This window comes from Gordionus sp. m RMFG-2023, chromosome 2 (genome assembly GCF_954871325.1).
Source record: "Gordionus sp. m RMFG-2023 chromosome 2, tfGorSpeb1-WG-v2, whole genome shotgun sequence".
In the NCBI taxonomy this organism is placed as follows: domain Eukaryota; kingdom Metazoa; phylum Nematomorpha; class Gordioida; order Chordodea; family Parachordodidae; genus Gordionus; species Gordionus sp. m RMFG-2023.
In genome coordinates, this window is record NC_088776.1 from 29,349,067 (window position 1) to 29,418,913 (window position 69,847).

General features: G+C 26.2%; 2 protein-coding genes across 3 annotated transcripts; one reads left to right on the forward strand and one right to left on the reverse strand.

Moving 5' to 3' along the window:
• The first annotated feature begins 8,301 nt into the window (after positions 1 to 8,301).
• On the forward strand, positions 8,302 to 38,413 carry LOC135925235 (valine--tRNA ligase-like). 2 transcript variants are annotated; one of them, XM_065460462.1, is made up of 26 exons: positions 8,302 to 8,466; positions 8,510 to 8,585; positions 8,627 to 8,727; positions 8,852 to 8,961; positions 18,172 to 18,345; positions 18,397 to 18,478; positions 18,521 to 18,640; positions 18,706 to 18,820; positions 27,198 to 27,422; positions 27,464 to 27,588; positions 27,634 to 27,737; positions 27,788 to 27,869; positions 27,914 to 27,990; positions 29,382 to 29,460; positions 29,503 to 29,608; positions 29,652 to 29,722; positions 29,763 to 29,891; positions 29,938 to 30,042; positions 30,084 to 30,231; positions 36,023 to 36,327; positions 36,375 to 36,617; positions 36,660 to 36,774; positions 36,851 to 37,071; positions 37,115 to 37,267; positions 37,313 to 37,488; positions 38,149 to 38,413. In XM_065460462.1, the coding sequence occupies exons 1-25, from the start codon at positions 8,362 to 8,364 to the stop codon at positions 37,373 to 37,375; spliced, it is 3,234 nt and encodes a 1,077-aa protein (XP_065316534.1). In that variant the 5' UTR covers positions 8,302 to 8,361; the 3' UTR covers positions 37,376 to 37,488; positions 38,149 to 38,413. The 2 variants fall into 2 exon arrangements, with proteins under 2 accessions (XP_065316534.1, XP_065316533.1); XM_065460461.1 differs by having other exon boundaries at positions 27,464 to 27,737.
• A 10,677-nt stretch (positions 38,414 to 49,090) lies between these two features.
• Positions 49,091 to 69,479, reverse strand: LOC135925236 (dolichyl-phosphate beta-glucosyltransferase-like). The gene is made up of 8 exons (XM_065460463.1): positions 69,400 to 69,479; positions 69,315 to 69,361; positions 69,204 to 69,272; positions 69,070 to 69,162; positions 68,866 to 69,030; positions 57,952 to 58,106; positions 57,824 to 57,909; positions 49,091 to 49,272 (listed from the first exon to the last, which is right to left on the reverse strand). The coding sequence occupies exons 2-8, from the start codon at positions 69,351 to 69,353 to the stop codon at positions 49,118 to 49,120; spliced, it is 762 nt and encodes a 253-aa protein (XP_065316535.1). The 5' UTR covers positions 69,354 to 69,361; positions 69,400 to 69,479; the 3' UTR covers positions 49,091 to 49,117.
• Between the last annotated feature and the right edge of the window lie 368 nt (positions 69,480 to 69,847).

Genomic DNA, 69,847 nt, shown 5'->3' on the forward strand with positions numbered 1-69,847 from the left:
GTTTTGAACTCGGCATTCGGTCAAATCATAATATTTTTATTTTCAAAATATTTTTTAGGATCATGTTTTAAACGTATTTATGTACAAACCAAAAATGAACATTTTTCAATTAATATTACTAGCAAATTTGGTCGATCGAATATTTAGTATCTGGTCGGTTTTTTTCCGTCACAATATTTCCAAAATATTTTTTGGGATAATACTTAACATGTTAATGCACACGTATAAATCAAAAATGAAGAATTTTTCATGGATAACGCCAGCAATGCAGTATTTCGGTATCAAATCGGTTATCGGTCAAATCACGATATTTTTAAAATATTTTTTGGAATAATGTTTTACAAGTATTTATAGATATATAAAAAAAAATATGAACACTTTTTAATTAATATTACTAGCAAATTTTGTCTATCGAATATTTAATAAGTCGTCGGTTTTGAGCTTGGCATTCGGTCAAATCATTATATTTTCTAAATATTTTTTAGGATAATGCTTAACACGTTTATTTACACATATGAACCAAAAATGAAGAATTTTCTATGGATAACGCCAGCAATGCAGTATTTAGTCATTGGCCCGGTTTCAAATCGGTTATCTGTAAAATCACGATATTATCAAAATATTTTTTGGGATAATGATTTACACGCGTTTATAGATAAATAAACCAAAAATGAACTCTTTCCAATTAATATTACTACCAAATTTAGTCAATCGAATATTTAGTAAGTGGTCGATTTTAAGCTCGGTATTCCGTCAAATCATAATATTTTCAAAATATTTTTTACAATGCTTAACACCTAAATATACACATATAAACCAAAAATGAAGAGAGATTTTGATCAATAACGCCAGCAATATGTGCCTTACAAATTTTCTATTGTTTTTCGATTCTAAACCTACTCATTATCTAAATGTCATAGAAACCTATATTTTTTAAAAAAAATTTAGGTTTTTCACATGTATTTACACCCAAATATAAAAAAAGCGCTATCCAATAATTATTCTGGTTTCCTAAGAATATATTTTCATATTTATGCATTTAATGCCCTCTTATGGATATATATTTGTTAAATTTTGCAATTGAAAAATTAAAATTTAAGTTGTAATAAGCTAGTAAATATATTTTTTTTCCAATAATATTAAGTAAAAATAGAATTTTAAATTATTTGATATTTAATCTTAATTTTTTGCCTAATAAAAAATTGATTTATGTACATTAAAAAAAATGTTTCTGAAAATTATTTTTAAAAAAGTAATTTTAGCAATGCAGTATTTAGTCATACCCAATAAATATTTATATAAAATTTTTAAATTAGTGAAAACAAAAAAATATTTAAGTAGACGATAAAATAAATGAATAGATTTTACAGTCTGAATCATAAGTCTCAGAATTATCATCATCATCAGAAGAATCTCAATGATATATTAGTAAACATATTTTAATTATAAATTTACAATTTTCAGAATCTGACAAATCTTTATATTCTTTAACCTCTAGGTCACTTGTAATAATTACATCCCCCGTTTTAGCCATCTTATAAATATTTCGCTTCAAAAATTTAACTTCAATTTAAATGGTAAAATTCACAGATATCCTCAAATACACTACCTATTAGATTATCTGAATGATAAGATCATTTTTCTCTTACATAATCACTATTGTTTTATCATCAAGAGGCAAGGCTACATAAAACGCCCATCCCATGGGATATAAGAGGGCCCGATTAAATAAAAACTTGATTATGGAAGAGTTATGTTGGCTATGTTAATTTTACTTTTATTTGGCATTGTGAGAATCAAGAAATAAACATGATTAAATAAAATAAAAAATACCAGTACAAATACAATAACTTATCAATAAAACAGTTCTTTATATCCAATTTTGAAAAATAACCCATTCCATATTCAATATTAGTGTTGTTAAATAGTCGAGTTTTTACGACTCTAAACTCAAGTCGGAGTCGCAAAACTCATTTCAAATTATGCGGCTCATGGCTTCAGAGTAGGCTAGTGTTGTTAAATAGTCGAGTTTTTACGACTTTGAACTCAAGTTGGAGTCGCAAAACTCATTTCAAATTGAGCGGCTCAATGAGTCGACTCGATGAGTCGGCTTCAGAGTCCCTCTATATATTATACTCATTAAAGTTGTTTACTTAAAGCCGACTCATCGAGCCGCTCAAATTGAAATGAGTTTTGCGACTCAAAACTTGACTAGATTTTAGGCTAAGTCGACTCGACTTAGCCGTTTAACAACACTATTCAATATCCATCGTACCCACTTAGGATTTACATTGATAAATAATAATAAAAAGGATTGATATTGGTTGAACTAAAATTTTAAAAGTTACAATTCGTATGTTTAAATGAATGTAACAATGTTTTGTCCTGGTAGAAAATCAAATGTTAATAGATATGTTTATTAACAAATATAGAATTATTTTTTTCATTTACATCCTTTGAAAAATATTTTATGATGTCTATATCAATTTATAATCTCATGTAAAATATATAATTCACTATTGGTAAAAATTATCAGATTGTCATACGATATTAGATAAAATTTTATACTGGAAATCTATGACACTCAATATTCCATTATTATTGTACGTGAATTTTTTTTATTCAATTTATAAATTAATTTTATCAGTAATTTTATAATTAAATTTTGCTTTTATTAAGAAAAATAAATTAAAGTTATTCTTATAAAAAATTATATTTGGTATAAAATATTATTTAATAATTTTCAGTGGTGTCGCTAGGGGGCGCAGGGGCTCGAGGCCCCTGAAGCAAAAAAAATTTTTTTTTAATGGCTCCTTAATAACTCCTTGAGCTAAAAATAAATTTTTTTAATTGCCCTCTGAATAATTTCTTTTATAATTCTATTAAGTAATATATAGATTTAATTTTATTAAAAAATTAATAAGACTATCTTAATTTTTGTTAAATGAATACTATTTTAATTATTAGATTAGATTACATATAAAATACTATGTCAGCTTGCAATCAAATTCTATGTTAAAAATATAACAATAAATTTAGCTTTAACAGTTGAAGCTTAATTAACTTTTATTATTTAAATTATTATATAACCCTAATAAATATAATCATTTATTAATTGAAAATTAATAATTTAATATTTTAGCCGAGTTTAAAATCACTAATCAACTATATTATTTGATTTTTAAATTTAATAATCATGTTTCTTCCTAAAATTATTTTCAAGGTCCAAATCCAAATAAGTATAAGAGATTTATTTATAAAAAGTAAGTAGACATATAGTTTATAATCCTCTATTATGTATAATTTTTTATAAAATATTAGGTAAAATGCCACTTTTACAGACGTATCTGTATAATATATTACAGTTAATACATTTAAAATTTTACTAATAAATGCTTTTGATAATAAATATAAGTAACAATTTGCTTATAAATATTTAACGCCATCTATATATTTAAAATATAATTAAAATTAAATGTATTATTATTCATCCCACAACATCTTTTTTACGTGTTTTTAGAAATGCAATTATTTTCTTCTTCGAAAAATAGATTTGAGTTAAATCTTTAATACAAATATATTTTTGATATTATTACAAACTTGAAACTACTATTATTTTAAGATATAATATACCAACTAGAGATGGTGCGACAATTATATATAAAATCTTAATTGCTTTCATGATATCACTCTGGTTCTTATTTTGTAGTTGCAAAATGTTTCATTTCTAATATGGCATCCTTGCCGTGGCTTCAATATATTTGCATAACTTCTTCTAAAGGTTTTAATATTTTTGTTTTATCAATTTATCTAAAAGAATAAATTGTGATGGGTTACCATCGTGTGTGTCATGGATATGACTGCAAATTAACCAGTATCTATTATTTGTGTGCCTAAGATTATTACAACAGCTGCTGAGAGCATATGATCGCACATTTTAGATATGCAATAGGTCAACTGTGTAGTCGTTTATATAACATTGAAAATGGAAGATAATCTTTTAGAAGTTTAATATCATACAATAATTTTTTCGATTACTTATCTAGCTTCCATCATGTCATCTAAGAGGAAGCTCTAACCATCATATAGTTTTATGATTTGGATTTGTCGTTTATATTCTCTTCTTCAAGAATTGTAGATTTGGTAAGGTCTATAAAATTTTTCTTATTAGTCCATTCTATAAAACATTGTCTAAAATGGTAATAGGGAGTTATATTAGTTTCATGATCATTTGTCAGTGTAAGTTGCTAAGAATTATATTATAATATGTAGTTTTCAAAAACTATTATCAATTGATATATGAATTAATTAACGTTTTTTGACGCAAAATCATTTTATATCAAAAATCGAAAATATTTTATACTGTAATAAATAGATTTTCCATTAAAAAATATTATTTTTAGAAATGTCTTGTATTATTTTTAGATGCTAGTTTATTTTGCATGTAAAATATAATAAATGACATTCAGAATAATTATTTAGAGTTAGTAAATTTTAAAAAAGTATAATATATTAATATAAAACCTGGCCGAAGGTCGGGCAAAAGCGGGCCAAAGGCCCGCAAATTGGGGATCCCCTATAAATAATTTTTAGTTGAGCCCCCTGAGATTGTAAAGGCTAGCGACGCCCCTGATAATTTTATAGATCTATTAATAATAATTAATATAAATTTCCCGTTTTAAAATTTATCTTTCGGTTTATATTTTGTTTCGTAAAAAAACATTTTTGGTTACACTTTTTATACACATACATTTTTCCAAAAAAGTATGAATTTCAAAAATTTTAGGTTAAAAATATATTAACTTATACATTCTTTTTTTTCAAATTATTTTTTAAGATATCATACATTTGATACGGGTTATAAAGAGTAGTAAGAAGGATATTCATTAGTTAAAAATCATATTCACAAAAGTGATATTTTTCCAAGGACCCCGGCTACCTATGTTTCCATAGGCGTAGCCAGAGGGGGGGGGCAAGGGGAAATTCCCCCCCCCTTCAGAAATTTATCACTTTTTTGTAAATATCATTTATAGCTAATAAAAAATATCCCCCTTAGTCCTCCCCCCACTCCCTGACCCTCATATATGTATGCATATATCTTAAATAATAATTTAAAAGAAAGAATGTAAAAGTTGATATTTTTTTATAAAACTATTCATCATAATTTATAGATTTTTGGGAAAATAAATTTATAAATATATAAAATGAACAAAAAATGTTTTTTAATAAATGGAATATAGGCCAAGGATAAGTCTTAAGACAGAAGTGAAATGTATTATAATTATTAATAATAGATCTATAAAATTACTAAATAATATAATATATCAAATAAAATTTTTTATAAAGTGAGTAATTTTAATTTATTTATCTCAATAAAAGTAAAATATAATTATAAAACTATTGATAAAATTAAATCATAAATTAAAAAAATATTAAAGCACAATATAAACAGTGGAATATTATATATCGTCGATTTACAATATATCTAATTATCAAATGACAATCAAGTATTTTTACCAATATGGCGAATTATATATTTTACAGAAAACTATAAAATATTGATAAGGACATCAGAAAATATCTTTTAAAGACATTGTTGGATGAATAATATGAAGATTAAATTTATATATACTTATATAAAATAGATGGCGTTAAATAATCGTATGCATATTGTTGCTATATTTAATATTAAGAGCATTGATTAGTAAATTTTGTCAGATTATTAACTGTAATATATTCTCTAACTGTCAAATATGTTTGTAAAAGTGGAATTTTACCTAGTATTCTATAACTAATTTTATATAATAGAGTAAAATCAACTATATGTCTACTTACTTATTATAAATAAATTTCTTATAATTGTTTGGAATAAATTATTACCATGCTTTTATATTAAGGTATATACAATACAAGTAATTTATTATATTTTTATTTTATATAAACTAATAAAAATATATTTCATATTTGTTCCAGGCTTAATAAAGAATTAACCAGAGAAATATTATTAATTAGATTTTCTATATTTTTTATTTCAGGTCCAATTTATATTTCAATTAGCGTTGTTAAACGATTCGTTTTGATCCGATTTACAAAAACGGCTAAATCAATACTTCATCCAGAAAAATATTACCCAAGTCTGTAGAATTTGTTCATAGTAGGAACAAAGGTCTAGACATATATCTTGAGGCCTAGGCAATATTTTTCTGGCTACAATATTGAGTTAGCCGTTATTAAATATCGGCTCAAAATGAGACGTTTAACAAAACTAATTTCAATTATTAGTATGTCATGCCATTCATTAAAAGATAAGATGCACAACATGTCATGTAAACCAAATATTTTTTGGTAGGGGTGCCTTTGATCGTAAGACACTTCATCGTATTTTTCGTCCAACTCGTCCAATTCGTTCAAAATGGAGATTAATAAGTTTGAAATGGTAAAATTTAATTTTTTACCATAATCTTACGTTAAATGTTAATAATTCTTTTGGAATGTTAATATTTCTTTTGGAATGATAAAATTTAATATATATTATTCAAATATAGAATATTTAGCAGGTTTCAAATGGCAAAATATAATTTCTACAGCAAATTAAGAAGATTAATAGGTTTAAAATGGTAAAATTTAATATATATTATTATTCAAATATAGAATATTTAGCAGATTTCAAATGGTAACAATTTATCTTAGCTCTTACACAATATCAAAAGAACAACCTAGGATATAATTTCTATAACAAATTAAGAAGATTAATAGGTTTAAAATGGTAAAATTTAATAAATATTATAGAATATTTAGCAGATTTCAGATGGTAACAATTTATCTTAGCTCTTACACAATATCAAAAGAACAACCTAGGATACAATTTCTATAGCAAATTAAGAAGATTAATAGGTTTAAAATGGTAAAATTTAATATTTATTATTATTCAAATATAGAATATTTAGCAGGTTTCAAATGGTAACAATTTATCTTAGCTCTTATACAATATCAAAAGAACAACCTAGGATACAATTTTTACAGCAAATTAAGAAGCTTATTTTATTATTCAAATTTATAATGTATATGACATATGTTAATTATTTCAAATGTATAAATCGAATATAAAAATATAAACAACTAATATTTATTTAGCATGTATAAAACAAATATAAATTATTTACAATAAAAATTATATATTATCAAATAAATTATTCTAATAGCATTTGGGCATTATTTACATCTTCTGTACCTATTTAAAAAATAATTTAATAAAATAAGTTATAAAAAATTACTAGATATTGTAGGTTGTATATTAAATGCTGGTAATAGCTGAGATTGAGTTAATATAATGCCTAATAATAATTAATTGATTATAAAATTTATTAATTTGTGAAACTTGATCTGGCATTAGTAGGTTGCATGTTCTGTGTTACTAAGGGTTGACATGGAGTAAACATATTGCCTAAAAATAAACTGTTTATAAAAATAAAATAATTGATGAAACTAGTTATAGTTGTTTGGTAGTTTGCTACAGAGAGTTGAGATGGGGCACATATATTGCTTAAAATTAAATTGATTATAGAAATTTTAATTTGTGAAACTTGATATGGCATTAGCAGGTTCCATGTTCTGTGTTACTAAGGGTTGACATGGAGTAAACATATTGCCTAAAAATAAACTGTTTATAAAAATAAAATAATTGGTGAAACTAGTTATAGTTGTTTGGTAGTTTGCTACAGAGAGTTGAGATGGGGCACATATATTGCCTAAAATCAAATTGATTATAGAAATTTTAATTTGTGAAACTTGATATGGCATTAACAGGTTGCATGTTCTGTGTTACTAAGGGTTGACATGGAGTAAACATATTGCCTAAAAATAAATTGATTTAGTGATTTATTTATAAAAATATTTACCAATATGTGATTTACACTGTTCTATGGTATGATCCTGCATCTCTGTGAACCTACCTGATTGTAAAATACCCCGTCCTAAGCAACTCCTTTGTCTACACCTGTAATACGATGTGGCATTTATTACTCTATGGATGGTATATTCTAAATCATTAAAACATAAAATATCACGTCCTCTTTTGGATTTTTTATTAGTAATTTTGTTTTCTAAAATTCAAACTAAATTATTTATATATAATTAGATTGCTAACTTTGAATTATAATGGGATTAATTCTTCTCTCAAGAAGAAGTTTGATATTGTTTGACACCGTTTTAATTTCCATTATTATGATTAAAATTAAAAATATGTTTACACTTTTGTATTTCCCGCACTTTAATGGACCAATCACAGAATTGGACGAAACTTTACGATGAAGTGTCCATACGATCATAGGCACGGAAATCTATTTTTTGAGCACACTTAATATGGAAAAACGTGAGAAGGAAATTAGGAAGGAAGAAATAAGGAAAAAGAAATTAGAAAAATTTAACGAAAAGCTAAAAATTCAAGATAATGAGAAAAAAACAAAAGTAATCTTATACAATGATCATTCATATATTTTTACATGTTAAGAAAAAGGAAACTATAAATAAAATTGAACATGATTTAGTTACATATGATATAAAAACTGCTCTAGGTGAGAAGAAAGGTATCGCTATAATATATGAATATGCATATAAATAAATATAGATACAATCAATTCTTTACCTATTGGTTATTCGCCAAATTTTGTGGAGGCATGTTGGTATGATTGGTGGTTAAAAATGGGACTTTTTAAACCTGTTTTTAAAGTATGAAAATTAAAATTTGATTATGTGTAAACCAAAATTGATATTTAATGATAAGCTCTAATGAATTTTATTATAGCAATGTAATATATAATTATGTAGTCTATATATGCTCAAAAAATAATAGAATGATGAATCAGAAAAATTTATTATGTGTTTACCTCCTCCAAATGTTACAGGCACACTGCACTTGGGACATGCATTGACTATAGCAATACAAGATAGCTTGGCAAGATGGTTTTAAACTGATTTATAATTTTTTACAGAATTTTGTTTATCTATAAAATAATCTGTCATCATTATTTAATAAACATTTTTTTTTATTATCCTCTTATCTAGAGGACATTAAGATAATTTTATTTAGTTATTTGTGGTTATATCTTATTAAGTTAAAGTATAACCTGCTGCTACTTCAAAAGTAGTGTGCTAAACTAGTGTCACTATATTTTATAGTAGAAATTGAATGTGTTGCTGGCCAGATTGCTATTTATAACAGTAGTTTAGATTGTTGTCCATAACAATTCAAAATATAATATAAAAAAAACAAATATTGTAATAATTTTTCTGTAAATTTTACCTTTTTCTACATATTGTGACACATAGGTCACAAGCAACAAATCTATACTTATCTTATGTTATCTTTTAAATCCATGATGGGCTTGAAGAGTAGTATTACCCAGTGTTGTTAAAGTAGTATGCTATAGCAGTAGCTTTATTGTGCTACTTTAAAAAAAATAGCAGTAGCTCACTACTAATTTAGAGCACTACTACACTTCTTTTCATTTTATATAATAAATGCCCACAAAATTAAAATATATTTATAATTAATTCTAAAATTATAATCTATTTATTTAATTTATAAATTTATATTTAAAAATCTGCATTATCAAAATAATTAAAAATGTTGATGATCCAGACTATTGAAGATAATTCTGGTACAGATTATTTCACAAAGTCATTCCTGAAGAATGGTATCTGGAATTTCCTTTCCTGAATTTACAAAATGTAGCCCAATTTAATCTTTAATATAAAATTTGAATAAAAGCTGTATCTATAATAGTTATTGAGCTAGATGAGTTTATGTTAAAGTTGGTTTTTTGCCCCAGTACCTGATATGTTTCAACTGAACTAACCTTAAAATATACAAGAATTATATTAAAAATTTAAAATAAATAATTTATATTAACATTTCATTTATAATCCGATTCATTTATTTAATGATGACTATATTTTATAAATTATTATCTGGATGTTAAACTGTTTAAATATAATTATTTATATATTTTTAAATTTTATCAAAACATGTTAAAAAATACCAGTGTTGTTAAACACTACTTTTAAAAGTAGCACGCTATTGCTACCGCTATTTTATAAAAAAAATAGTGCACTATCACTACTGCTATCGTTTTCAAATGAGTAGCACGCTATTAGCTACTTTTTACGCTATTTTAATTTTTTTTTAAAATATTTTTTACATAACTTTATTTCCACAAATAAAATATTGGTATAAAAACATGACTATAATTTGTTACATATATATAATTTATTTAATATTGCACTTTAATAATAATAACATTTTGTACTCGACGATCAGAAAGTTATAAGCTTTGCCATACTAAATAATCGTTCAGCACTCGCACTTGAGGGTAACGCAGTATTAAATTTAATAAACACTTTTTATATGAAAAAAATCATCAAAGATGTTTAAATGAGTATTTTTAGATTTAAAAAAAGCATATAGAGGTTCAATATTATTATTATTTATTTCAAAAAAATCGTCTATGGAAGGCCGCGGCTTTGATCTTGCTATAGTATTAGTATCCTGGTTAGGCATGGCATTTTTTAACGTTACCATCAGCCTATCAAGTTACGCTTTAGATTCTCAAATTAATGTATGGCCAATTTAACTTGAAACTAGGATGAACGATAGCAGCTATTACATTATCATCATCATACAGATCTGGAAATCTAACTTATATAAAACGATTGTATTTTTTATAAAATAAGTAGAATACCTTTTTAATTTTCAAAATTTAAATTTATCTGAGATTTAGATTCATTTATAAAAAAATATTAAAATAGCATTAAATTATGGTAAATAAAGATTTTAAAAATATAATTATTATACACAAGGTAATTAATAATATATTAATTTTAATTTTATATTAATACTTTATATTAATATTATAGATTGTGTTGTAAATTAAGCCAATTTAAATTATGGCTAATTAAGCAATAAATCATTCATTTTATATAATTGTATAATAGAAAATAAAAATAATGTATTGACCTTTTCTCAATGTCTTTTAGCAAAGACTCTACTAGTGTTTCGCAAAATTTTCTTGCATTGAAACCGTTATCCAGTAGTAATTTTTTCTTCAAGATAAAAGTATTTTTTGAATTTTGGGAAAGGATAATCTAAATTTTTCTCATTTTCCAAAGAAATTTCATTATCTTCAACAATCTCACACATTTTTAATAACTAGATTTATAATGATAACTAGATTTATAATGTATATTTTTAAATATAAATTTAAATATTATTAAATAAAAGTATTATAATTTTAGATTTAATAAAAATATATTTTAATAATTTTTAGATGTATTTATTATGTAAAATTGAAAGTAGTGAGCTACCACTATGGCTATTTTCTAAAAAAAGTAGCCAGCTAAAGCTACCGCTACTAAAAAAAGTAGCGCGCTATTTTAACAATACTGAAAAATACATATTTCAATCCTTTAACATTTTACCAATTTTGAAAGAAATTGGTTCAATATATAAAAAAGTTAAAGGGTGGTAGACTGGCCAGTTGACAAACATGGCTATCTACTTATCCCATACATAATTTTTATTCTAAATATTACTATTATAATTTTAGCTAGCCAGATCAAAAACGCCACCTAATATGGATTATATTTTTGAAATAAATAATAATGTGATTGAAAATATTTAGACACATTTTTTTTTAAATCTAAAAAATACTCAAATGAATATTTTTGATGATTTTTCTTATATAAAAAATATGTATATATTAAATTTAATCTGCTTTGTATTCTAGTATTGAACGATTATTTAGTTAGCTTATACTTTCTGATCGTTGCTCTAGACTTGGGGATGGCAGTATGGAAATTAGTGATCTGCATCAGGCCTGCCTGGCCCGATCCAGAACGAAATTTTTTGCCCGACCCAAAATAAAAATTATTTATCTGCCCGAATTTATTAAAATGTAGAAAAATTTAATTTTTTTTATTGTAAAAAACAGGGTTGTGCATTTGACCGGTCAAATATGGTCAAATTCAAATATATGTTTTTTTAAGTTAATATTAACTTTATTTTGAATATAATAGTAAAATGAATCTATAATATTAATTTTTTAAATTCATTGTCATTCAATAACTAACTTTTATCTATCTGTAGCAGAGATTTGTTCTGATTCATATTCAGTATTATCATTTTCTTTAATATTTTTTAATCAATTTTCCTGATGTCTTAGATCTTCAATCGATTTCTATTTTCATAAGAATATTAACCCAAATCGACCTATTTCTTTCTAAAGAAGAAGTAGAACTAGGAATTGTTAGTCTCTTAATGGGCAGGGTGGACAAAGTTTGATCTATTAACTAGAGGTCGGAATTGATTGTTTTTGGAAATTACTATTTTCCACATAATTGGCTATATTAAACATGCTGTTTTTGCTTCTGAAATTAATTATATCACTTAAAATATTTTGGTCATCACTACCTTGTAAAATATATCACATACTTGTGAGTTCTCCTTTTGATATTGTGGACACAAAAAATAAGCAAACATTGTGATCACATGTATTTATATCGTTTTTCCCTTTTTTAAACATATTTTTAATTTATTTTTCCTTTAAATTTTTTAGAGTATTTGACCGTATTTAACAGGTCAAATACTCCTCCGGTCAATTGACTGACTTGCCAACCCTGGTAAAAAAACATATTCTACAATAAAAAAATATAACCGCTTTGTTTCATGCAAGAATTTTAAAATATATCAATTTATTGACAAAGATTAATACTATTATATTTAAAAATGTAAGCCCGACTCTGCCCGATTTATAAAATATTAGGCCCGACCCAGCCGAACCGAAATTATTTTTTAAAAATAGACACGGCCAGGATTTGCATTGTTAAACGGCTCGTTTTGAGCCGATTTTTTCTCAAGATTTCGATAATACATGTCCAGCTTTGTTCCTTCTATGAGCAAAATATTCAGGCCTGGGTAATATTTTTCTGGGTGAAGTATTGAGTTAGCCGTTTTTAAAAATCGGATCAAAACGAGTCTTTTAACAACACTAGCCTGGATAGGGGCTGGACGGTGATTTGCAGATCTTTAATGGAAATGTTACTATTATTGAGATGTAATAAAAGAAATTATATATTTGAAATAGTCATATTTTTTATTTGTGGAAATTGAAACCATAAATAATATTTTTAAAAAATCCTTAAAGGGCGTTATTTTTTTAAAAGCGGTAGCGGTAGCGCGACTTTTAAAAGTAGCTTTTAACAACATTAGTATTACCGCTATATAATAAAATTAAAATCCTTGATCGATAAGTTTCAAAAGACAACTGTTCTATACATTTCAAATTTTCTCATTTTAGCCCCCTTTTATATGAAAGATGTTTAAAAAAATTTTGAAATTGTTTTATTTAAGTTGTTAGGGTTTGGAAAATCTTTGAAATTCAATTATAGTACGGGTTTTTTAATTTTAAAAGGCCTGATTATTCCAGAATCGTATTTCAATTAAAACTGAGTACCTACCCTGTAAATGTCAGACAATTTTGCAAGGGATTTGAACTTAAGGTGGGCATGGGCGCGGGCCTACTTTTTACCGCCCGCCCACTCACGATGACAATAAAACATTTACGCCCTTTCACGTTTACTACTAAATAAATATTATCAGACCCGCCCACTCTCGAAATACAATATTTTGATCACACCCGTCACGCCTGAAAATTCACGATGTTTTTAAATTTTCCAAAACATTATTGCTTTACTTTTACGCTTTTTTAATTTATTCTATTACAATTTATAAATCAATATTTTTATTTATAAAAAGAAGAATGTCATGTTTTTTATTTCAATTGTGTTCGCCTTTCCTCTAATAAGCGATTGACTATAGAAAATGAAAATCAATATTTTTATTTATAAAAAGAAGAATGTCATGTTTTTTATTTCAATTGTGTTCGCCTTTCCTCTAATAAGCGATTGGCTATAGAAAATGACCTTCTATAAGCCAAATTAGCGGGGATGACAAAATTTTGGCTAATTTTTTTCAAAAACAAAATGAATTTTCCTGCTTCCAAAATTTCAAAATATTGTCATTTATTTGTTTTATGAGCGGAGATGGATCTTTTAAGTTTATTCTCACAACTTTTATCAGTAGATGTTGATGCTCCATCAGAATCATCTAGAAATTCACTAAATGTTTGGAATATATGATTTTATATGTGTGCAGGATGAAATTAAAAAAGTTAAAAATTTATGCATGCCATCTAATTTTACATCATTTCACAGTTTTATATTCTTCCTTTTCTTCGTCTATTAAAAACTTAAGACTTTTAAAATTCGGATCTAGAATTAGGTCTAAAGTATGTAGTGTCTGCATAATAAAATTTTATTTAAAAGAAATGTTGTCCTGTTTTTTAGTGCTTTAATCATTATTATATAATCTTCAGAAGGTTGACAGAATTTTACTAATTTTGTTGCCACAGATAAACTTCATTTATTGTGGGACGTGAATCTGTGCTCAGATTATCCGAGCATCTTTTGATCAAAATTTTAGTGATAAAGATAAATGTAAATAAAACATTTTAAATTAAATTTATTTATTAAGAAATTTTCATTTTAAAGAACTAAATTAAATTAGAAAATATATATTATAATTATAATATTGCAAATTTAAATGCATAAAAAAAACAATTTTAAAATTAAAATTTCCGTGATTCACCCGAAATTTATGTTCACGCTCAATTACGTCCGGCTATAATCTTGGTAAGGCGTTTTTTTTAAAACTTTTGAACGTATAATCTAAAAAAAAATTTGCTCTGGGGGTGGGGGGTCTACCCGAATATTAATGACTTTATAATAATACTATCCAGAATAATTTCAATAGTAATATAATATCCTTCCACAAACATAAAACCAGAAAAATATAAATATTCATGGTATTTATTTGATATAAAGTAACTTTTGAAACTTTTGAACGTATAATCTAAAAAAAAAAAATTTGCTCTGGGGGAGGGGGTCTACAAAACCCCCCAAGTAGCTACGCCACTATAGAAATGTATGTAAATACAATATAAGAAGAAAAAATGTCAAAATATTGTTATGTAGGATGAAAAAAGAGGAAAGAAAGAAGTGAAGAAAAATAATCAGAAAAATTTATAAATTATTTTTAAAGACAAAAATGAGTCATTAATGTACGCAGCGGGGGGGGCAGGGGGCAAATCCCCCCCCCCCCCCCCCCCAAGCCAAAAAATGCAGATGCCGGATATTTCAATAATATTAATGTTTATATTAATTTATATTTGTTAATATTTATTCCTATCTCATATTAAATATATATTTATTTACATTTATTTATCACATTCATCTATTAAGTTATTTATCAATTAATTTCGATTTCAAGTTTTCATTGGCGTAATATTTACCTATTATTTTCAAATTTCTAGTGGCGTAATATTTATCTACCATTTTCATATTTCTAGTCAAATAATAATTTTTCTGAAACTCTTTGTCCAACAGGGAGAAAGAAAGTGCAAGCTTGTCCAACGAGATGGAGTCTCCGCCGTCAAGCAGCAACAGCTTTTATGGAGTTAGAAGAACCGATTATTAATGCTATTACTGAAATATCACAATGGCATGAAAGAAATATTTCCTCAGAAGCAAGAAAATTTTGGATTCAATACTTATTTCAATTTTTTTTTCTCATTAGAATGTATTATTTAATTATACAACTACTTTATGTAATACTTTTCAAAAACATGACATTGACTTGATTAAGAAGATGAGAATAGCGGAGAGCATTTTATTAGAACTCAAGGAAATTGGGGCTAATGTTGATGAAGAATTTCAATTTTATATGTTATCGTTGAGTCAAAAGGAGAGCTATACGTGTTTAATATTTGTCTCACTCGATTTGCAGCAAGGCAAGCTCATCGTCAAAACATTAGTATAAGAGTAGAAAAGTATAAACTATAATCCAAATAAATGAATGGTTTTTAATTCATCATGCAGCACTTGCCAATCTGCAGATATTACTTCCACAAAAGCCTTCCCAATCTTTTTCAGATGGTGATAGAAAAATAATAATATTTGTTGATGCCTTATTAGCTGAATAACTATGTATAAAAGATTAACTGATATAGTCCCAAAAAATGCTATGGATGCTTTGTATAATTTCAAACCATTTTAGATTTTATTCCCAATATATTAAAATGATTATATATATATATTACATATATTAGCAACTCTTCCCATTAGTAAACTAATGAGAGAACATTATCTTTTTTAAGAAGAATAACAGAGCCCTGCAAAAATACAATTTGCAGAGCACGGCCTGGATTTTTTTTCAAAATTTTTTTTCGGCCCGGATAATTTTTTTAAAAAAAATCAGGCTTGGCCCAGGTGTTTTTTTTTTAAAAAATTCGAGCCCTGCCCGGGTGTATTTAAAAAATTAAAATACGGTCCGACCCGGGAACCGGGCCTGCAGTTCTCTGAAAACATACCTAAGAAGTACAACTTCTGAAAGTGGATTGAATGGTTTGGATCTTTTAAATATTTATAAGCATTTGACGCCAAGCAAGGATGAGTAATTGAAAAATTCGCTCAATTCCAACGAAGATTGGATTTTACACTGTAAATATAATACAAAATACAATTATTCCTAAGAAACTTTTTGTGTATTAATATTTATATTTCCAACATTAAAATTTTTTGCTTTATATATAAATTTTAAAGGCTCAAAAAATTCAAATTTCTATTTTGGGTCATTTAAGTGATTCATGTGGTGGTTATATTCACTTTATATTTTTTAATTAACATTTATTTTATAGTTTTTTATGTGCCGGTTTATATATATAATTTTTTTATAATTCATATAATTTAAAATTGTGTATAAATAGTTATTAGTCCTAATAAACTTATGCTTGATATTATTAAATAACAATAATATTTCTTTAAAAAATTTATTATCCCCCCACCCCCCCCAGACCAAATTCCTGCGTACGCACCTGGAGTAGCAAAATAAATTGAGAAAAGATAGTAAGAAAAATATAGGTTAAAAATGACTTAAAGAAATGGCAAAAAGTTAGAAATAAAATAAGAAGGAATAATAAAAATTTAAGAACAATTGACAAGAAAAAAAATTAATGATTTTTTTAAATAAAATAACGATTTTCTTTTTTTGAATGGAATTTTTCCTTTCTGATTCACACCTTTCCCATTTTGATTGAACCTTTTCCTTTATATGTGACACTTTTCCTTTTTCGATCGGACTTTTTCCTAAGCCTTTGATACTTTTCCTTTTTTGATCAAACCTTTTTCTTTTATGATTGACGAACCTTTCCTTTTATGATTGAAACTTTTCCTTTTTTTTTATTGGGACTTTTCCTTTTTTGAATGGGAAACCCTGTAAATACAATAACCTTTAATTTTTTTTGAATTATAAATATAAAATAAAATTTATTTAATTAAAAATTAATTTTGTGATCTTATTTCTTCCATTCTATTTTATTAAAATGTGCAACATTCAAACTCGCCCGTCTAATGTTTTAATTTAAAATAAACTTATTGCAGACCTCTAGCCTCTACCATTTAAATTTTCGAGTAATATTATTTTTTATGCAAATAGGTAAGATGCCATTTACACTTTGAACCTTAAAAGTTTTTTTAAAAAAAAATTAATTGCACTTCTCATAACATACTTAATAACTATGTAAAATGTTGTTAAATTTTATAAATCTCCATGAAACGCTGTTGATTTCATGTATAGCCCCTTCCTACTTCCTTTTTTGCTGATTTTAATTGGTAGGTAAAAATAAAATTTATACGTTAGTGACTTATGGTGATGTAGAAGCCACGGCTCTTTCTAAATAATATATGTCAGATACTAAGTTAGATCGGCCTAAACTGGTCAATAAAATTATTTTTAAAAAGTTTCGACCTGGCCTGTAATACTTTTAGCCGATCTCGGCCCCAAAAAATTTTTACCATCGTCAAGCTAGGCAAGTTATTATTTTTATAAAGAATAAACATTAATATGTAATTACACTGCCCGGCCCGATAAATATCTTATACTATTTGCTCGTTTTTGTGTTTTTAGACCGGCTTAGCTCACAGGCCAGGTTTTTGAACCGGGCCAAGTAGATATATAAGCTATGATATGGCTGGTAATATTAGTTAATTTGAATTGCAAAGGCACAGAATGAGTTTACATGAAACACTGTGGATTCCGGGAAGTGATCATGCTGGAATAGCAACACAAGTTATTGTTGAAAAACAGTTGCAAAAAAGCTCACCAGTTACCCCCAATATACGACAAACACTTGGCCGCCAAACATTTATCAAAAAAGTATGGGAATGGAAACATATGTAAGAAATATAATGTATAATATATTATTAATTTATATTAAAATTTTGCAGAAAAGGCAATGAAATATGTAATCAAGAAAAGGCATTAGGGGCTTCTTTAGATTGGTCTATGGAATACTTTACTATGGACCAAGTTAAGCATAGTTGATGTGAGATTAATATATTGTGTTTATAGAAGTTTTCATCAGCTGTTGTTGAATGTTTTGTGAGGTTACATGAACAAGGGCTTATATATAGAAGTAATCGATTAGTTAATTGGTCATGCTCTTTAAAAAGTGCCATTTCAGACATTGAGGTTGGTATTTTATTTTTTATGATTATCAATATTTAACAAATTCTAACATTACTTCATTTTAATAGGTTGAGAAAAGAGAAATCAATACCAAAACTTTATTGAAAGTCCCTAATTTTAAAGATGGCGTAGAAGTTGGTATTCTTTCATATTTTGCATACAAAGTTATGAAGATTGATACAAGTAAATATATATCTTAGTTTTGATTAGGACTGTGATTACCAAGGCCGTTAGACACTGCCCCCCTGCGATTTCGACCACTAAATCTGGTCTCTAAATTTTTTGGCCTCCAAAAATATATTCTCTCCCCCCCTCCATTTAAAAAAGATAAAAATATAGCTGTTATAAAATCTCTAAAAATCATTTAAATTCAATAAGGCTTTAAATCATAATATATAGAAAGATACAGAAATATCAACAATTTTGGTGAATCATCAAAATCAAATTTAGCGTAATCGATGTTATTTAAAATTTATATTTAATACATTTCTTACAAAAGCTCCTTTTTTCTGGGTCTGGTTCTGAAAATATAATTTAAGAAATTTTTTGCAATATTTTCATACACTTGCTAGGTGAGAAATTTATAAAATGGTTACCAAAATATCTATTTATCATGGCAGAAATGATACTAGAATCTTTTTCAATATAGGAGAAAACGGAGTAAAGCGGTTACTGGATAACAATGTCAATGCGAATAATTTACCCTTGAATAAAGACCTTAAATTTCTTACCTTTTTTCATCTTTTAAAAAAAATTTTTGGTGCCAAAAGTACGTTTTTTGCCCAAAAATATAAAAATAACCATTCAGTTTATATGAAGGCCCAAAATTTTATCTAAAAGTCATAGGTATAAAATAAAATTTATCAGATGTTTATATTTTAAATAGAAGTCACCCAAATATACCACCTTATGGTAAAGTTGTTATGGGTAAAACGGTTAAAATGTTCCTTCTGATTAAAGCTGTAAAAAGACACTTTATTAAAGTTATACACCATATAAAAAGATATTTTCGAGCAAAAAGTAACATTAATAAATCGTTCGTTATTTGGAATTAAATTTTTTAAAATGTCGTAAGGAGGAAGCATAATTGAAATATACGATGGGCCTAAAATGGGCACACTCAAAATGTGTTATTTTTGAAAATTCTTTTTTTACATCTCCATATATTATATTGAAGTTTATATTTAAAAGTGATGAAATCAAAATTGCAACATTTTGTTTAATAAATAAATCAATAAAGTTATGTTCAATTATATTTTAACTACTTTACCGTGATGCTTAGGCATTTTATCCTGGTATGGGTTATGGCACATTTCACATAATTAATCATAGCTCCTAAAATATTTTAGGTAGTTTTTAATTTGTAAATGAGGGATTTGAATATTAATATAATTTATACCAATTTCAATTTTCGAAATTTTATTTATTCAATTTCACTTCCCAAAAATAAATTTATTATCTCCATCATTCCATAATTTTCAAAAAAAGTCACATAATGAAAATACAGAATAAGGATTTTTTATCGAAATTAAAAATAATCAAAAAAATAAATATTGATTGGCATTCTTTTTTTAAAAAACATTTTTCTCCGTCTTTAATTTAACTTCTGCGACAGATATATTATTTTATGCTAAGAATGCAAAATAAAACGTTTTACCCCGGTCTCCCCTATAACAAAAGTGAGATGCCGTTCGTTTGTCTTAAGGCTGATGAGACAAAAGATGCAGCAGGTTATAAAAATTTGAGTATACATATTCGGTACATTTTTTGTGGAAAATTCTAAAAGAATCATGATTTAGAAAGTATTTCTGCTGAAAGCATTACAAATTGCATTTTGGAACAACTTAATGATTTAAAGATTAATTCATCTAATGCCATGTCTGGTCGAAATAGAAGAGTACAAACCTTGCTCCAAAAAAATTAATAAAAACTAATATAGAAGTTGATAAAAAATTGTGTTGACTCCACAATTAATATATTAAAAAATAAAAGGTGAAAATTCATTTGACTTTATGAAGATTGAGAAGCTGAATTATATCAAAATTTAATCAAACCCTGAAAATCTCAAGTGTTTATATTTTGGTTGATACCAAATTTAAATTTGATTGTGAAAAGGGCTAATTGGAGTTCTTTAAAAGGATATTATTATGAAATAATTGTTTATTTTTATGAACGTTTTTTAGGAAGATTTACTGACAATGATTATGTATGTTAGTTAGCAGCGAAGTAGCAGAAAGACCTTATTAATATTATATAAAAAAATATATTACATTTAAAGAATCATATAAATGCTATGTAGATATTATCATTGGGGTATCAAATATTAGGCTTCATTCTCTACACACGAGAGTTTTGTCGAGCATCAGAGAATCGATGAAAGGTAAACGAACGGAAACAAAATGAATTTGCTACTGGTGATCATCATAACTAATCAAAATGTCCAATGGACCAAAGATCCTAAATGTACATTAAATAAGATTACTTTTTCATTACATTAAAATGATTAGCAGAGTTGAAATTCATGTAGGAAATGAACAAACCTCTTTTTAATGCAACTGCCGGGTCAAAAATTTTAAATTGGGAGAAATTTGGTATTTTGCGGGTGAAATATAAAAATTGCGTTAGAAATATAAAAATTGCTAAAAAAAATTTTTGTGGGAGTACCGGTCTTCGGTCGGGATTGTGAATTAGCTTAGTTATCCCCCTACTTATTATTACTTTATATAAATATTAACAAAGTCGGTAACGTTTTATAATTTCAAAATAGGTAATATTTTTCAAAATAATTTTTATATAGTGGAGTTACTTTATTTATATTATATATAAAAGAAAATAATTTGAATCCCCTCAAATAAGACATCAATATCGGTATTTTTAATATATTTATTAAATTACAAAAACCATCAATTGATGGTTTCTGTTCCAAGGTCATAATATCTATACATTTGTAAATGGAGTTATTGAAATCAAATTTTGATTGCAAATATTCTAAAATTATCTTAATAAAAATATTTGCTTCATTTAAAAATACATTAGAGTAATATTTGAACATTTCCAATATGATATTTTCAGCTATAGCGCATACAATTTATTGTCATTTTTTAAATGTAAAGATGAACACAGCTGCAGCATAATTTTGTTAATATTTATCAAAAAAGATTCTTCTGATTGCAACTGCATATTAACAACATGTACTAGATTTCCTACATGTGAAATCATTCCGCCATTTCATTCTCGGAAAAAATTTATTTTCAAAATATTAGGACAGCTTTTATAATCTTTATTTAAGAAATATTTTTAAAAAGAAATTTACAAACTATACATGTTTTTTCAATAAATATTTAAAATTTATTTTAAAAATATAAAAATAATCAGGGATCCAAACCGAACCGCTAAAATGCCTCTGAACCTGTTCGAGTCTCATAATTTTATGCTTATAAAATAATGTGTAAATTATTACTAGTAGTATATTGCAAAAATTTTATTTATATTTAAATTGTTTTAAAAATTATTATCAATCACCTATGATAAACGTCAGTGTCATAACTTTATAAACATTAGTATATTGCCATTTTATAACATTTTTTAAATATTTTAGGCTTATAAATTATAATGCCTATAAAAAAATTAAATCTAATATATAAATTATTTACATATAGTATTATAAATGACACATCAAATCTGATATCATACTGGCAATGCCAGCTACCCAAGTTAGTGTGGAAAGATGTTTTTCAACAATTAAATTTATATAATCTCCTTATAGATGTAATTTGAGTTAGACAAATTTTGAAAATATATTAATTGTGCGGCTAATAAAAAAATTTTAAGTAATTGTTCATATTAAAATTAATCATTGATATATTTATAAATTAAATATTATTTTATAATGTGCAATTAATAAAAATTAAGGTTTTTATTTTAATTATGAAATAAAAAAAAATTTTCCTTATACATAATCCTAATGTAGGTTTGAATACAAAAGTGTTCAAACCAGTTTTTAGAGGTTCGAACCGAACCGATATTTTTATTTTTTGCGAACCGAACCTGAACCTTGAACCGTTATCTTTATCCAAACCGGAACCGAACCGATATTCGTTTGGGTTTGGATCCCTGAAAATAATTAATTACTGTTTCTCAAAATTATTATTTATAATATATTAAAATAAAATACTTAAAAAAAATTGTACGGGAGAAATTTAAAAATTGTTGTAGATTTTTGCAGTAGATTTCCAATTGCGGTAGTTTTGCGGGAGTGAGATGTCTGCGTGTAAACTAAATTTTGGGAGTCTCCTGCTGATAGAGGAGACCTGGCAACCCTATTCATGATGTATATTTGTAAAAATTATAATAAAAATATTTTTAATTAAATGTGTAAATTATAATAAACAAAAGCCTACTAAACTCAAAAATCTAAATATAATCAAATATATTTTAAAATAAATGTAAGTATTAATATTCTTAATTTTTAAAATAATTTGTCATTTAGCCTATGACAGTTAGGGATTAGTAATGTTAAAAGTTACTTAAATTATTTATTATATAAAATAATGTTGCGGTTTACAAATTTAATAAAAGGAATTTAAATGAAAATACAATTAAATAAATGCACTGAAAAAAATATACGACAATCTAATATTTATTTGCACTGAAATAATTCACAATATATTTGAACTGGAAAAAAATATAAATAACACAACATAATATTTATTTTTATGTTTGTATTTGTGGCTAATAAATTTATATTTAATTTTTTGTCAGTACGCTATTTTCAAATTGGTGCCTGAAAGTCGTGCTATCTAAAAATAAACTTTCCTAGATAAAATAAACATTCTTAAAGCAAGATTGTAATTTTCAAAAATATATGTTATCGTCAATGAATATTTTTTATTAACTTTAAATCATTTTTTGAGCACTTTTTTAAATTTAAAAATCAAATTTTACCAGAAATCACCATGTTTGTATACTATGATTTTCAGACAATTTTGCAATGAACTTTAGAATCAAATATAATTTATATTCGTTTTTCCATAGTTTTTTATATAAATTATAATTGGCTTAAAGGTTAACGGCAAGATTCTCTACAATTGATAAGATAGGTATTCAAAACATGCTGGATTATATTTCTGGTAAAATCAGATTCTTAAATTAAAAATCGCTCTCAGGAAATGATTAAAGTTGAAAAAAAGACCTATTGTCGGAAAAACACATTGCAGCTAACATATACGAATATAAATACAGATGTCAAAAAAAAGTATTGAGTATAAATATATTTTTTAAAAAATGTAATTTAAATACTAAACCTATAAAAAATTGAAAATAGTATATAAATTTGACGAGTACTTTTTGCAAGACGATTTTTACAAGTAACACTGATTTTTTTTTTACTTTGATTTTTTATTATTATTAACTATATTCGAAAATTCTAATAATTACAGGGTTCACCATCCAAAAAAAAATAAGTTCCGATCAAAAAAGGAAAAGGGTCAATTTAACAAGTAGGTCGGATCAAATAATTAAAAGATATAGTATTAAAAATACTTACAAAAAAATTATTTACTTGCTCAAAAGAATTGAATTTTGGTTTTCAAATAAAATATCATTTCTATGCCTTGGCATAATTATATCTTTGCTCTCATCTTTTAAATACCTAGCAAAATCTTGCTATGGGACCTAATGAGATAATATCATAAGGGTATTTGCAGGATTTTATAAATATTATTTTAGCTGATAAAAATTCTCTTTTAACTATCTTTTCCACCAAAAATAAATATAATTTATGTTATAAATAATAATTTAAAAAGGTATAAGTTATTGTTTTTCCAAATAATTATAATTGAATGTGAATGTTATATTTCCTTCATATACTTTTAATATACGAAATGTTTTTAAAAAAATCAGGAGGTATGAAGGTCTCGGGTCAAAAAATAAATCTATTTCGCAGATCTCTTTATTTTGAATAATAAAATATTATACGAAAGATATTTATTATTGGAAATTTGTTAATTATAAATATCCAAGGGGCATTTGCCCCAACTGCCCTTCAGTTTAATTAATATATTTAATAGAAATTCGGAATATTTTAGTATAAAAGGTGAAAATATCCTGTTATTGTTAAATTGGCAACGAATTTTTAACCATAATTTGTAATTTCGTATAGCGCCAACAATTTTATGCAAATAAAAATTTTAATTTTTGGTAAAAATGCATTATATATGTCGTGTAGTAAAGGTATCAGAACTATCTGGGATCATCATGGATTTTAAAGGGATCGCTTTAATAATTCAATTTTTTTGAACCATGATAAATAATAATCTTAATTTAAAATGCGTTTTACGATAGTTTTACTTTATTTTTAAAAATTTTATTGTTATATATTTATTTTCAAAGTTTTTTTTTGGGGGGGGGGGAGGTTATGAAAGTAGATATGTCGAATATAGGGAATCAATCGATAACTAATCAAAAGATCTATTCAACTAGAGGGGTTAACATTTCCCTGTTAATGGGCGACTAGGTCTGAGGGGGCAGGAATATTTTTAAAACATAATATCGATATGGATATCAAATAAAAGCTAATTTGAATATCCTTTGATTGAAAGTATTCATTATTGGCTTTGATGGGTAGGACTTGGTCTAGGGGTGGGAATGGGGCGGGGAGGTGGTAAAAAATATAAGATTATGGGTATCAAATAAAAGATAATTAAAATATTTTTTATTGTAATAATAATAATCACTCAAAGTGGGCGGGGACCTGGAGGGGTTAGGAATAACATAAAATATCGATATGGGTATCAAATAAAAGTTAATTTAATTATTTTTGTTTGAAATTATTCATTCTTTGTTTTGATTAGATATGACTTAATCTGGGGGGGGGAGGTAAAAAATTTATTTTGATATGGGCATCAAATAAAAGGTAATTTAAATATTTTTTATAATCACTCATAGCGGGTTGGCAACAATAAATATCGATATGGGCATCAAATAAAAGAAAATTTAAATATCTTTTGATTGAAGGTATTCATTCTTGGTCTTGGTCGGTAGGGGGTCTAGGGGTGAATAGAGTAGGGAGGGGGATAAAAAATATTTAAATAAAAGGTAATTAAAATATTATTTATTGTAATAATAATCTCTCAAAGTGGGTGGGTCTAGCCCCTGGGGGGATCAAGAATTTTCAACACAAAATAACAATAGGTACCAAATAAAAGGTAATTAAAATATCTCTTGATTGTTATAATTATACTCTAAGTAGACATTCTATACCAAGCTCATCCTATAATGACAATGAATTCATAATTTATTTTTTTTCTGATGAAAATTAATGAATATTTACTAACTCTAGCCTACTAATTTTACTCTTCATTTTTATATATTTTTTATTTTAAATAAGATTTCACCATAATTTCTAATCTGACTTGCACAAATTATATCTGCTTTATAACCATAATAGTACTAATGAACCTGAGGGTATAATGATTGCTCACAAAATAAGTAGGGGGAATTCCTACGAATCATTTAATATTAAATTATTTCATTGGGGATCACGTATTGATCCTAATAAATAAAAATGTAGATCAAATCTATACCCCAAAATATTGAAGTCAAAATTATCCAAATGGGGGCAAGAAACTATAGGTTGGATCTAATTTGGAAAAAATTGATTCCCCGTTTTAAAAAACGAACGTTTACAAATCAATAAAACCATTCTTAATAAACTTATCTCCATAAAAGCAGATCAAGAAGTGCATCTTCTTATGGTAATTGGAAATTAATTTGAATTTCCAAAAAAGTTGCAACAATAAGAGATGCCAATGTTATAAAAATGGCATTAATTATAGTGACAAAATGTCACCTAAGGGTCCATTCCATGTCAAATGAGCAAAAAAATCAAGATTTTCGGCCGACCCCTTTCAATTTCGATAAAAAGTTGTAGACTGGATATATATGTTCCCATTAGATTATAAACAAAATTTTAGCGCATTAGCAACTATATTAGCTGAGATAATCGGGTTTAAAGGTCCAAAAGACGTCTTTTTTTGCTTTTTACTGATGTTAAATAATTAGTTTTTAATTTAAAACTAAATATGATCAAATATTGAATCTAATATCAATAGCTAAGTTAATAATTGATAATTATGGTGAAAGCATTAAAATAATATTTAAATTAGCTTTTATTTGATATCCATATCGAGATTTTATGTTGAAAAATATTCCTGACCCCTCCTGGTCCTAGACCCGTCCACTTTGAGTGATTATTATTATTACAATAAAAAAATATTTTAATTACCTTTTATTTGATACCCATATCAATATCTTTTATTTTTTCCCACTTACCCACCCCCACCCACCCCTTCACCAAGTTCTACCCATTAAGACCAGGAATAAATATTTTCAATTAAAAGATATTTAAATTAGCATATTTTGAAACTATTGATATAATTTTTATTTTGTCTATATATTGAGGTCTAATTAACTTGCCGATTATTTTAAATCTTGTTAATAGTCTCTTCCATCACTTCGTTCATACTTTTTTAATTTTTAAATATCAATATACATTTTTGAGATAGTGGAAAAGTTAATGATGAAGACGAGATAGTAGTTGCGACGACAAGATTAGAAACAATGCTAGGGGATACGGGCATCGCTGTTAATCCTCAGGATAAAAGATACTCTAAATATTTATCTCATAATGAATCACCTTATAAATATCAAGTTATTCATCCTTTCTCCAAAGATAGACTGATTCCTATCGTTTTCGATAAAGCTATTGATATTCATTTTGGAACTGGTTAAAAAAATACTAAATATTTTTACACAATATATTTAAAGGGGCCGTTAAAATAACGCCCGCACATGATTTTGATGATTACGAAATTGGGCTAAGACACAATTTGGCAACTATCAATATATTTACTGAAGATGGACGAATGAATGAACATTGTGGACCTTTTATTGTAAATTTATCAAATCAATTATCTTTATTTTTTTTAAATACCAAGGGTTTACACAGATTTGAAGCTCGAATTTTGATAGAAAAACATTTGAATGATATGAATTTGTTCCGGGGGAAAAAGGAACACTCAATGCTTATTCCAATTTGCAGGTATTATTTAAATTCCATTTGATATTCAATATTATATTATAAAATAAAAGTCGTTCTAAAGATATAATTGAACCAATGATCAAACCTCAATGGTATTTAAGCTGTAGTGAAATGGCTATAAATGCTAAACAAGTTTGAATATTTTTTAAACTATAATACAAAACTTTATTATGCAGGCTGTAGCAGAGAAGCGTTTAATATTGATTCCTTCCTCGTACGATGTTACCTGGAACACTTGGATGAACAACATTAGGTAAATCCCTCATCGATTTGTCAATTATATTATAACTTTTTGGTAATGCATAAGCATAAAGGTGCACTGTTATTTATTCGGATCGAAATTAGAGGAGGGTGCGGGCCTAATTTCTATTTATAGCCCGCCCATTCACGGTGGCAAAAAATAAGTCCTTACACGCTTGTTAAAATTTTTCTTAACTTATTTCTACTTTCACGCTTTTTGAATTTATAATTCTATCATGGTATTTTATTTTTTTAATTCAATGACAAACAAAATAATCTTTATAATAAATCAAAATTTTTATTTGAAAAAAGAAGAATGTTCATATTATATGTTTATAATTGTGTTTGTCTTTCCTCTAATACGCTATTGGCTATAGAAATAATCCTTCACTGGAAGCCGCCGGGGCTTATAAAATTTTCTTGCTTCCAAAACTTTAAATTATTTTCTTCGTTATTTGCTTGAACGATGAATCTTTTAAATTCATTCTTACATCTTTCGTGATAAGATGTCACCTCATCAGAATAATTTCAAAGTTCTCTAAATGTTTTATTTAGGATTTTAAGAAATTTTTTATCATGATATAAGCAAAGTTCTATCTCATTATCATATCTTGCTTAATGAAATGGCTTAACTTGCGGTTTGATGCAGATTACTTAAAATTTTGCACTACACCTTTTATACTTAAAGCTATTTCATGTAAGCAATAATCAAAAATATGGTGCATTATGTTATTTAATATATGGCATGAAAATGGTATTTATTCTTTCATCATCTTTGAATACATTCATTACATTTTAAACAGAATTTATAAGGCAATTGCATCAATTATCTTAGATTTGTAGGTAAATATGAGAAAATTTAAACAATAGTAAAGATAAATTAAAACCACACATATTAAATTAAGTTGATTACCAAATCTCTATTGCTGAACGAGAGTTGAGAGACTAAATTATTTTTTATTCAATTGAAGCTTTATAAGACGGGGAAAAAATGTTGTTTATAAAATCGTAATTTTTTGTTTTTAAAAATTATTCCTTTTCAAAAAGAATTAAATTTTAAAATATATATTATAATTATAATATTGCAAATTTATATTTATAAAAAACATTTTAATAATTAAAATTTTCGCGATTCACGGTAAATTTATGTTCACGCCCAATTACGCCCGACAAAAATTTTAAGAAGCCCGTAACGCCTAATAATTTTAAATTTATTCACACTCAAGCCATGACCCAACCGTCATACGTAATTTTACGGCCCGAACCCACTTCTATATGGAATTGAATATTGTATTACACTAAAACCACAAACCTTACCGCCTCTAAAATATTGACCTCTAGTACCTCAGTTGCAAAGAATACTAACCTTGATTTATCAAGATTTTTTTTAATTTTATTTTGCAGAGATTGGTGTATATCAAGGCAACTTTGGTGGGGACATCGTATTCCTGCTTATAAAATATCTCATACTTTTTCAAAAGAGGTAAAATGAAATTAAAATACTTTCTTATTTGATTTCCTTAAGGATGATGATGAAATATGGATTGCCGCTCGTAATGAAAACGAAGCCTTAATTAAAGCTAAAAACATTTTAAAAACAGACGAATTAAATAACATTCGTTTAATTCAGGGTTTTATTGTTAAACGATTTGTTGTTTAATCATATTTATTTAGATGAAGATGTATTAGATACGTGGTTTTCATCAGCCTTGGTACCATTAGCCACATTGGGATGGCCAAATATTGTTTTTCTTTTCAAAATTATATAAATAATTTTATTTTAAGGAAAACGATGAATTCCAACGTTACTTTCCAAATACCTTTTTAGAAACGGGTCACGACATTTTATTTTTTTGGGTAGCAAGAATGGTTTTTTTGTCTCAAAAGTTGACTGGTCTCTTACCATTTAGACAAGTTAATTTTCCATCACAATAGAATGTGTAAATAAACTCTGTTTCAGGTATTTTTACACGCTATGATTAGAGACGCACATGGCAGAAAAATGAGTAAATCTTTAGGAAACATTATTGATCCCATTGACGTAATTAAGGGCATCACATTAAAAGTTATAAAAAGTTGTCTTGTTGAATTATAACAATTGATTAGGAGTTGAATGAAAAATTATTGATTGGAAATTTAGAAGAGACAGAATATGAAAAGGCTAAACAAGGTCAGAAAATAGATTTCCCAAATGGGATACCTCAATGTGGAACGGATGCTCTCAGATTTGCACTTTGTGCCTATACTAATCAAGGTAGATTTTATACTTTGTCTTATTTTTTAAACTAAAACACTTCAAAACTTTTGGCTCCTAAAAATATAACATTGATTCTAGGAGGATATTAATTTCTAAAAAATAAGCACTAATATCACTTTAGTTAAAAAATTTTTAATGGTCATATGGTGTGCAATATCTATTTTTTACTTTGAAGCGCTAATTTTAATTTATACGATATCTTTTTGGTTATGGCATATGTTACTGGGAAAACATGGATGCTCAGTAGGGTTAATATAATTTTTGTTATTAAAAAAAATATCACAATAGAGATCAAAGGTAGAACACATGTCTTGTAGGATTAATGGATTAATATATAAATTTCTGGAGGCTATATTTGTAACCATCAAATAACAAATTTTAAATTATTCCAGTATAATTATTACACTTCTTTACAAGCAAATCATTCCTATTATTATATTTTTATTCAAGACATATAATCAACACATATTTTATTTGATTTGATAATTCAAATTTAAAATATAATTTTGAACAATTATTTATTATTTACACAAATAATATTTAAGTGACATTTTGTCACTATTATTATTGCCATTTTTAAAACATTGGTCTCTTATTGTGAAAATTGCAAATTGATTTACAATTACCATAAGAAGATGCACTTCTTGATGTTGTTATTATGGAGATGGTCTCATTAAGAATGGTTAAATTGTAATATTTTATTGCCAAGTCCTACACAACAAGATCAAGATTGAATACTTTCAGTCAAAAGATATTTAAATTAACTTTTATTTGGTACCAATATCGATATTTTATATTGAAAATATTCCTGACCCCTCTAGGGCCTAGACCAACCCACTTTGAGTGATTATTATTACAATAAAAAAAATTTTTTAATTAACTTTTATTTGATACCCATATCAATATATTTTTTTACCACCTCTCCCCACCCTAATCCAAGTTCTACCCATCAAGACCAATATGGAATGCTTTCAGTAAAAGAAATTTAAATTCGCTTTTATTTGATACCAATATCGATATTTTGTTTTGATAAAAAATATTCTACATATCTAGTTTCATAAGCCCCCCCCCCCAACCAAAAACTTTGACAATAAATAAATAACAATCAAAATTTAAAAAAAAGCAAAACGCGTTTTAAATTAAGATTCTTCTTTATCATGATTCTAATGTAATAATACCGTATAGTTCTTTATTCTTTAAAAAATTGAATTCTTTAATGGGATCCCTTTAAAACCCGTGATAATCCCGGATAGTTCTAATCCCTTTAAAAATTACGACATGTATATACCGGGTGGCTAAAAAAAATCGCATTTTGAAATCCTTATAACTATAAATTCAAAAAATGAGGATTTTATCCATATGTTCTTTAATAAAGTACAAACTTTCACAAAAATACAAGTAAGACATTTGATGCCAAAAAATGGTATAATCACAAAATCTCAATTATATATCTTTTCTTTAATAATCGTTTACATAGTCTACTGAAAAATAATAATCAAAATATATATAAACATATAAATAAATTAATTTTACTGTCACTTTATTACATAATTATAAAATAATAAGACATAAAATTTAAAAGGCAAAGGGTTAAAGATAAATCAAATTAAAAAGAATACTATCCCAAAAATTGGAAAGTGGTATAATATTTACAAAATCTAATTATATATCTTTTCTTTAATAATCATTTATATAGTCTGTAATTAAATAATATCGTAATAATTCTTCTAATTTGAATAATACATTTTTCCTTTTCATCTAAATATTATAACAAATATCTTAGGCAAAAATATTTTTAAAATTGATCTAAGTCTACTGGATTATTATGTGTAAAATAGGCTTATGTTTGTGAAGTTTGGCCCTTGATTTCTAAAGAAAAGTCAAGTTGGCCTTCGATCAGTGGAAAAAATTGTTAGCTGTTATACAAGAAAAAAGAGGACCGATCCAGCATGGATTTTGTTAATATTATGTTTTTTATAAAATAACATATTATTTATAAGAAATGGGCAGTATAAAAAACATTTGGTAGGTATATATTTTTTGACAAGAATTTCACTTACTTGGACAGTATTGAAAATAAATGGGCAGTTTAGTTAATTTAAATTTCTGGGAAGTTATTAATTAATTTGCAAGTTTTATTGACTTCTAAAAGTTATTAATCTTTTTGCAGTTGTGAAATTAAGCTATTGGAATAGTTTGTCTAAAATGCAAATAAAAATAATTTATTTTCCGCAAATAGAATAAATATAATATACTAGCCGATAGCCCGTCAAGAATGACGGTTTGATGATGAACCAGAATAGTGAAATATGAAAACTAGATTATCCATATTCATTCTTCCAAGATTTCTATAAATTTTTAGAGAAAAGGCCAAATATATTATGGAAAATATGGAATAAAAAAAATATGATCAGTGAGTTATGATATTTATCAAATCCTTTAACAAATTTTCCACATTCAGACTCAATGTTTTTTGCCCCCTCACTTCGTATAAAATCTTCATTCATCTCAAAGAATCATTTAAATGCTTTTAAAACCTTCCTAAATACTCTTTAAAAATACCTGCCATCATAAATTCTAATCAATTATGGGAGCAAACCTGATTATCTCACAATTACGGTGGTATCCACCCCATTGCAATGGGCTATTTAGAAGATTATTAGCGAAAAAATTGCAATAGGTCAAAACCCAGGGTCTTGACTTATTAAGTATACGTATCAATTAGGATTTGGTTTTAAGAGAGAAGACAAAATAGCTTTACATGTCATTTGTTATATATCCAAAATTCCCCTCTAACATGGCTATTATTAAAGTAGACTAAAAATGATTTCAATAGCAAATTTTGTGAACATTTCATAAATTGTTTTTATCCCAAATTTCCTTATTATTCAAAATTCCTAGAGACATACTGTAATATTAAAACTCCTTTATTCAGACTACATATTATAGATTCTGACGAAAGGACCCAGCAGGGGGCACACGTCCTCGTTTATTTTACCATGGTATTCCTTAAATCTATTGAATATAAATATTTGGTATCTTGATGGAACAATATGTGATGCTCTTCCTAAAATAATTGGTTTTCAATTTCTTGAAGCCAATTTTAAAAGACTCATTCTTAATAAGTCCAAATCCATAATCTATTTCCATGATAACAATATACAAAACCCTCATCTAGCAAGATTAAATTTTTTACTGAGCACATAAATAATAAAAATTAGATACCATTATTGATGATTTTACTTTATCTAACTTTTTAAATCCTAACTCCTTCCGCTGTAAATTGATCTCTGAAAAATTAGATCTTGGTTATATTAGCGGTGCTGCCCGTATTTTGACTTCTGATGATACTATTTCCCCCATCAACACTTCTACTTTTCAAAAGCTCTCGAAAATCCACCGGTCCCCTTTTAACATTCATCCGCTAGACTCTTCTACTCCCTTTAACTGTGACGAAGTTCTTAAGTGCTTGAGGTTCTTTAAAAAAGGGACGACAGGTGGTTTAGACGGGTTCAGACCTGTTTTTTTTGTTGATTTAATCAGATGCTTTGATAGTGGTTTTATTGAACCCTTACTAAAATCATTAACCGAACTTTATAATAATATCCTTGTACGCTAAGTTCCTCTTTGTATACGCCCTAATCTTTTTGGTGCACGCCTTGAAACTGGATGGTGGTATTAGACCCATAGCTATAAGGTCATTTTTTCATCGATTAGTCTTAGCTGCTCTCACAATTGCGGGAATATTCAGAATCAAGGTTCTTGTAGGCCTTTGCAATGCTATTCACTTTAGCCACTTTGTAAATGAAATATTTTATTTTTCTTCTCATTTTTGATAATTCTTTTTTTAAAAAATAATTTATAAATTTTCCGTTATATTTCTTCACTTCTCTATACCTTTTTTAAACAATTCTTTCCTTTTTTCCATAATACATAACAATACTTTGACTCTTTATGATTTTTTCTCATAATATTGTTTTCTTTATCATATATTTCTAACTTTTTGAATCTCCTTAAGCCGTTTTTAATCTTTATTTTTCTTCTCATTTTTGATAATTTTTTTTTGTAATTATTGTTAATTTTCACTTAATTTTTATTATCTAATGGGAGACAATTTTTTTTATTAGGATTTTATATATATCAAATTACTTGATTACAATTCCTGAATTAAATTAATCGTTTGATTATAATGTACCTTTTAATTTAAAATTAAATAAGTTAGAATAATACCAAACGATATGTAAATTAATAAAAAATATATAATCATTTTTAAATTCTTATTTTTAAAATTCTATTATCATCCATTGAGAAATAAAAATAAAGTGAAAAAGAATTATCAAAAATGAGAAGAAAAGATCAGAAAAATAAAGATTAAAAATGACTTAATGAAATTCAAAAAGTTAAAAATGTATGTAAAAGATAGCAATATAATGAGAATAAATCATAAAAAGTCAAAATATTGTTATATGTTTGATGAAAAAAATGAAAGAATTGTTTAAAAAATGGAGTAGAGAATTGAAGAAAAATTACAGGGAAATTTATAAAAGGACAAAGGAATTATCAAAAATGGAAGAAAAATAAATTGCGAAAAGATATTAAAAATAAGGATTAATAATGATTTGAAGAAATCGCAAAAAGTTAGAAGAAGGAATAAAAAAAAAAATTTAAGACAAATTCAAAAGAGAAAATATAAATATTTTAAAAAATAACGATTTTCCTTATTTGATTGACACTTTTCCTTTTGGATTAGACCTTTTCCTTTTTTGATTAGACTTTTTTTTATATGGCTTTTCCTTTTTTGATTGAAAATTTTTCCTTCTTGATTGGGACTTTTCCTTTTTTGAATGGGAAACCCTGTAAGTGAAATTTTTGTTCATCAATAAAAAAATAATAATATGGGACTTTATGTATAATTATTCTTTAAGGGGTATAACTTACTAATATAAGAAAAATATTCATTGTAAATATCGGTTCAGTATCGGTGCCGTTTGAAATCAAATCGGATCGGTGAAAAAATTGTGGATCAAATTAGACCTTTTTTTAAATTATGTACTATACCCAATTTATATTATGTTGTAACATTTTTTGGATAATAAGGACGCTTAACTTGTTAAAGGTGACCTATTATGTTTTTTACAAATCTATTCCATTTATAAGATGATCCTGTCATTTTATTTATTGTATTTTGCTTATATTTAATAATTGTTTGATTAAAAAACAAGGGGAAAGTATAAATGACGATAACTATATTTTTTTTAATATTCTTTTCAGGAAAAACACCATAAAGTGTATTTTTTTATACTTATTATTTTTCCACCTTTTGAAAAATATTACTCTTTTATGAGCCCAATATTTTTCTTTAATTAGACTCATATGTATTTTTAAAAACAATTTTCATCAAACAGATCTTTTAAAAATATAGACTATCTAGGCTAGAATTTTTTTAAAAAATTTTTTTAACATGTTTTATCAAAACAAATAGTATCTGTGATTTGAACAAAACAATAAGTGAGTTTTATTTCATTTGTTTTCACAAAAATGCATTTAATTTATATTTTTTTAATTAAAATTTTTAGGTCAATAATCTCAGGCCTAAAATAAAAAATCGGGCAGCTTAGAACTAATGAGAATTTCGGGCTCGGGCTGTTAAAAATATTTACAAGGCTCTATTTAACCTTATTAATTTTTTATACAACTATTATACAATTCAAAAATGGTTTGTAACATATTTTCTATTATAGAATTTAACTTGCAAATTACCTCTAATAAATATTATTATGAAATATAGGTAAGGACATAAATTTAGATGTCAATAGAATTGTTGGATATCGACATTTTTGTAATAAAATTTGGAACGCAACAAAATTTGTATTGAACATTTTAAATTCACAGAGCCTAGAACTTGGCTGTCAAGATTTTCACAAAATGATGAATAATGAGGGACGTGAATTTCAGGATATGGATACCTGGATTCTACAAATGTTATCTGAATGTGTTGAAAAATGCGATAAAGGTTTTAGGGAATATAATTTCCAGCTTGTTACCAATGCTCTCCACAATTATTGGCTATATCAATTTTGTGACATTTACATAGTACCTTTCTATATTTTAATGGCTTTAATGAAATTAAATATTAAAAGGAATATGCTAAACCGTATTTGTATGATAAACTGATTCCAACTTTCGCTGTGACCACATATAAAGATGTTATTAAGAGAATTCTATTACATTGCTTGTATAATTTTCTAAAATTACTTCACCCATTTATGCCCTTTATAACTGAAGAGTTATATCAAAGAATCATTCCTCATATAAATTTTTTATATAAAGACCATGATATTAAACAATCTATATCTATATCGACTTATCCAAACATATTAAATGTAAAATATAAAATCTTTGATGTCTTTAACATTATTTCACAGTTCAATTATTGCAAAAACTTGCTATTAAATGAAACGATTGCTTTAATTATGAACACGATCAAAGGTATCCGGAATATTCGACAGGAATATAATATTTTAAAAGCCGATTTAGAAGGTTAAGTTTTATACACTTGATTATTTTGATAAATAATATAAATTTGTGAAATATAGCTCATTAAATTTATATATAGTAAATATTTTATGCATGATGGATCATCCTGTCAATGACGCTAACACAATCATATGCCAAATTAAAAATTTAAAAAATTTTATTATATCATCAACTGCACCCTTAAAAGAATTAAATATAAAGAGTATATATGGAGATCATGAGCCTTATAAAAATTGCATCTATTTTACATCTCCCTTACCAAATTATAATTTCAAGTGTATAACTTATATATCTTTAGAGGTAAATATGACATTATTTGCTATAAAATATATTATATACTTAGGGTCTCATCGATGTAGATAAAGAAAGAAATAGGTTAATGGCTAAACAAAGTAAATTATTGGAATCATTAGATCATTTGAAACGTATAACATCTGACCCTAACTATAATATTGACATTGTTGGGAGTCAAGTTATTCAAATAAATGAAAACAAGGTTTGTTTTAAAATTATCATATCACCTATATTTATTTTTTATTAGATGACATCATATAAAACTGAAATGCAGGATATAGAAAAACTTTTATCTAATCTACATTATTAAGATATTAATCAATTGTTAAAAATTTACAATATAAAAAGAATGTTAATTTTTGTATTATAAATGTAAATCTTTTAGGGGAAAAAATTGGATAAACAAATTTAGCCTTAAACTGGGTAATGACAAATATCGAATTTACTCCACAAAATTTTTATTGTTTTAGTTAGTGTTGTTAAACTGCTCGTTTTGATTCATCTAGAATAATATTACACAAGCTGAAGATTTTGTTTGTAGAAGAAACAAAGGTTTGGATATCTATTAGCAAAATCTCGAGGCGTAGGCAATATTTTTCTGGCTAAATATTGAACTAGCCGTTTTTAAAAATCGGCTCAAAACGAGCAGTTTAACAACACTAGTTTTAATTAATAGATAATTAAAAAAATTATGAATATTCAAAAAATTAGTCGCCTAATTTTTCATGCCCGGTCCAGCTCGAAATTTTTTTTAAAATAGTTTTGCCGGCCCGGCTCGAACCCGAAATTTTTTTAAAAAGTTTTCCTGGCCCGAACCCGAAATTTATTTAAAAAAAATTACCGGCCTGGCCAGGCCCGAATTTATTTAAATATTAATTTTTATAATTACTTAAAATAAAATATATGTTATATAGCATTTAGTTTCAATAAATTAAATCAAAAATTTTTATTTTACATAAAAAATTTATAAATTTAGATATAATTAATAAAATTTCCAAGGTCCCACCCAGCCCGAATTTTTTTTAAAAATATTGGACTAACTTTGCAGATCTCTATTTCACAATAAATATATACATAAAATAGATAGTTAACAGAAGCAAGATATGCCAATCAGGACAACTAAATCATTTTATCAAATCACAACGCAATTTTTACTGAATGACAATATTACATGAATAAATATTTTATCCCCCCCCCCATCTTAGAAAAAATAATAAGTCGAAAAAAATTAGTGTAGAAAAATCATACACACTCTTATCCTTATTTCCTCGTCTCTTCCATTCTTATAGTATTTCAATAACGATCCTCGTCATACCCACCCCCATGGTATTAGTGCCTATTATCATGATTAGATTGGGTGATTTAATATTTAAAAAATAATAATAAAAGTTTTGGGAAAATCTCGGAATAATTTTTAATATTTATTTAATAGAAAACTCAACTCATTATAAATCCAAAATCGATTTCGTAATTTTATAATTATCATGATAAAAATTATTTTATTTAAATTTTCGGGACATAATGATTAACTCCTTAAATTTAACATCAATCTAGCGATAGAAAAAACTCTTTCACTAGAATTTTTTGGCGAGCCTGGAAAGATTAGGAAGTTCGCTCTTTTTTTCTTTCCAAAAATTTAGAACATCTATATCTTGTGAATGTTATTTTCTAAGAAGAATATGGCAATCTTGTTAAGTGTAATAATAATTTATATTTGTTGAATGTTTATTTGCCAATTTTATCAAATACTTGAATTTAATAATTTTTCTTGAACCTCAATAGCTATATTTACTACCTGAATATCATCATTCTCTAGAATGTTTTATTATAAATTCTGAGCTGAACAAGTTTGCTCTTTTTACTTTGACACAATTGTCAATTTTTGAAATCTTAAATCTAAAAGAGAAGCCAATACCTAAATAATTTTTTTAATTAATAAATAAATGAATATACTTATATATTATTACTGCAGATTAAAAACCGGAAATCGTAACGCAAATTTTTTTAGCATATTTATGTGAAATGATTTCAGAACTATTATTTATGCAATTTTATTTCTAAAAAGTAACGCAAGTTTAAAGTAGACCCTTTTTGTACTGAAAGAAATTAGACAGTTTCTTTAAATTTTGAAAGAAATGCTAATCGTTCTTCTACCAGCTCAGATTCATAATTTGAAAAAGTGCTTCCCAATTCTTTTCAAAACATTATTAATTAAATTCTTATTTAATCCAGATATGCTTTCTAGCTTAATTAATATACTATGCCAACGTGTTGGGACATTTAATTTTAAGGTTTTTATATGCGTGGAATTATTATTATTATCATTAAAATTGCCAATTAGAAAACGGGTATCCGGGTATGGATCAGTGCTGTCAAGATTTAACATGTCTGATGTTAAATCTATCAAATTCAAAATCAATCTCTGCAGTTTTATATCTTAGAGCAATAATAATTTCTCTAATTCTTTTGATGAGATTTTCAACAAAGTGTACCTTTTTAATACCATCCACTGTAACCAGATTTGTTTCATTAAGAGCAGTACGGCTTTGATATTTCTAAAATAAGTATTTTGAAATTTATAACAAAAAATCATACCTTTCATTTATATTAGACAACAAATTAGGGAGAATTTTTCAAGAAAAATTTATTCTGAGTTGCAAAGCTCAAAAACAGATATGATTAAAACAAATGAATATGCAATTATACAATATAAATCATATATGTTTATGTGCAATAACATTGTTAGCATGGCTATAAAATTCAACTATTATGAATCTTCTCAGTCAGAAGTCAAGTGTTTTAACAAATATATTGTGAAAATGGCTTATATGAATTATCATCGTGTCCAATAGCCTTTTCTAAGCAACAATTGCAGTAAAATTTGTCAGAATTTATGGAAATTGTTTTGTTATCTCTTTTATAGATTTTTTATTTTCCAGAGTTAGGATACTAAAATTATTAAATGTAGATGCATCTATTTTAAAAATATGTAAAGTTATGGTAACTATTAGATTTTTGATTGATTGAATCTATAATGACGTCAATATAATTATGATTTTAAAATAGTAGAAAATAAAAATTCATCAAAATCCTGATTGATATTTAAAAAAATTACAATAGTGATGTTGACCAATTATTAGAATAAAAAGGGGATAAAATAAAGTAATTTTTGCGCAGGCTGCCGGCGTGATTTCTTAAACGGCGGCGTTTTTGGCGTAACCAAAAAAAATCGGCACAAGGCACACAGGTCTAAATACCTAAAGAAGGAACTAATTAGTACATTTTTAAATAGAAAAGGCATTTGTATATTACAGTTTAATTTTAAATATTTTAGGTTGTTTAAGTAGCGCTCATAAAAGTTAATTCGAAATCTAACCAACTTTATTTTCAATTGCAAATGAGATATTAAATACATTATAAAATAAAAGTAATAACCTAAAAATATTTCAACAAATAAAGAAGTAAATGAACTTTTACGACCCAGACAATTAAACCTGAGAAAACACTATGAAATCCATAGATTAATTTAAAAAATTCCTGATCTAGCATATGCTGCGCTATATCTGGAAAACCAATTATATTAAATTTACATAATTCTTTAACATAAGGATAACCTTTTTATATTTACTAAAATTTTAATTCATATGTTATTTGACATCTTGTGACACTAGATTAGGTTAAGCTATCCCTTCCAAATTAAATATTTAAAAATGCCATATCTTGTGTAAATTTTTTTATTACTTAATTTTCAAATATATTATAAAAATTGTGTAATATATATAATTAATTTATTCTTTTTGAAAAATGTTATATCTTGCAATTCATATGCGATTTAAATAAAAATATGATATAAACGTAAAAATCATAAACAGATTATTAGAATAAAGGTTGCTATTTTAAAAATATTATTTCAATAAAGTTTTTTTAATCGTTGGGCAGTCTATGATTCAAATTTGTTAATTAAACGTATCGCATCATTAATATCAGAAGATTAAAATTTTAGCTAAGTATTTAATTTTATCAATATTATGAATTGATATCTTATTATTTTTAATCGAATTTGCATTTTAAAAATTGACTAGGCACGAGTCTATTACTTAATGTTATATTGTAGGTATAAAAACAATCCGGAGTATTAATTAATATAGAATTAAATATATGTAACACTTTTTTTTATTAGCTAATTCACAATTCCTAATAGCAATTAAATTGGAAAACTCAAAATTAATAATATTTCACAAATATAGAAAAACAATTTTTTTAAAAAAAATTAGTAATCTTCTCCAATCATAAAAATAAAATATATTTATCATGATGACTTGATAAATTAACAAAAAAAGACAATGAATGCGCAAAATTAACTCTAATTTATAAAAAAAATAACAATGAATGTGCAAAATTAACTTCTCCCCAATGTATATGACACGCCCCCACTAATCGAACCTACATCCTTTTAACATTTTTCCCTTTCCCTTCTGTGGAATGTAACCAGATATCTTGGCCTTTATGGCTTTGATATCCCAATGGCTTTATTAATCAAAATTTTTAGTAATACAAAAATACAAGAAAAACAATAATGAAGTTAACATGATATAGGGGCGGTTGGTGCGTGAGAGCATTGCTAACATGTTTAAATAAAAATTTAGTGAAGATGTACAGTAGAAAAGTGACCATAATCGTTGTTTTTAAAGTTTTTTTAACGTAAATGGGCTAAAATAAGCATTGCTAACATGTTTAATTGATTTTTATAAAAGGCGGCATTTACGGCATAACCAAAACTATCCGGTAGGCCGGCGTGGCACACAGGTCTACGTAAGATCCATTTAATGAGCACATTTTTGAAAATTTTTAATGCTGGTTATCTATTTCATTTATTGATATGCTCTTACTCCATATCTTATCACTTGGTATTTAAAGAAATCATAAATTGGATATAACGCCTAAAGAATAATGTATTTATTAAGTTAAAATACCTAAAGTATTTTGTATAGAAGATAGAGTACATGAATCCAATATAGTCTTAAAAAATGAGGCACTACTAGAACTGTGCGCCGCCGGCTCTTTAACTTACCAATCAATGACTTTCCTATTTTAGCTAAAATTTTCAAAATCTTTTTTAAAGATATTTTAAAATAAAAGGTCATCATATCTTTCATTTTTTTTAAAGGGAGATGTTGGAAGTTATATGTTTGTGTTCATTAAATATAATGTCTTATTTACAGCGAGCGCTTCTCTTGAACGCTTGTTTATAGTTTAAGGAAAATTATTTTGGAGAAATCACACCCATTTTAGGCATCAATTATTAAGAGTTTTTTGAAATGCAAATATTATATTTCGAAGCAAATAAATTATTATATTTATTTTAAGTAAAAATAAATATTAATTACACTGAGGTATATATTTTTCAGTGCAATTATTTTTTTAAATAAATTGTATTTTCATTCATATTTTTTTTTTCGATTAAAATTTATAAGTCGAAATTTTGTGTAATATAAATATTATATAAAAAATTTTGAGTATACAAATAATTTAAAATTAACTTGCAATGTAACTAATACTTTTTAAACATAACTGTCTGGCTAATTTATAACTGTATCTCGTTACTTTAAAAAGAAATAGTAGTAACTGTAATTAGTTATTTTTCAGATTAACAACACTATTTTTTTAAAATATTTTGGCTATATTTTATAAATTATTTTAAAAGAAATTGAAAATATGAGCAGTAAATGGATATTATAGGATCATTTAAAATCTAAGCGGTTCGGATTTTGTTTAAAAAAAAATTTTTTGCTATTGTTTAAATTTTTTGTCTTAAACAGACCTACTCCGTGTTGAGCCTAGACCTGTGCGCCGCCGGCAATTTTATTCACGCCGGAACAGCCGCCGATTGAGGTCAGCGGCGTGAACCGGCTAGCCGCCGATTTTTCTTATAGCAGCGGCGCGGCGTGTATAATATTTAGAATGTTGTTTAATTATATTTATATATTAAATTATTATTTAAATTTGAATATTAACATTAATATAATAAAACATGAATTGTATTCTATTGCTTTATATAATTGAAGTGTATATCATTTACATTCATTCATACACCATATTCATTTCGGCTATATTAATTATTTTTTGGATTTGCGCGTTTTAAACCACCCTATATACAATTATGAAATAACAACTCTCTCTACTAATCAAAAATCAAGTTATATGTGGAAGTACTTTGGAAATCTTATTTTGAAGAATGAGAATAAGAAAAGCTCGATAATGCTTGATTATATTTATTGTGAACCTTGTTTAAAATTGGGGAAAAAAGATGAGGAAGATTCGGATAAAAATAATCCATTTTCACAATAATTTATTTTAATTTTAGACTTATATATATGTATATAATTTATATTTTAGTTATGATATCAAATGTTATAGCAAAAATATAAGTACGAGTAACCTTTCTCGTCACTTACTTAATGTGCATAAAATATCAGAAAAAACTAATAATAAATCCATTCAAACTCTAAAAATGTTTCTAAAGCCAACGCCAACATGTAGCAAAAATATAAAAGATAAAAAATGGCTCTTAGGTTAGTATTAATGTTTATTAATATTCATTTTAAATTTTTAACTGGTTTGTTAAATTAATTTTATTAAGCTCTATTTGTTCAAAACAACTAAATTTTCTAGTTTGTTTTGTCAGCTCTTATTTTGAGAACTTTTTAATGTACAAACTTAATATATAATTTATTAAAATAATTATGTAAAACTTTAAAACAACTAAATTTTTAGTTTGTTTATTGTCAGCTCTATTTTGAGATCAAATGTATAAACTTATGTATAATTTAAAATAATTATGTAAAACTTTAAAACGTCTAAATTTTTAGTTTGTTTATTGTCAGCTCTATTTTGAGATCTTTTTAATGTATAAACTTAATATATAATTTATTAAAATAATTATGTAAAACTTTAAAACAACTAAATTTTTAGTTTGTTTATTGTCAGCTCTACTTTGAGATCCTTTTAATGTATAAACTTAATATATAATTTAAATTTATTAAAATAATTATGTAAAACTTTAAAACAACTAAATTTTTAGTTTGTTTATTATCAGCTCTATTTTGAGAACTTTTTAATATACAAACTTAATATATAATTATTAAAATAATTATGTAAAACTTTAAAACAACTAATTTTTTAGTTTGTTAATTGTCAGCTCTATTTTGAGATCCTTTTAATGCATAAACTTAATGTATAATTTTAATTTATTAAAATAATTATGTAAAACTTTAAAACAACTAAATTTTTGGTTTGTTTATTGTCAGCTCTATTTTGAGCACTTTTTAATGAATAAACTAAAAATATATTTTATTAAATTATGTAAAACTTTATTTTGAAAGTTCAAAACTAAATCAAATTTTTTATTTGTTTCTCTTTTTTAAATATCTTTTTTCTAATAGGGCGAAATTATGTTTTGATGTGCTGCTTAGATTTATTGTCATTTGATTCTATAAGCAATAATGGGATGACAGATTTTCTAAAGGTTTAAAATTTAAATAAAATGATTATTAAAAAATAAATTGCCTAAAAATAGAAATATAAGATAATTGATTCCTCATCAGAATTGCCTAATAGGACAATTATTATTCGGGAGCACTTGATGATGTTTATTGTTCTAAAAGGGCACATGTTTTAAACCTGATTGATGCTGGTCCAAAATTCTGTTCCATTACTTTTGATTTATGGACCGATCATTTCAAGCGGCGAAATTATATTACATTTAATCTTCATCATTTAGATAAAAATTTTGATTTAAAATATTTTACCCTGGCAACCCGAAATGTGACTCAAAAGCATACTGGGGAAACCATATTATCGGAGATTGATGGTATCGAAGAGGAGTTTTATTTAAAAGCCAAAATAATACAAATGGTAACTGATGCAGGGGAAAATGTCAGAAGCGTCAGATTGGGGGATTATGAGCATCATTTATGCTTAGGCCATGGACTACATAATTTGGTTACAGTTGATGGCATAAAAAAAGTTGGGAGAATTGATAATCTTAAAAAAATTAGAGAAATTATTTCAGCCCTCAGATATCGAGTAGCTGATTTGGAATGTGAAATTGAAGATGAGCATCGTAAATGTCTCCAGTCAATTTATGAGACAGGTCATATCTTGGATATCGATGATTCTGATCCATACCTTGATGACCATTTTGATAACGAAGCGGATAATAGAAATGTCATTACACCAACCAATCTATATAAAAACGTTAAAATTAAATTGCCCTAACCGCTGGCACAGCATATTAATTATGCTAGAAAGTGTTCGTAGCGTGAACAAAATTGCAATTTTTAACAAGACATTTAAAACTTTTAGAAAATGATTAAAATGCACAAAGTGAAATCCATGTTGAAGATAATGGGGAGACTTCCAGTTCTTATATCGCCAAAATAGCTCGTAAACATTATAACAATATAAATAATTTAGAACAAGAATGCCATATTTTGCTAAGCCAAATAATATCCCAGAAGAGGATGCATTAACCTTTTGGAAGAAAAAGCAACTGAAACTTCCTAGGCTTGCTAATTTAGCTAGGAAGGTTCTTTGTATACCTGCAACCAGTACACCCAGCGAAAGAATTTTTTACATTGCTGGATTAATACTCAATGCAAAAAGGACTTCTTTATGTCCCACCAATCTTGATAAAATTCTATTTATTCATGATAATTATAATTTAGCTAAATCTGAATTCTGATTTATTATATTTCTTACTTAATATTTTGTTTGCATTCCAAATATATATTTGTTATAATAAAAATCAATAGAATATTACTAATATGTGTTGTTTATGTGACTCTGTTCTGAGTGAAAATGCAATTCCTTAGTCTATTTCTGAGAATGAGAAAATACATGAATTTAAATTGAAGTGAGACAGGAAATAATTTAAGAAATAAACTATGTTAACAATGTGTTATAAAAGAGCGCCAAATTATAAAAAAATGTAATACATTGATTTATAAATTAAAATATCGCGCCGCCGCCGCCGACAATCTAGTAGGCGGCGGCGAAATCGACGCGCCGCCGAACGCCGATAAAAAATTTTAAAAAAACCTCCGCCGTCAATTGAGACATCGGCGCACAGGTCTAGGCACTACTAACAATTTTTTAAATTTAGTAAATAATGACATAAATTAAATAAAACTTAACAACTATATGGCTCCATGTCAATTCAGCGAAACCTTTATCGCGAATCCACATTAGTGAACACTATTCCACGAAGACAATACTGCGAAAATTTTAAAGTAAATATATTACAGCGAAACTTTTATCAAGAGTCATTATAGGAAAACCTAATTCGCGTAGACAATATAGCGAAATTATTAAATATCAGAGATTAATTTGTGAAAATTGCCAATGGGCCATTCCACGTCAAATCGATCACGATTCGGCCGACTCCTTTTAAAATTGTTAAAAATTTTTGGAATTATTTAGATAGGTAAAAGAATGAGAAAGCCGTTTATTTTAGCTCGCTAGCACACCTGGTTCTCGAGATATAGGGGCTCAAAGGTACAAAAAAGAGCCACTTTGGAATCTGTAAAATTTTTAAAATGCTTATATCTCAAAAACTATTTATAGTAAAAATATTATAATATATCATTTTGTAGGTAAAAAAAATTCTCTAATGGGCTAACAAAGAATAATAAATATTGGCGCCATTATAGGCTTTTAAGATCCGGTTTGCCTAAATTGCTTTACCTGTATTTTTAAGCAAAATAGTGAGTTTATTTTCAAATTTTTTTTGTTTTTTATTTAGACCTAAATATATATACAATATCAAAACCAAAAATTGACAAAAAAATAGATGGCGCTTTATGAAATTACGGATTATGGTTAAAATTTTGCTGCTAACTTATCAATAACCAGATATTTTCACTTTTAATATTAAAAAATTTTATTTTTCTATTAAATATACTAATTAACTGAGGAGCAGAGTGGGCATATGCCCATTAGACACTTAATAATGTAACAAATTTCCAATAATAAATATCTTTCATATAATTTTTTTAATTTTTAAGGTATCTACAATTTCATCGAATTTTTCATCATTTGATGAAGAAAGATAATGGTATAAAATCAGTCGTTAAAACTTTTTTACTTTAGATATTTTTTTCTTCGAATATTTCTTCTCACATACGCGTTTTCTTTTAATGAGAGACTCCCCATTTGATTGTAGGGATATATTAATGTTATCAATAGCCTCTTGATTAATTATATGAAGGGGAGAATCAATATCTACATTGTCATTTGAAGTATAAGGAATTTTTGATAATTTTTGTCGCCATGAAGAGCATATTAACATATCTAAATTGAATGGTAAATTTTTTTGGGTCATCCAGGGTAGAATCTTTCTTAGATTCTCGCGATAATAAGCATGTCTCTGTAGATTAAATGGGTTGCAACATTTTAATATTTGGTACGTCCATCTGTGATATAGAATAAAATTTTATTTTGCACTCTCCAAATCCAGATTGTTATTTGTAGACAAACGATAAAATTAATCTGAACGGACAGGTTAAAATTATTTCTCAGAAAGAGAGATCGTTTTAAACAATTTATTTTGTAAAATATAATCGAATATATGCCTACTGCAACTGTTATATATTATCGAGCTAATAAGTCATTCGCTCGCTCTAGTAGCAAAGTAGAGATTTAAATAATGTAAAACATTTTAATGATAGTGGGAGGGGGGGGGGGCAGAACTGGAAAATTTTATCACAATTCTTATAAACGTATCAATATTTTCATTTTTCTTAAGAATAATATTTTTCAATCATTAGCGCCATCTACTTTTTTCTTCAATTTTTGGTAAAAATGTATATTATGGATACATCGTATATATATTTATAAAAGGTGTCTAAATAAAAAGCAAAAAAAAATAACAAACTCACTATTTTGCTTAAAAATACAGGTAAAGCATTTTAGGTAAACCGGATGTTAAAAGTCTATAATGGCGCCAATATTTATTATTCTTTGTTAGCCCATTAGAGAATTTCTTTACCTACAAAATGATATATTATAATTTTTTTACTATATGAGATATAAGCATTTTAAAAATTTTACAGATTCCAAAGTGGCTCTTTTTTGTACCTTTGAGCCCCTATATCTCAAGAACCAGGTGTGCTAGAGAGCTAAAATAAACGGCTTTCTTATTTTTTTACCTCTCTAAATAATTCCAGAAATTTTTAACAATTTTAAAAGGGGTCGGCCGAAAAAGTGCTTTTTTTGATCGATTTGACATGGAATGGCCCCAATATATTTTATTCTGAAATATTTATTTTATGTATATTAGAATAATATTTTTAAAAAAATAGGTACAAGTTGATTCAATGATAGTTTTTAATATTCTTTTAGTCTATAAATTTATATAATGATTAATGAACTATTTTGTTTACAAAATTTATCATTGGAATAAAAAAAAATTGCTATCCTGCACTATGCTTTTCCTCGAAGTCTTACAGGGTTTCCCATGTTTCAATCGGGAAGGAGAGAAGCTCCCAAACTTTTAGAGACATTGACCCCTCCCCCTAAAGAAAATAATATATCACTGCTCCAATCTGCCTTAACAGTATGAAGACTGATAACACAGTGTACATTAATTACCCTTCAAATTTCAGTAACTGAAAGACCAATTCAGGCGTTATTTGATCGAAAGCCTATTTTTGAAAAAATTTCCAAATTTTTAAATATTAATAAATCAATTTGAAAAATAATGGCGCGTTTAATATTCATTTAATATTTTCTTTGAACATATTTGCAAAATAACATTCTAAAAATTTCAGGCCGTGCCGAAAAAAAAATCCAGACTGAGCCAAACAATCTCATATGGAGCTTAAAAATGAAAATTATTTTTAAATCAATGCCAAGCCTAAAATTTCGACCTCCAGTCTCTGATTTATTTACATTATAAAATGGTGTTCAAAGAAGAAATCTCATAATTAAGAATCACATTTTATTTCAAATTTGATTTCGACCCAAACCACATTTTAAAAAATATCGTTGTCATTTATATCTTTTTATTCGTATCAAGAGTTTGAAGATTTTGGATTAGTTTTGCGTAGTCAGGATTAATATTCCATATTCCAAGCATATATTTTAAACGTATTAGCAATATATCTTTTCCCATTTGTAGCCAACTAAATACTGGTATTATTTTTGAACCTAAAAAATAATTTAAATATTGATGACGAAATTTAACGAAAATAATGAATAAGAATTATAATTTTAAATTACCAAATTCCAATAGAAATATATAATTAGAATTTTGTATTAATATTGTTTTTTTATAATTTTTTTTCAGCCTTTATCCTATCGTATAAAATAAAACAAATAAATATGTATTGTGCGTAGAAGTAGCGTTTGACTGGTAGGAAAAATAAGTATCTTTTCCTGAGGGAAAAGGGGTCTGGATTTATTTTAATGCCTCTAACCAAATATCGATTTTATACGGTAAAAATTTAATAATTTAATATAATTTTTATCAAAATAATAAAATCATAATTTAATTATCTATCTAATCCTCTTTTCCCCTTAAATTTTAAAGGATAAGGGGAAAAAGTATCCTTATGAATTCGTAATTTTTTATTAATTATCCAATCACAAAATATGTATTTTAGGTATTTTACAAATAGCTATAAACAGTAAAAATCGAATATGCCATGCGTCGTAACCGGGAAGTTTTTTTCCATATTTATCCTTTTCGCAATTTACATTAAATATGTAGAATTTATTATTTTATATTTAATTTATATTATATTTACATTTTAACTTGTATATATGATATGTATTGGTGCTGTATAGTAATGTGTTATAAATTACTTTTTTTTAAAAAATCAGTTAACACGTCACTATTATGCAATGAATTAAATTAACGCATTCGTTTTCTCAGGTTATTCGTTACTTTATATTTTAGTCATTTTTATTTTATTATTGTTTAATTATAATAATTATATTTAAAAAATGATAAAACTAAAGAAACATATAAAACTGAGTTTTTAAAACAAATTGTGAATCTCATTTCATTCTTCTTTCAGCAAATAGTAGTGCTAGCTAGGATAATATTAATATGCGTAAAAGTTTTTTTCTTATCAAGTTCATTTTAAATTTTTTCGATCTAATTACGGGAATTTTTGGTAAAATATTTTTCCGAAGAATTAACCTCTTTGTAATTTTTTTCAGTGAGCTGGGATTTTTTCCCGGAAAACTAGGAATATCCTTAATTATTATTTTAAATTTTTAGGCTATATTCTAACTTGTTTTTTTGTTTTCTCCTAATGCATTAAAATATTTTCCTAACCTTAAATATCGTTTTTCAAATATTTTAGCAGTAAAATTCTTGGATGTAAAAATAGATAGCTATTGAAAATTTTTTTACTCTTATTTTTTAAAAAACACTTACATATCTAATTTTATTTGAAAATTAAGAGTAATCAAGTTTGGACATTGCCTTAGATATATTTTGTCTGACTAAAAGAATCCTACTTTTGAGGGATTATTAAAATGAGTAATATTATATAAATTAGATTGAGATTTAGAAAAATATATCAAAATTTTAAAGCGGCTTTACTAAAATTATATGAATAATAAGAGAATCGAGGACCTTCCCTGATTTTTTACATAATCCGGTCCAGCCTGAGAATTGAAAGAATTATTGACTTATATTTCTATTACTACTAACAATTGCAAGAATTATAAATTGACTTATATTTATATCTATTACTACTAGAAATACACAACAAGAATTTTAACGGCAATATGCGTAATCAAGACTAATATTTAAGTAATCGGTGTCATTTTAGCAGAGGTGACCGGGACTATATAGCAAGTGGAGTAAAAAGGCAAACAACTATAATATTTTCATCTTTAGGGCAAATTGTCCCAGATTTGGTCAAAAGATGAATTTCTATATATAATATCTACCATATGATCATTTAGTAGCGGGAGCTTTGTCAAAGGTATAGATCAAAAACTTTTTACATAAGTGTTTTATATTTTGAGGCAAAAATACTTCTTCGAATTTTATAAAATTTATATAACAAATCCCGGATCCACCCTTCTCTTGGAAAAAATCCGCTTTTTATTATATTTCCACATAAGATCGAATAATAAAGGCATATTGTTTGGATATAAGGTATAAATAAAAAAGCGTGGGCGAGCGGATGGGCGGGTAAAAAAAATTTCGAGAATGGGCAGGCGGGCGGACAAGTTAAAAAAATTTGAAACTATGGGCGGGCGGGTTAAGAAATTTAAACAATGGGCGGGCAGGTTAAGGAAATTTAAAATTTTTGTTCAAAAACAAACTAAAAAAAATAATTGTTTAAATGATCTATAACAATATTTCTTTTTTTATTGTACCAATCGTTTTTTTTAAGTGAAAAGCATTTACCTAACTATATGTAATAAACACAACAATAAAACTTTTTTCTTAGAATAAATAAACATTTTTGTCTGTTAAAAATTTCCTTTTATGGGAATGTATAAAACTTTTCTCTTAAAATTTCCTTTTTGGGGGTTTGCAATCTGCATTGTATTATTTTATTTTAGTAATAATTGTTTATCTTTATAATTGCCCTTTTCATTTTTATTTTATTATATAATATATAAATTTTAATAATTACATATAATATTAATTTTACATTTATATTTTTTTCATAAATATTCAATTTGATCAAATAAATTGTTTATAATTTACATTGATTATTTTTATACTTATATTAATTTCCTAAATTATAAACTTTTTGTAGAGGTGTAATGCTGAAATATTTTTATTAGATGCTTAAAAAAATGAAGAAATGTCCATAATTAAATTTTATTAGTGGGCTTGGGTTAAAAATTTTTTATAAATAATGGGCGGGCGGGAAAATTTTAGACTAATGGGCAGGTGGGTAAGGAATTTTAGACAAATGGGCGGGGCGGGAGGGTATATATTTTTTTTAAACTATGGGCGGGCGGGTTAAATTTTTTAAAACATTGGATGGGCGGGCTTTTGGTCCAAAAACCCGCCCAATGCAGACCTCTAATTCATATACCCTCCATAAAAATTAAACATCAAAATATTCAAGCAATATTATCATCAGCATTCCTAATTCAAGATCCGTTATTTGAAAAGCATACTAAGCCATTAAATGTTGTTGGACTAGTAGCAATGAATATCTTAATAACACAAAGAAGAGATGTGTATGTCGTAATTTTTAAAGGGATCATGACTATCCGGGATCTTCACGGGATTTTAAAGGGATAACTAAAAAATTAAGGTTTTTAATTAAGGAATGATAATACGGGATATCACGTTTTAATCGTGATAAAGAGGAATCTTATTTTAAAAGCGTTTTCCACGAGTTTCGTTGCGTTTATACCCTATACTAGACATATCTTATATCATAAGGCCAAAAAAACAACATTGAAAATTAAAAAACGCAACGAAACTCGTGGAAAACGCTTTAAAAATAAGATTCCTCTTTATCACGATTAAAACGTGATAATCCCGTATTATCATTCCTTAATTTATATGTCGTAATTTTTAAAGGGATCATGACTATCCGGGATCTTCACGGGATTTAAAGGGATCCCTTTAAAATTTCAATTTTTTAAAGGATAAAGAATTATACGGTATTATCACTGGGGCAGAGATCGACCTCCAGTTGAATAAATCTTTTGATTAGCTATCGAATGATACCTTATACTAGACATATCTTATATCATAAGGCCAAAAAAAACTAAATTGAAAATTAAAAACGCAACGAAACTCGTGGAAAACGCTTTTAAAATAAGATTCCTCTTTATCACGATTAAAACGTGATAATCCCGTATTATCATTCCTTAATTATCAACCCTAATTTTTTAGTTATCCCTTTAAATCCCGTGTGATCAAGGATAGTCATGATCCCTTTAAAAATTACGACATATATGCTAAAAGTTTTCTATGACGAGGGTAAACTATCATTGGTATTTATAAGTAGGGGATCATACTGTAATTACAGGGTGCTTTTACTATTTATGTCAAAGTACACATAAAAAATTCAGAGGCTAGGTCTGAATGCCAATACAGGACCGATGAAACTAAGTTTCTTCTGTGGCATGTGCAATGACATTCCTAAGAACGGTTACTAATAATGGTAAAAATATTCTCGATTATTTAATTTATATAATGGAGCACCCAGGGAGGTTGCAAGAGACAGTTCGAAGTCCCACATGTCGAATTAAACCCCTATTTCCACCGATAATCTGGAACGTGAATCAGAATACCCTATCTGACGAAGAGCGCATCAACAATCAATGAATTGTTTTTTAGTTTAGCTGGAAATAAACACCTATCAATCAGGTTAATGGAAAATATGAAATTTGAAGTGGCTTCCGACGAGACCAATCTCAAATGATGGAGTGTTCTTGGACACAGATTACAAAATCGCAGAGCTATAATACCCAAATTCTAAAAAGACTTTGCGAGGAATACCTTGATGAGGTGCGCGCACTGCCAGATTTCATATGAGTGATTGCTGTTAATATTAGATGTTAACCTATATAATAATTAGCATTAAATATTTATTTTGCATAGGTTCTTAGCTCATGTATAGGTATAGATGTTAGTTATTTGTTATACACACATTTATTTTTTATTTAAGCCTTTTGTGTTTCATATCAATGGCAAATAAATACCTTTTTCAATATCATTTATTTAAATAAATTACTAATTTTCTGAATACAAATATTTTTAAACTAAAATTTAAACCCGAGTTCAAAAAATTGTCAAACCCGAAACTGTCTATTTATCGTTTTTTGTCAAACAACCCCGATCTAAAATGGAGGGCGAACAACTCGACTATTCATTGGCGTACGCACCGGGGGGAGGGGACAAATCCCCCCCTTCCAAAGCCAAAAAATGCAGATACCGGATATATTTTTTAAAAATATTATTGTTTAATTAATTTATATTTGTTAATATTTATTCGTATCTCATATTAAATATATATTTAATTACATTTTTCTTCTAAGTTATTTTATCAATTAATTTCGATTTCAAGTTTTCCGGCGTAATATTTACTTATTATTTTCAAATTTTTAGTGGCGTAATATTTATCTACAATTTTCAAATTTCTAGTCAAATAATTATTATTTCTGAAACTTCTTGTCCAACAGGGAAAAAGAAATTGCAAGTCCAACGAGATAGAGTCTCTGCCATTAAGCAGTAACAGCTTTTAAGGAATTAGAAGAGCCAATTATTTGCTATTACTGAAATATCACAATGGCCTGAAAGAAATATTTCCTCAGAAGCAAGAAAATTATTGGATTCAATGCTTATTCCAAATTCTATTTCTCACTAGAATGTATTATTTAATTATACAACTATTTTAAGTATTACTTTTCAAAAACACGACTGACTTGATTAAGAAGATGAGAATAGCGGAGAGAATTTTATCAGAACTCAAGGAAATTAGGACTAATATTGATGAAGAATTTCATATTTTATTGTTGAGTCAAAGCAGAGCTATACGTGTTTAATATTTGTCTCCCTCGACTTGTAGCAAGGCAAGCTCATCGTTAAAACATTAATATAAGATCAGTAGAAGAGTATATCTTAAATACAGATACATTTATAACCCAAATAAATGAATTTTTAATTCATCATGCAGCACTTACTAATCTGCAAATAACTTCCACAAAATCCTTCCCAACCTTTTTTAGATGGTGATAGAAAAAAATATATTTGTTAGATTTTTATTATGAAGATGTTAAAGTATCTTATGATGTCTTACTAGCTGATAAGATTAACTATGGTTGGTATAGTCCCAAAAAATGCTATGGATGCTCTCAGGGTTGGGCAGTATCGCGGGTAATTGTATCTAAGATACAAGATACTTTTGTATCTTGTATCTTTTTTAAAATTTTGAAAAGTATCTTGTATCCAGTATCTAAGATACATATTATTTAAAAGTATTTGTATCTTAACCAACTTTGTATTCAAAAAGATACAGATACTATAAAAAAAATTTATATTGGTTAATTTAAATAGTATTAAAATTTTAAATGATATTGTTTTAAGATTTAAATGAAAAATTTAATCAAAATTTAGATATTTTAAGATATTGCTAACAATTAGAACTACCATATTTGAATCGTTTTATATCTGTCTATTTTAAAATTATGGAAGAAGAAAATAGAATAATATGTTTATCTTCGTCTTCAGATGATTCTTCAACCGAAAATTATAACAATAAATTTAAACTAAGCATACTTTATGGCAAATTTTTTGAAGTACTTCAAGATGATCATAATAAAGAAATTCATCCTGACTTTGGTATTGAATATTCTATGGAAGCTGTAGAGAATGACTTTGACATCAATGATGATGAATGTATAGAATTCGATATCATTGAAAATTTTATTTAATACTTCTAAAAATTTATTATGATATTGTAAATTTAGTAAAAAATTTTATTCAAATAAAATTATTTATTTGTTTATTTAAGGGTCTAAAGAAGCCTCAATAACATTGCCTCAACACATTCGTTGTTTATGCCATACGATAAGTCTAATTGCTACAACAGATGTCGAGAGAGCTATTAAGGATTCTCCTAACATTTCTAAAATTCATCATCCTGCAATAGCTAAATGTACTAAGCTATGGAATGCAAATAATAGGCCTAAAACTGCAAAACTTATTAAAGCAGTTTTAGGAAAACAATTAGTTACACCTTGTTGCACTAGATGGAATAGTTTGTATGATAGTCTTCATAGTTTATTAAAATTTAAGGGCGAACTTTCTAAATTATGTCAAAAATTAGAATTTCCTAAATTAAGAGATATTGAAATTCAATATTTAGAAGAATATTGCAATACAATGGCCCCATTGGCTATAGCGATTGACAAAATACAGAGTGAAATCAACTGCTATTAGGGAGAATCAGCTCCAATTTTAAATGTCGTTAAAAAAAATTAAATTTAATTCAAACCAATCTACAATTTTGCAAACCATTAGCTATTGCCATAGAAAATAATTTAAATAAAAGATTTAAAAATATATATGATTTTGATAACAATTTTAAAAGTGCATTTTTGGCAACTATTTCTCATCCCTATTTTAAAAATCGTTGGATTGATGGTGAAAAAGAAAAAAATACCTTCAGGATTTGTTATTACATGAAGTTTTAATTGTTCTTAAAAATAATATTGAAATTAATACTTCAACAAAATCTTCAATTGATGAAGATGATGATTACTTTTGCCTTAAAAGTACCACATCCAATTCTAATAATTCAATAAATGATATTGAAATAGAGGTCCTAAATTATATGAAAGATGACAGGCGGAGTATAAATATGTTAAATAGTTATAAATATATAAAAGAAATATTTATTAAATATAACACAATATTACCCTCCTCAGCCTCCGTTGAAAGATTATTTAGTTTGCTAATATGGTTAATAGACCAAATCGTCAAAGATTGAACAATAAATCATTTGAAAAATTAATAATATTAAAAAATAATGCTGATATATGATACTGATTTATTATTATTTACTAATTATATAATTATTAAATGGAATATCTCATTATCTTTTATAATAAATTTGTTATTTTTTTATAAATTTATATTATAGATAATAAAATAAAGCTTTATACATTTTGATTTTGACTATTTAAAGTTTTTTAAAAAAGTATCTTGTATCTTAGATACTTTTTTTTAAAAAAAATACAAGTATCTTGTATCTTATTGAAATTTTTCTAAAGTATCTAGTATCTTAAATACAAAATTTTATAAAGTATCTGTATCCGAATACAATTTTCTGAAAATTTGCCCAACCCTGGATGCTCTGCATTATTTCAAACACATTTTAGATTAAATTCCCAATGTATTAAAAGGGTTTATAAACTTTTCCCATTAGTAAACTAATGAGAGAACATTCTCTTTTTTAAGAAGAATAACAGAGGCCTGCAGAAGTACCATTTGCAGGGCACGGCCCGGATTTTTTTTTAAAAATTTTCAGGCCCGGCTCGGCTTTATTTAAAAACAATTTTAGGCCCGACTCGGCTTTTTTTAATAAATTTTCAGGCCCGGCTCGGCTTTTTTAAAAATAAAATATATTTATTTTTGATCTTTATAGCTAATAACGATTTCAAATATAGGCTATTTTAATAAATATAGCCCGGATTGGGTGTTTTTTTAAAATAATTCAGGCCCGGCCTGGGTGTTTTTTTTTAAAAAATTTGGGCCCGGGTATATTTTAAAAAATAAAAATATTGTCCGGCCCGGGGGCCTGGCCTGCAGGTCTCTGAAAAACATACCAAGATGTACAACATCTGAAAGTAGATTGAAAGGTTTGGATCTTTTGAATATTCATAGGCATTTGACGACAAGCAAGGATGAGATAATTGAAAAATTAGCTCAATCACAACGAAGATTGGATTTTACATTGTAAATGTATAACATACAAAATGCAATCTAAGAAACTTTTTGTGTAAAGGCTCAAAAAATTCAAATTTCTATTTTGGGTCATTTAAGTGATTCTTTACATATAATTTTTTTATAATTCACATTAATTTAAAATTGTGTATTAGAAATAGTTATTAGTCCTAATAAATTTATGCTTGATATTTAAAAAAAAACAATAATATTTCTTTAAAAAATTTAATTATCCCCCCCCCCCAGACCAAATTCCTGCGTAAGCGCCAGCGACTATTAATCTTAAATAAATAAAAATAGTGTAAATAATACCGGAGATTTCATGCCAATTTATTGGCATTTCGATAATTATAATTTTCAATCTCTTTGCTATGTATATTAATTCAACGTCAAAAGCCCTAAATAATATATAAAATTTAATAAAATGAGTAAGTTGATACCATCTTTCAATGTGAAGATTGGAAAAGAGTAAAATCGCACAAGTTCGATTCATTAATTTAAACCCACATTGAGTGTCCTTGATTCCGCTTATTCCACCGATAATACTTACACTATACTGAAATCCGAGCATCAAAATATTTCTTAAAAATGATCTCTGTAAAAAAATATATATTGTTTATATTTTGTCAGAAATGGTGGCGTAATTTATATATAAAAAATATAAATCTAATGAAATCATTTTTTAATTAATTTTATGTTATTTTTGAACTTTTTCAATCTTAGTTATTTTTCTTTTTTGCTAATAATCTTCGATTCCTTTAATTAATAATTTTTTTCTTTTGGTCATCTTCTTTAAATTTTTTATCATTCTTTTCCCTTTTTGATCTTATAATAAATTCTCCTTATATAAATATTGTAACAGGGTTGTGAGCATATGCTTTTAAAAATGAATGCATCATTAATTACAATTACTCACAAGATTTAAATACTTTTCTAAAAAAAAATTAAATAATTTGAATTCTGTTTTTTAATTTAATAGTTTTGACGGTATCATTTCGATACGGAAAACTTGGCGATATAACAACGCGGATCTAATTGAGCTGCATTTATTTTAAAATCTTCATTAATAATATTAAAAAAAATAGAATTTTTATGGCTCATATCAAATTAACGGCGTGTTGATGATTGAAAGTTGACCCTAGGACAAAAATACCCTAATTTTAAGTGTTTAGATGGGGAGAAAGTTTTAAAAAAATATATCATTCTTTTCCCAGGTAAGTTTCATTCTTTACTAAAAAGCTGAGGTAATGATACGCAGCCGTTGGGCATCTTTACAAAAATTTATATAAAAAATCAAGCACATATATAAAGTACTGGGGAAAATTTAGATTTTAGCTAAATGTATTTCTACGCGGTTCATAGCAAGGCCTGTAAGTCTAAGCACAAATGTAGATTATGAAAAATATTTGCGAAGCAGCCAATAAATATCTTATTCTATACCGAAGTCGCAGTTCAGGCTAAGATCTGATAAATATCGTGGACGGCGTTAGAAGTTAGCTATGTAACAAAAATAAGGGTAGGTGTTTTGTTTATATTAAATGAGGAGAAATACTAATTTTATATAGATATCAAACCTACAATCGAAAATCTAATAAATAGGGCTGCTCAGAGCAGCCAATATGTATCAGTTAGTTTTGTTGTGATGTCTGAAAACTTAATCTCAATAATTACGTTTGTTATTTTATTGTGCGAAAAATAATCTCTTGAATAGTTACATTTATTATTATAATTTTATTTTCGGTAGTTCATTTACATTTATTATATTATGTAATTTATATGCGAATTATAAGATTTATTATTCAAAAACGTTTTAAGTTTTAACAGAATTGTTACAAATACTTTTCAAATGGATCTATATACAGATACATCGTCTAAGTATCTAGATATAAATACACTTTTTATTATACTTATGTAAGGTGATAATACTTAATAATGATACTATGTTAAAATTCAAATTTCGAATGGAGATAAAAAAAAATTATTTAGCTAATATCACATCTATATACAAAATATATAATTAAAATGATTGTCAGATTTTGATAATATAAATACAGAATATATTATTAAATGATTATAAATAATTGCTAGATTAATAATAAAACATTCACAAAATTTTTATCATTAAGGTACCCTGTTTATCTGTAAAGGCATTTTTAGTCACAGTAAACTTACCGTGGCACTTGATGGTAGACTGGTCATTGTATTTAATGAATAGCAACTTTATATTGGGATATATTAAATATATAAAATCCCGACTCATTTTTAAAAAATCATACAAAGTTTGATGAGCATCATAACTTATATCATATCATGTCATCTAAAGGGTGCCCATGATTTCTTTTCATAGATTGTCTAGAAATAATGATTTAAAAATTATAATATATATTTTTTTAATTATTATAAATAAAATAAATCATAATATAAAATTTACCGTTATCGTTATCCATTGCATAAAATAACATTGGCTGATTTGTTTTTGTAATGAAACAAACTCGGATATATTATTAAATGAATTAAATTCAAATATTATTATTTTAATTTTAAAAAAAGTAAAAATAAAATTATATCCAAATGGGTATAGATACAGATACCTCTAAAATATTATTTATATATAAATACCATTTTAGTATCTAGGTACTTTAACAACTCTAATTCTTAGTTTATATAAAGAATGATTAAATTTGTTAGAAAGCACCTTTTTACTTTTTATTTCTTTTATAATTTTGTCATTTAATTTGATTACGATTTTTAATTATAATTTTTCTATCTTAAATTTTGTTTATAAATTGAATATTTAATAAAGTTAATAATTCTTATTTTATTATGATTATTTATTAACGTAATATTTTATATCCTTAATTCTTTTATCTTAAATTTTATGATTTAATAATTAATCATCACATTTTTACTTTCTTTGGTACTATTTTTATCCGAACTAAGATGTTCAAGCTAAGGCTTAATACCAGCTCGTGAACCGCGTTAGAGATTTGCATGGGTTAGTATTTGTATTAGATAAGGAAAAATAATAATTTTTTTTAAACACAAAACCCACTACTCGGTAAAATTTAACATATTAATACCTAAAAAACCGTGTAATTCCCATTTCAATTTAAAATATTTATTAAAATAGGAGTATTTTTATTCGGTGTCTGGTGTATTTATGTACAGTGAGATTTTGTCCGGGGCATTTTAGTCATGGTATTTTTGTCCAGGAAATTAATACCCAGAGTTCATTGATTAAGACCAATGTTCAATCATCAACACACCCTTTAATTTGATATATGCCATATAAATCCATTTATTATTATATTAATAAAATGATGATTTTAAAATAAACCATAGCTTAATTAGACCCGTGCCCAATATTGTCTATCCAAATTGTCGTTCCGTTGATTTTTCGTGGCGCATAATTGTTTTTATGCCTATTTGTGGCCACGTAGAGTTTTCCGTACCGAATTGACATGTAGTAACCAGTTTTGACTGCTGTTAACGTCTTTAAAAAGAGAATTCATTCGCGTTTGTTGATAATTAGCAAAAATATTGTGGCTGCATAGATCCACAATTTTTACCCATCAATCCAATTTTATAATATATATCCATTACTTATTATAAATCAATGATTTATCAATCAAAAATATTACTTTTAGATTCATATATATAAATTATAACTAATCATTATAATATATTTTAATGACTTATATTATGGTAGTTAAATTATAGATTTATACTTTAAAAAGTATATAAGATGAGTAAAGTATGCATAAAAAATAACGATTAGTATGTTAGCTGAATACAAAATCAGATATGATATAGAATCGGTAACCGGCCGATATCAATTTAATATCGAATAGGCCTCCAAAAAGTGGTATCGATACACCACTAGTTTCATAAGGTTTAAAGTATTCTAATATTATTTTGCAGGGCTGAGAACCCGAACCCAAACTCAAACCCTTTTTTTAAATTAAGGGTCCAAGCTTTTTTTTAAAAAAAATTTTTTAATCGTGGAAGTTTTAATAACGATATTTTAGAAGATATTATGATAATTCGCCTAAATAAAATTTTTAAAATAGAAATATAATATTATTTTTTAATTGTATCGTAGATATATATCATATATATTTTAACTATAATGATAAATTATTTTAATGGCAATACTAATTAAAATAAATTTTTAAAAAATTCATGTTACTGCTATTTTAACTAATTTTATAAGTCATTATTTTTCTGGTCAACGAGCCCTGAACCCAAACTGGGTTCAGAGATTTTTCACTGAAAACCCAAATGGGTTTACAGCCCTGTTATTTTGTAAATATTTTATGTTTGAAAAATAAATATATAAAGTATAGAGTAATTTTTATTAAAATTTAATTTTCATTTTATTTCCTTTTCCCTCAAGAGGAATAAAGGCCAGGCCCGATTCTAGCTCCACCCATTTGGGGGCAGACAAAAATTTTACAGAAGCAGTTATGGTTTTTTTAACACCATATAACAAATATTTGAGTTATTTGAACACAAAATTGATAATATAATGATTTTATTTGAAAAATAACATCTAAAAATATAATTATGATCAAATTCAAATGTTTATAAAATTTGATGGAAGATGAGAATTGGCTTGTAGTTGAAAATAAATAAGTTGATTTAATGATTATACATATATTATTTAATAAAGTTGATATAGTTTAATTGTGCTTGCAATAATACTTGTTAGGGTATCAATTATTGAATGTAAAGAAAATTATTTATAACAATTGATATTATGATCAATGATTAAACAGTGTAAAAACTAATAGAAATAAAGCATTAACAATATAATTTTGGTTAAAATGTAGTTTTAAATGCTTTAAAAAAAATCCAAAATTAATAGTTTCAGTTATGTTCTTTTCATGTCCTAGTAAAATCCCTTCTTATATCACTACTTGAAAGCCTATCTGACTTGATATCTCTTCAATAATGAAAATGTTGGCTTATAACTCGATGTAAATAATAAACTGATACTAGAGATCTGCAAAGTTAGGCCCGGCCCGTACCCGGCCCGAAAGGGCTTCGGGCCGGGCTCGAGCCTAATTCTATTTAAAATAATCGGGTTCGGACCGGGCCGGGCCTAATATTTTTAAAAAAATTTGGGCCAGGTCGGGTCGGACCTTGGAAATTTTATTAAATATATCTAAATTTATAAATTTTATATTGAATTTTTTATGTAAAATAAAAAATTTTGATTTCATTTATTGAAACTAAACGCTATATAACATATGTCTTTTATTTTAAGTAATTATAAAAATTAATTTCTATATTTATATAAATTCGGGCCTGGCCGGGCCGGTAAATTTTTTTAAAATAAATTTCGGGTTCGGGCCTGGCCGGCAAAACTTTTTTAAAAAAAATTTCGGGCCGGGCTGGAAAAATTAGGCCCGATGCAGATCACTAACTGATACAGTATATTTTAAAAGCATTTGGCATTTTTGTATGGGTATAGAAATTTAATAAAAATCTGATGTAACCAGTGGTATTGCTTAGAAATATGATAAAGGGGGGGGGGCTACGATTTTTTATATATTTACAAAAAATATGATATATAAAATCGACCTTTTTAATTATGAATATGAATAAATTCTTTATTTATAAATATTTTAAAAATAATGTAACAAATTTAATACAAAAATATATAAATTTTTTAAAAAAATCTTTCGTTTTCATTTTCTTTGGGCTGTATTTTTCTTCAAAAATGTTTTATTCACGCACAATGATTCCTTTTTCATATTATAATACATGGATTAGAATCCATTCCGATATAGAAGGTCAATTAATATCTATGATCTTTACATTTGACGAATAATTTACTGTTAAACTCGTTCGTTTATCTGCCATGATCAAAATCATAAGATGAAAATCCTTTTCACACATGGCTGTAGGATAAAGTATACATATAGTTAATGAATTTTTAAAAAAATTTTAATTAATAATATCTTCATCGACATATTGTCTAAGCCCATCATATTCATACAATTTGAATCTTTGCAGATTCCTTTTATTTACTTTTAAATCGCGCATCTAGGTTTTTAGGCCAATTTCTTTTTAAATAAATATTGAAAATAATTTCTAAAATAAATAATATTATTAAAATTTATTCAAGTAATCTATTCTTGTTTCCAAAGTTATACAATAAACGGGACTGCATGATGCTTTCTATAGAAATTTAAGATTGGTCAACTTTTAATCTTACTAGTTTTGGATTTTTTTAATAAGATATTTTTAGATAAAAAAGGAATTTCTGAATCGAATGACAGCTGTAAATATTTAGCTGTATACAACGTCTACATGAGAGGAAAGCAGGTTTTTTAATGTGGGGTAAGAGGCATCTAAGTGGGGAGGAGGAAGGGAAGGGGGTAGGGTAAAGTTAAAATAAACCCTATTTGTTGATTAAAGATAAAAATAAGTGATAAAAAAATTTAAGTTTTTTAATATATTTATTTTTGATTCATTTACAGATAAAATTTTAGTACAGTTTCTCGTGATTTAGAATACGGTTAGTAAGAACTAGTTGATTATCACCAACTGATGATTATTTTCCTGGCCCAAATAATCATGAGGCCTAAAAGAGTTTAATTAGAATTGTTTTGAGATTACAAAAGGTGGATCATTATAAGATTTTTTAAAATAAATATCATGGGGTTATTAAAGCGATGGGTAAATATCGCGGGCGAAGGCTGCGAAATGTTTTTTTTGGGGGGAGGGAAGGTATATTTAGGAGGGGATTTGCCTTCAATAAATTATGTATTAACAAATCATATAAAAAATTAAATTAAGTAAAAGTTTCTTTTTTTCTAATTGTAATTAAAAAATTTAATTATGCATACTATAATAAAAGAACTAAGTGTATAAATATATTGAATATTCCTAACCATCAATGGTTGATAAAAAAACTTATGAAAATTCAATAAATATGAAAATAGCTACGGACTAAGACTAGCAAAAATTCAAACAATAGGCATAGCCTTTTGGTGGATTTTCAAAAACGGCCCTATAAAAATTTTAGCCAAAATAATATTATATAAGGCTCAAGATTTGGTAAATAGATATCCAAACCTTTCCTGACCAAAATCTTCAGGTTAACATAATATTACTTTGATTATAATCTTAATTGGGCCGCTTTTAAAAATCTATCCAAATCGGACTTTTTAGCATCAACACATAGAAGTTGATAGGAATGAAACAATCGATATAACAATAATAAAACTGAGAATCGCCTATCAAAAAAAGGGGACATTGGAAAAACAATATCCCCAAAAAATTTTAATAAAAAAAGGAACTGCCAGCTTAAATATTAATGAGATGGTAGTAAAAATTCAAATAAAAACGAAAATGCAGATGACATATTAGTACATCTTAAAAATAAATTCTCATAGTTATCACGTAATTATAAATGTAAAATTTTAACTTTAATGCCAGGTAGTTGGTTAATTAAAAATATTAAGTATCTTATCATATGGCAAGAGCAACAAAAATACCAAGTATAGATGAAAGTATAGTTAATGCTGTAAAATCTTTCCATTACAACGAAGATATTAGTAGAAAAATACCTGGCATAAAAGTTGCTTTGTCATTTAGAAAAGATGGAAAAAAAACTAAAATGCTAAAAGAATTAATTCTTAGCAATCTAAAAGAAATATCTATTCTGAAAGAAACCTGATATTACATGAGGATTTTTTAAATTAGTCAGTTTAAAACAATAAAAATTACCACGTTTAACTAAAAAGGATGAATACTCACTTCAAAACATGAGCACCTTTTACCCAAAAATTTATGTGATCCATTTAACCATTCTTGTTATTTTAGATAACGCAAAAACTGCCCATGGCCGGAATATATAATAAAGTAACATGAGGAAATATTCAATTATAACCAGGTAGATTTTAAAATTTATAAAAAGTTGTTATTTATCGATAGACAACATTGAAAATAACAGTCAAGCCAGATTATAAATTTATCAAAAGTTTTATTGAAAAATGGAAGATTTGACACCTCATTCTTTTCTAAGCCAGCAGTCCCCTTATAAAATTTTTATTAGTTTAATAAAATACATTTTTATTTGTATGTGATTTTGTAGAGAATCATTCAAAGTTATAAATGAACCAATTATCATCCGTTTGTTATATCATAAAGATATCCAATCATTGTTTCTTATATCTGATTGCTTACAGCATAATACTAATGCAGTGCACTTAAAAAAATTGCCATGACATCTGTGCAATCTTTTTTATTTTTCTGATGGGCCAATGGCTAAGTATAAAAATAGAAAATACTATTATGTTTTCATGTGAAATATTTTGGCATTCCAGCAGAATGGCATTTTTTAGCCACTATGCATAGAAAAAGTGCATGTGGCAGTGTTGGAGGTACAGTGAAGAGCTAGCTGCGATAAATAGTTTACAGAGGCCCAGTGCAGATCAAATAACATTGCCAATATTGCTGTATGAATATGGAAAATATAAATAGTACAAGTTTGTCAGAGAAGAAATTATAGACATGACTGAAGGCAAGGCTGTTATAAATTAAAATGGTCATATTTAACATATTAAAAAGGTTATCTTTTGTAATATGATAAAATTTGAATATTATAAGTTTTAATATTATATAAAATTAAAAGATCAACTGGATTAAATATAATTATATTAACAATTTTTGCAAGTCAAATAATTTGATTTGTAAATAAATTATAAAATATGAAAATGTTTTCCATCAAATCTGCAAACAATGTGTATAGAGGACCAATTAATAATAAGGTTACCATTGACCTTTATAAAAATGTCTATATTTCATATTTTTCAAGTAAAAATTTTGGGCATGTAGCAATTTAGGATAATTTTTGAACAGATCAATTACGTTAATTGAAATATATCATATTATATCATTTAACCTTTGTTTGAATACATTACTATTAACACACTTGTTAACAATAATTTAAAAAAGTATCGGTTTTGATACCAATAAATTTTTTCAAATGGTTAATATATCATGATACAAATATATTTGATATTGATATATAACATTATCAATATATTGTTGATGCATATTTTTTTAGTATTGGAAATATTTTATTTGTAATTAACAATTACAGTTAAAAAAAATTAACATTCCTTATTATTTGATTTTAAAAATATCATATTTTAAAAGTTTTTATCAAGGATGCATTTCCTCATTTTGGCCGATTTTCAAAAATGGCTAACTCAATATTTTAGCCAGAAAAATATTGCCTAAACCTTGAGGTTTTGCTAATAGATGTATAAACCTTTATGCTATATATGACTAAAATCTTCAGGCTTGCGTAATATTTTCCTGAATAAAATACTGAGTTAGTCATTTTTAAAAATCGACTCAAATCGAGCCTTTTAACAACACCAATCCCCTCCCTATAGGTAAAAACATTTAAGTCATACTGAATAAGTGCTTAAACTGTGTGCTAAATTGGCAGTATTGTTTTATAAATGTTTGATATTGGAAAATATATTTAAGATGATGAAATCTTTAATCTGTGTGTTAAATTATATTTAAATTATACCATGTTGTTGCATATGCTAATCAAAAAGGTATTGTTTCTTTTTTACATTTTTTCAGGAACTTGATATATAAGAGAAAACTAGGAAGGTTATCCATATTTTAACCTTGCATCTGCTATTCTTTTCTCTCTCTTTTATATGAGTCTCAACCCCATTCAAGCTTGAAGTATGGATGGAGTATGGCAATTACATACTCATACTCATCATCATATATTGATTTTCAGCTTCATTATCATAAAGATCAGAAATTACAATGGGTATAAGAAAATTTTCTTTTTCAAGGCTTCATTTTTATCTCTTATTTCATTACTGAAAAGTATAAATAAATTAATTTACATTATAATGGCAGATTTTTTTAAAAAAAAGCCTAATTTTAAATTTCTAAATTGTATTAAAAATAGGCAACAAATAATTTAAGGTAAAAATCTATCGATTTTGAATATTGATATACAAAATGTTTAAAATTATTTAAGGTAAAAAGTTCAAAAATCTATTGATTTTGAATACTGATATATAGAATGTATAAAAGAACCTAACTTTTGCAAATGATCAGGTGTATTTTGTTTTAATATTTTCTAAACGTAATCATCTATTTAAAATATAGGCAATGTTTATAGCTAAATGTAGTGTTGCTAAATGGCTTCATGTAGTTGATTTTTATAATGAACTAAATCAATTTTAGCCAACATATTACCTAAGCTTTGAAATTTTTCAAATAGATGCCCAAACCTTTTTGTCATCTATGGGTAATATCTCCAAACTTGTAATTTACTTTTGGATAAAATATTGAGTTATGCATTTTCAAAAATATAATCAATTTTTTTTTAAATAAATTGAATTTTGGCTTCTTTTTATTCGTTATTTCTTACATATAAATTTTTTTTTAAAAAAAAATTTTTTAAATATTAAATATTATCCCCAATTTAATATTTAATATTGGCACAACCCTAGTGAGGTTATTATAAAAAGTACATTAATATTATTATAAAAAAAGAAAACATATGTATAGATTTTTTTATATATCTTACAACAGTTTTTAGTTTTTTATTTTTATGTTAAAAAAATGTAAAGTGTAAATCATGTAGGTCAAAGCTAGAGATCTGCAAAGTTAGGCCTGGCCTGTACCCAGGCTAAATGGGCTTTGGGCCGAGCTTGGGCTTAAAACTATTTAAAATAATCGGGCTTGGGCCAGGCCTAATATTTTAAAAAAAATTTGGGCTGGGTCGGGTCGGACATTGGAATTTTTTTTTAATATATCTAAATTTCTCAATTATATTGAATTTTTTATGTAAAATAAAAATATTTGATTTTATTTATTGAAACTAAACGACATATAACATATGTCTTTTATTTTGAGTAATTATAAAAATTAATTTCTATATTTAAATAAATTCGGCCAGTCCAGGCCGGTAAATTTTTTGAAAAAAAATTTGGGGTTCGGGCCGGGACGGCAATTTTTAAAAAAATTTTGGGTTCGGGCCGGGCTGGCAATTTTTAAAAAAATTTTGGGTTCAGGGTGGGCCTGCAAATTTTTTTAAAAAATTTTTTATCGGGCCGGGCTTGAAAAATTATGCCCTATGCAGATCACTAGTCTAAGCTAGTACTAATAAAATAATTTGAACCAGGCTAGGCTTAAAAATAAATAATCCAATTTTGGCCAAGACATATAATTTTAATATAAAATATGATAAATAATTAAAGTATCATTTTTTTATTGGGATAAAAACTAATTTTCAGAACTATACTTTGAGCAATTAAATTATATTATGGGACAAATAATTTTAATTTTTTTTTTACTCTGACTAAAACTTCTTGTTGCATGTGAGCTCTTGATCCACAAATCAAAGTTGGTTCTTTTAAAGTAGGAATAATTGCATCCTCTAATTTTTCAAAATCCCCAAATTTTGAAGCACCATCAGCATCAGCAAACAATATTAAATTACCTCTACAACATAATACACCCTAAAATAATTTAATTTTTTAATGTAGCTAGTATATTACTAGTCGAATGGCTTGCCCTTTCCCTCTATTTCTTTTTAAGGTTAAAACTCTCACATATTTTGATGTATATTTTTTTGAATAATCTAGTGCTACCTTATAATTAATTTATTATAATTTGAATTTAGACAAATCACTTTAGTTGTTTTATCCGCACTACCATCATCAACAATAATTATTTCATAGCTAAATTTTGAATCATTAGCCTAATATTATCTAATAAATTATTTTAAAAAATAATAATTAACTTTTCTTTGATTAAGAAAATCCAATGTTTCATCTAACATATTTGTTACTAAAATATGGTTAAATTAAGTTATATTTCATATTTACATCTGTTTTCTTCATTGTATGCTGGTATAATTATAGATAAATATAACGAGGAATCCTCATATATATTGGGAAAAGATTTATATACAGAATGATTAATTGATTCATAATCAATAAAAAACTTTTCACCAATCATAAAGTTCAAATTGGGATCTTTAGAAATGAGTATCAAATAGCAAATAACCTAAAAATTAATTTATATCTGATTAATATTTATAGATTACTAAAATAATTATCATTAACAAAAGTAATGTAGCTAAAACCCACATAATTTAAAATATTTTATAACGGAGATGAAAAAGTACAAAGTATACAAATTATTAGCCTAAAAAATATAATTGATCTTTGTCAGTTGCCAAGGGAGAATATTATTTTGATATGTATAAGAAATGAAAATCAAAAAAAAAAATTTTTGAATTTGAACCGCGTTGAAACTAAAGTGAATAGGTAA

Excerpts from the sequence above, each read along its gene's own strand:
- LOC135925235 (XM_065460461.1), top strand. The coding sequence starts at position 8,362 with ATGGAAAAACGTGAGAAGGAAATTAGGAAGGAAGAAATAAGGAAAAAG. Across the intron at positions 27,870-27,913 it reads TGGCTATAAATGCTAAACAA|GCTGTAGCAGAGAAGCGTTT; the intron begins GTTTGAATATTT and ends TTTATTATGCAG. Across the intron at positions 27,991-29,381 it reads ACTTGGATGAACAACATTAG|AGATTGGTGTATATCAAGGC; the intron begins GTAAATCCCTCA and ends TTTATTTTGCAG.
- LOC135925236 (XM_065460463.1), bottom strand. The coding sequence starts at position 69,353 with ATGTTAGATGAAACATTGGATTTTCTTAATCAAAGAAAA. Across the intron at positions 69,031-69,069 it reads AAGGGCAAGCCATTCGACTA|GGTGTATTATGTTGTAGAGG; the intron begins GTAATATACTAG and ends AAATTATTTTAG. Across the intron at positions 57,910-57,951 it reads AATCTTCACATTGAAAGATG|GGCTTTTGACGTTGAATTAA; the intron begins GTATCAACTTAC and ends TATATTATTTAG.